The sequence below is a fragment of the Bos mutus genome, chromosome 3, assembly GCF_027580195.1.
Source record: "Bos mutus isolate GX-2022 chromosome 3, NWIPB_WYAK_1.1, whole genome shotgun sequence".
Lineage (NCBI taxonomy): Eukaryota > Metazoa > Chordata > Mammalia > Artiodactyla > Bovidae > Bos > Bos mutus.
The window spans coordinates 19,095,730-19,150,843 of record NC_091619.1 but is presented as its reverse complement, the minus strand read 5'-3'; the positions used below and the strand labels follow the sequence as shown (position 1 = coordinate 19,150,843).

The window sequence follows — 55,114 nt, the reverse complement described above, 5'->3', positions numbered from 1 at the left end:
CACCCTGCCTCCCTCCCCACGCGTGACGGCGCCCCGCGGGGAGGGAACGGCGCCCTGGGCAAGCAGCCTCTGCGCTCCAGCCGGTGCCCGCTGCGGCCTTGGCATTGTCGAAGGGGAGGGGCCAGGTCCGTGAAGGGGGAGGGGGAGGAACGCTGAAGCTCCTGCTCCCCGCCTCCATCCCGCTGTGCCATAAGTGGAGAAACTGAGTCTCCGCGGAGAGACATCTGGACTTGGATTTGCTCAGAGACCCAGAAGGCGAGGGGGACCTGAGTGTTTTACGATGTATATGTAGGTTTAGGGGGATCGAGATATGTGCTTCAGTGCCCCCCAACTGAGGAAGGTAGCCCGTTTGGGACGCTTCCAACTGGGCCTGAGGCGCTACGTACCCCAAAGAGCCCCTCCCATTAGTGTAAAACTGATTCAAATCCGGCTATCGCGGGCCAGGTTCCGCTCCCCGCGGCCTGCCGGGCCGAACCGGGTCGAGCTCGCTTTCTCCAACCCCAGCCCCCTCCGCAGGGGGCCTCCCTCCCTTTTCAGCAGGTGGCTCCGCGGGACACCAGCTCAACCTGTTGGACCACAATAGGCGGCGCCAGGGGGGCCCTGGCCCTCACCCGGGCTGACCCGGGATCCCCGCGCAGGGGGAGGGGCGGAGTGCTGGTCCCTCCCTCCCTCTCCCTCCGGCCGTGACTCAGCCTCGGGGCCGCTGCCCTGCTCCCCAGCCAGGGGCGGAAAGTGTGAGGCGCCCCTGAGGGCCTAGGCCAAACCAAACAGCCCCCCACCCCAGACATTATCTCACTGTAGAATTGGGGGGGTTCTAGGAAGGAGGGGGTAGCAGCAGCAGGAACGGGGCGCTCCCGATAGGTAATCCGCTCCGGGTTTTCTTATCGTCCCTGTCCCCCATGGGTCCCGAGGCTGGTCACTGCTCCGGGTTTTCTTCTCGGCCCCGCCGGACAGATTCTGGTTCGTCAGAGCCCGGAGCCGGTGGCGTCCAGGCCAGGGTTTTCCCCTCCCTCCTGCAGCTCGGGGTCGCGCTAGACTGGAGAAGGGCTGTGCCAGGGGCAAGGCGACAGTGCCAGAAGCACAAGTGAAATGGAGAGGGGGCTGCTTCGGGCTGGAGAGGGCATGGAAAGTGGCTCGGGGAGGGCAGAGCCAGAGCCTCTAGAAGCAACAGAAAGGAAGGCGCCTTGGCATCAGCCCTTAGGTATAGAAAAATGAACAACGGCCTCGCCATGTCCCCCGTTCCTGGGGGTCGTGGCAGGTGTCTTGTTGGACCCTACCTGTATCTTTTAGCAGCCGGAATGCATTTCCCACTTTAGTCTGGACAGTCCTGGAACCCTTAGTGACCACCTCTCGCCCGCCCCCCCCCCCCCGCCCCCAACACACACACATTCTCGGCTCCCTTCCTCGCTCAGAAGTCAGAGGGTGGAACCCCAACTTGAAATTCCCGCCTAATCCCCAACTCCAAGCCTTACCTCGCCAAACAACTGAGGCTATTTCAGCCCAGAAAAGTTGACTGGGGGCCCCGCCCCCTCCCACGAAACCCCCGAGGCCTGCCACCACCCTTGCCCAGCCACTAGGCCTGTACTGGAACCGGGAACTGGAGGGCAAGTGTGGGATCTCCAAGGGGCTTCCTGGGGATCTGGGCGCTTCCAAGATCCACACTTTCAGACATATATTTTCAGGCAACCAACTAGACCTAAATTTGGGGGGCAAGTTAGCAGGAGGTCTGTAAATACCCGGAGGATGAAGTGGTTGACCAAAGAGAAGGATGAATGTCCAGGCCTGCTGGGAGTTAGCCCCTTTTAAGGAGAACTGCACACCTGGGGCTGGGGCCACGTGCGCCAAGGAGCAGCTGCAAGGGAGCTGGATACTTGCAGAGCCCGGAGAAGAGAGTACTTTGACGGGAAAAAAGGCAAAGCTGGGCCTGGGCGGGGTCCTGAGAGAGTGGTTCTAGGGGCCTGTTTTGGAATGTGGAGGGGCTGAGCTGGAAGCGGAGCTTCAGCCTGCGCCGGGCGCCCACCTCTTCCCCACTCTCCGCCTTCCCCAAGCTGCCTCCGCTTCCCTCGAAAAACCCGCCGCCCAGGAAACCGCTGGGGGCGCTCAGACCGCAGCCCCGGCGCCCCCACCGTGACCGCCCAACCCACCTGAAGGGACCGTGGCTGCCAGGGTTGCCCCCCTCCCGCCGACTCCCCCCACACCTGCGGGCTGCTCTATTTATAACTCGGCGCCTATTCCGGGCCTCTGGGCGGGAGCGCGCTGCAGCGCAGCGCTAATCGTCGCCGGGATCTCTGCGCCCCCCAGGGCAGGGGGAGATAAATTTAGCCTCAGGAAGCTCGGGGGAACATTTTCCAAAACTCCGCGTCCCAGAGAAGGCGAAACAGAACCCCCTTGCCCTCAGCTTCCTCCCGCCAGCCGCCAGGCGGCGCAGGTCCCTCAGCTTCTCGAGCCTTGAAGCTGGGGTAGGCAAAGAATTGAGAACGAACGACCTAAGGGCACAAAGGGGCGCCCGTCAGAGATGGCCAGAAAAATGGATATGCTCCTAAGGTTGGCAAAGACGGGAGTAGACAGCTTCAGCTGGGAGTAACTAGGAAGGACTTCTGCCTTTTGAAGGGGAAATAACTCATGTGTAAACGAGATGCAAATAGGGATGCAAATAAGAGCCAATGCCCTTGGAGGTCGGCGCTCTGGCGCCAGTGAAACAACTGCCACACTGCCTTCTGCCCGCCTTTCAGTGTTGCTGGGAAAACGTGGGACTCTCCCAAGAGCATCACTATAATATCTAGTTAATTGCGCATGGCTCCTCAGACCACTTTTCTCGATCCCTCTCCACCTACTTTCTGCACACCATTGAGGATCATGTTCGAAGTAATCAGCTGGGAATCCCGGTTATGAATGAGGCCGCTTTTCCTGCGCATGCTGTCGTATTTGGGGAGTCACTTCCAGTTCTGCCGGTTCAGTTCTTCGAGTTCCGACGAGGAAACTGAGATAGAGTGAGGAAAACTGACCTCACCCAAAGCACCAGTGCAGGTACAAAGCCGGTACTGGTAAAACGCTTCCTAGGTGACGCACGCAGTGGTAAAGAACCTGCCTGCCAATGCAGGAGAAGCCAGAGACGTGGGTTCCATCCCTGGGTCGGGAAGATCCTCTGGAGTAGGGAATGGCAACCCACTCCAGTATTCTTGCCCGGAAAATTCCATGGACAGAGGAGCCTGGCGGGTTACAGTCCATAGTTTCTCAAAGACTCAGACAGGACTGGGCACCGCGCCTTTACCTTTTACCCCTTCAGCTCTGCCTGGTCTCTTTCCACACTTTACCGGCCTAGTCCTCTACCCCTTGTTGCCACTAGGGGGTTCCTGGGGGGGACGAGGGGTAGATGAGCTCTTACCCATTCCTCCCTGTCTTGGTGCTCCCTATCTTCCTTTATCCCTCCCCTCATCCCCCTCCAGTGAGTTCTGGAGAGAGTGGTTTGGACATTCAAAACCGGAGCTTATTCTAGATGGGAAGAGAACACTACAGGGAAACTGCCATATCTCACTTTTCCTTCTAGACCAGTGGGGAGTCTCTTGGCTCTGTGGCTGACATGGAAAGGGCATAGCTGGGCCTCCCAAATGCCCCCAGCAGGAAATGAAGAACAGGGGAGCTTAGGGTTGAGGTCAAGCGGGAGATCATGGACTGGGTGTAGAACAGAGTTGATTGTCCCCTCCACCCTTTCGCTTTCCTGGCCCTGCCTCCCAGGCCACTTAGACCACCATCCCCAGCACGCGTTCAGAAGAGGAAGGCAGGCTAATTGAGAGAGGCTCTGAATTTGAGATGAAAAAAATCTGGGTTCACCAAATGACTACCCTATTGCAGAGTGCTGTTTGTGTGACTTTGGAGAGGTCACCTCAGCTCTCAGGGCTTGTTCCTTCATGTAAAGATATGATAATTACTCTTGTCCTGCCTACTTTTGAAGTGGACTTTTGTAAGGCTCAGAGCACTCTAGCTGAAACAGGCTTTTGGAATGGTGTATGAGGTTTTTGTTATCCTCCCCATCTCTCTCTTCAATCTTTCCACTTTCAGAGCTCTGACACTCTCTTTCCAGCTCTGACACTCTCCCTGGGCTACTGGCAGTCACTACTTGTCTCCCTCCTTCAGCTCCTACCGTGGGCCACAGCCCTGGGCCCTGCCTTCCTCTACCTACCACTTCCCCAGTGGCCCTTGCCAGACATCCCCTCCCCTGGCAAAGTCAGAAGCCTCAGACTTTAGGATCCACCTCCAGCACTGCTGCAGCTTAGTGGGAGTGAGGTCTAAGGAAGGAAAAGGAGAAAGACTTCTCGAGCTTGAGCTCGAGTGAGGGAAGGGCTGGAGCCTGCCAAGCAGGGTGCAGACTACAGTGGGGAAAGGGAACTCCAAATTCAGAGGCGAAGGTGAATTCTTTATCCACCTCTACCACTAACCTCTCTCTGGGTGGATTTAGGACCTTCTCACTGCTGGGCCCTGGGGTTCTGGAGACACAGGGAAGAACACTGACCTGCATTTTGTGGATGCGGGGCTGCCAGGGATAAGAAATAACCTTGATTTGGAGTACTATAGAGTACCATGCTACCATAAAAAAGAATGGACAGGCTGTAAGTATATTGGTATGAAATCCTTTACAAGGTATGTGAAGCAAAAACAGCAAGGTGCAGAGTAGGGTGTAGAGTATGTTATTAACTAGAAGGACAAATATATGCAGAATGCAGCCACTTCTCTCCACTGCTATGGCTGTAAGCCTGCTATAAGCCACCAACACATCTGGCCCCAATTGTGCCCATTACCTCCTAAGAGGTCTCTACTGTTCTACCCTTGGTCCCCTAAAGGCTATTCTCAACCCAGCGCCAGTGTGAACCTTTTAAATAAAAAAACCAGTTCATGCTCAGCTGCCTGCAACAGTTCCTTATTTCACTCAGCATACAATCTCAAGTTGTTACCATGGCCTACTAGGCTTGCTCCAACTCCCACCTCTAGCTCAACTTTCTCTTTTTCCATAGCACCTACCTAATAACATCAATGTGCTTGTTTTTATGTTTATATTTTCTGTCTCTACCCACCAGCACGCAAGCTCCATAAGTATCAGTTCAGTTCAGTCGCTCAGTTGTGTCCGACTCTTTGTGACTCCATGAATCACAGCACGCCAGGCCTCCCTGTCCATCACCAATTCCCGGAGTTCACTCAGACTCACGTCCATCGAGTGGGTGATGCCATCCAGCCATCTCATCCTCTGTCGTCCCCTTCTCCTCCTGCCCCCAATCCCTCCCAGCATCAGAGTCTTTTCCAATGAGTTAACTCTTCGCATAAGGTGGCCAAAGTACTGGAGTTTCAGCTTTAGTATCGTTCCTTCCAAAGAACACCCAGGGCTGATCTCCTTTAGAATGGACTGGTTGGATCTCCTTGCAGTCCAAGGGACTCTCAAGAGTCTTCTCCAACACCACAGTTCAAAAGCATCAATTTTTCGGCACTCAGCCTTCTTCACAGTCCAACTCTCACGTCCATACATGACCACTGGAAAAACCATAGCCTTGACTAGACGGACCTTTGTTGGCAAAGTGATGTTTCTGCTTTTGAATATGCTATCTAGGTTGGTCATAACTTTCCTTCCAAGGAGTAAGCGTCTTTTAATTTCATGGCTGCAGTCACCATCTGCAGTGGTTTTGGAGCCCCCAAAAATAAAGTCTGACACTGTTTCCACTGTTTCCCCATCTATTTCCCATGAAGTGATGGGACGGGATGCCATGATCTTTGTTTTCTGAATCTTGAGCTTTAAGCCAACTTTTCCACTCTCCTCTTTCACTTTCATCAAGAGGCTTTTGAGTTCCTCTTCACTTTCTGCCATAAGGGTGGTGTCATCTGCATATCTGAGGTTATTGATATTTCTCCTAGCAATCTTGATTCCAGCTTGTGCTTCTTCCAGTCCAGCATTTCTCATGATGTACTCTGCATAGAAGTTAAATAAGCAGGGTGACAATATACAGCCTTGATGTACTCCTTTTCGTATTTGGAACCAGTCTGTTGTTCCATGTCCAGTTCTAACTGTTGCTTCCTGACCTGCATACAGATTTCTCAAGAGGCAGGTCAGGTGGTCTGGTATTCCCATCTCTTTCAGAATTTTCCACAGTTTATTGTGATCCACACAGTCAAAGGCTTTGGCGTAGTCAATAAAGCAGAAATAGATGTTTTTCTGGAACTCTCTTGCTTTTTCCATGATCCAGCGGATGTTGGCCATTTGATCTCTGGTTCCTCTGCCTTTTAAGTATAGGGATCTGTTTTGTTCTCTGCTGTATTCAAAGCAGCCAGAATGGCATACAGCAGATGCTCAATAATATATGTTAAATGAATGAATGAATCTTTTGCCATTTGCAACAGCATGGTTGAACCTGGAGGGTATTATGCTTAATGAAATAAGCCAGAGAAAGACAAATATGGTATGTTATCACTCACACATGGAATCTAAAAAACAAAACGAATGGATATAAGATACAGAGAACAAACTAGTGGTTACTAGTGGAAAGGGAAGGGGGAGGGACAAGATAGGTCTAGGGGATTAAGAGGTACAAACTACTATGTATAAAATAAATAAGCTACAAGTATATTTTGTACAGCACAGGGAATATAGCCAACATTTTATAATATCTTTAAATGGAGTATAATCTATAAAAATTTTGAATCACTATGCTGTATACCTGAAACTAATATAATATTGTAAGTCAACTATACGTCAATTTAAAGAACTTAAAAAAAAAATGCTGTCCAAGAAACGGGTCACCATGGTTACCTCTGGGGAGGAAAGCCAGGGGATAGGTGCTAGGGGATAAAGAATTATCAGAGTTCTTTGCTCTAGGCATACGTTACTTTGACAAACAAAGAAAAAGAAAACAAGCCCAGGGGAAAAGGAGTTAACTAAGAAGTCTGAGGAAGAGCTGGTCCCTGGCAGTGGGAGAGGGTCGCATACACCACCTCCAGGCCAGTGTCCCAGGACAGAACGGGGCAAAGGCATAACTGGGTCCCAGAGAATGCTGGGTAGAGATCCGAGGGACACTTTGGCTGGCTCTGAGGTTGTGGGGGTCTGAGTGGGCATGTCAGTAGGCAGGAGCAGGACGATGTAAATAACTGGTGTGTACTGATCCCAGGGAGTGATTCAGGGAGAGCATGTGTTGGTGGCTGCCAAGGGGAAGCGAAGAGTCAATTCTGCTCATTTTGGCTGTGTCCTGTGCATTGTCATAAGCCTGCAGGACAGCTTTCCCTTGCAGCTTTGTGTGTGAGCTAGAGGAGCAGGGCCTGATCTCTGTAAGCTGGGAACTAGTACCAGCTCAGTGCTTTCCCCAAGATCTTCAGGGGCAGGGAGCTGGCTAGATCAGGTCTTCTATTTAGGTTCCCAGCCTTACATGGAGGGCCTCATAAAGACCCCACCCAAGCTAGACTCCTCCCTTTCTACAAGTTGGGAGGAACCGGGCCTTTCCACCCAACGCCCTCCCCACCCAGGCACCAGTGAGTCAGGAAACCTGGCTTTCAGTCTTTCTATCCAGGACAACCTCCTTTCCTCCCTGGGTCCCAAACTGTTCCCGTGCTGACTTTTTCTGATTCCCCTGTAGACATTTAGAACTTTCGGTCTCAAGGCCTATTTATTATACATATAGTTCAGTGATTCTCAAACAGAGAGACTGGGGGCAGGCCATTCCTGGTATTGGGAGGGTATGGTAAGATCAGCCATCTGGGCCAGTAGGCTCCCCGAGCCAGACTTGGAGGAGCGCCAGGTCCTGCTGCAGTCTGACTGGGGTCCTAGCCAGCAGGCCAAGCTCCTGTGCACCAGAGGTGCGCTGGAGGTGGGGGCTGGGTACGGAGGCCCAGAGATGAGGCAGGTCTGACAGATGGCACAAACTGGAACCAGGATAGCACTTCACTTGGTGTTTGTGGCCCATCCTTGGTCAAGCACAGCCGGCTCCGGGAGTCTTGATGGACGCTGGACTGGGTGCTATAAAAAGAAGAATGGGAAGCTGAGAGGCAGGCTCTACCACAGAAGTTGCAACCGTGCCTCCTGTCTGTCTGCTCTACCCTGCCCACCTGAATGATGCCAGCCATGGTGCCCGTGGAGTGGAGGCAGGTCTCTGCCACCATTAATCCAGCAGCTCCTTGATACACCAGCAGCAGAGGAGGATGTAGGCTATTTCCTTCAGGGTCCGCTGCAGGCCCTCCCACCCTGTGCCCATCTTCATGATGGGAACCCTAAGTCCAGTGTCTCTCAGGACTCCTCCGAGGGAGAAGGGCAGGGTCTGGGCTAGGGGCTGTGTCCGGGGCTGCATGTGGGCTGCAGCTGAGGAAGGGTGTGGTAGCTGCGTCCTGTGCCTTTTATCTTCATTGTCCCCACCCCCTTCAGACCTCATGACTGTGGGCACAAGGGCCCCAGGGTCTAGCACAGGAAGGTTCTGGGCCCGAGAATGGGCTGAGTCAGCCCCTGTGCCCAGGGATGCTGGGATGGGGTTAGTAGGAGGGCCTGGCCACTCCATCTTTCATCCTCCATGGCCAGGCCAGCTCAGCTTCCCTTTTTCCAGCCTGGGTCTTCAAACCCTGGGTCTACTGGCTGGTTGTCCCTCCCCTCTACCCCCCAGGGTTGGCACTGCTCCCTGCTTCTGCCCTCTAGTGGGCTCCTGCTGAGGCTGGCACTGAAAATCATCAGAGAGAGCTCCTTTCCAGCCTGCTCTCCCCCACATCCCCCTTAGAGTGAGCACTGGGGGCTCCGAGCTGCCAGGGCCTGGCTTCCTTTTGCTTCTCCCGTTCCCTGAAGCAGGAAGACAAAGGCAGAGCCAGAGCAACAGGCACAGGAGAGGTGGTTTATTGACAGGTTAGACCCCAGGATGGCCTCCTTCCTTCCCTCCTTGGAAAGGGCGGGAGTGGGAGGTCACGTGCGGGAGTTCCGCTCCTCGTCTTCATTCTCAAGCAGGTAGGCCGGACGGTAGGTGGGCTGTCCTCCTGGGCTCAGGCACTTCAGGGCCGGGTTCCGTACTGTGTTCTCCCGGCTTCCCAGTGATGTGTAGCTGGGTGGGGGGTGGGGTGGGGGGGGTGGAGGGTATGGTGGGTTTGTGGTGGGCTTGGTGTTCCCAGTCCCAGCACCCTCATGTCTTCCACATACCCATCCTGTTCCCCCAACAGCTTACCCTCGGTCATACAGGATACAGTAGGGGACAAACAGTTGGCGCAGAAAGTCCCAGATGTCTCTGTAGGTCCAGTCCTGGGAGGCCAGCATCAGAGCGGAGTCACAAATACTCCCCCTCCTACATCTACCTTCATCCACCTGGGAAAGAGCCTATCCCAGTTCTTTTGCTCCCCTATCCTTGGAGGGAGGGCCTGCTACTAAACTCTCCGGTACATCTTGCTCTGTGTATGCCAATCAATGAGAGAAACCATCCCGTCCCCTCCCCATTCTCAATCCACCCTCCGCTGGCATGTAATTTCCAGGAGGAAAGGGAGAGGCTGTTTAAGGCTATTTGTGTAAGCCTGTGCTGTCCAGTAGAACTTTCTGCAATGATGGAAATGGTCTGTATCTATGCTGTCTAACATGGTAGTCATTTGACATAGGGCTAGTACAACGTACAACTAAGGAACTGAAGTTTGAATCGTATTTAATTAAAAAATTGAGATATAATTCATAAGCCATGATATTCATCTTTTTAAAGTATACAATTCAACTTTTTAAAGCAATTTGTATTTCATTTCAATTAATTACAATTCAAGTGTAAATAAATGGCTCACGGCTACCATATTGGACAGCACAGGTCTAAGACACTGTTCGGTCCACAATGCTTGCTGTTGAATTAGTGCTCAATATAACCTGATCAAAAGGCTGAATGAATAAATACCACTGCCTCCCTTGGCTGATGGGGCCATTTCATCCAAGCCCAAGCCCGCCCCAGGAAGCCAGGGTGCAGTGACTGACGGGGGACAGGAGACTGAAGGCAAGAAACCCCCTTCCCCATACCAGGAGTGGGTTGATGCGCATGAATGCAGGCCAGCCTGGGTCGGTGGGGCTGAAGGGGCAGAGGCTGCAGGAGTAGGGGTCAGTGCGGCGGGTGCCCATCAGCACAGCCTCCAGCTGGGGGTGCCGTGCCTGCAGCTCACTTAGGGCCTGCTTCATGTCTCCTTCAGCCTCCAGCACCTGCAGATTGTACCTGAGGAAGAGCGCCGGGAGTCAGGAATGGGCCCTGCCAAGTCCCTCTGGAATCCCAAATCTCCAAGGCCCCTAGTACCTCTTGATGGTGTCCTGTAGAAACTGCTCCAGCTCAGGGAAAGGGGAGATGCTGCGGATATACAGGATCTGGAGGGGCTCCTGAGCATCAGGGCACTTCCTGGGGAGGAGGCAGGATCCATTGGCTTGCCAGGATGGGCAAGGAAACACTCCCCAGAGAGCTTGCTCTGTTCCCTTTGGCCACTGGGATAGACACCCTCTCCTTCTCCCTTTTCGGCCTTCTCATCTGAAGGGAAGAACCCATTTCCTCTGGCAAGCCCACTCTGATCTCTAAAACCTGGAGCCCACACCCGTTTCTAGTATGTAGGCCTTACCTCCCGACAGGACTGTGACTTCCCTGTGGTTGGGGAAGGTGGCTGGCACATCCATACCCAGGGCCAGGTAGGTGTCAGATGCTCAATAAATATGGGGAGGATCAGAACTGGTCACTGTGGCTACTGCCCTGCCAAGCCCCACCCAGACACCCCCCTTCCTTCCTGCTTCTTAGGATGGGGAACTAGCCAATGGGGCAGCTCTATCTCTGGGGTCTGCCTCCAGGGGGTGAGCTCACCTCTGCACTGCGGCATGGAAGAGGTGCAGGAGGGCAGTGCAGTCCTTGCCCCCGTTGAAGCCCACGCAGAGCTGGGTGAGGCTGTACCGAGCCAGGGCAGTCTCAATGGTCTGGAGGGCACCTGCCACCTTCTCCCCCAGAGAAGACCCTGCCAGGCAGGCAGGGAAGAGGGCATCAGTTAGCTACATATGGCTGTCAGAGGGCAGTGGGGGCCAAGCTGCCCTTGCTTTAGCCCCTCTCTATCTTCCCAGTGTTCAATTCCTTCATCTGCCCCTGGCCCGCCATTTAGCCATACCTCACGGTATTCTTCACCTCAGTGTATTCCCTCTGAGGGGTCCTGGTTTCTTTTCATTCTCCTACAGCTCATGCTGCTTCCTTCCCTCTTTCACACTGTCCTCCTGCCCATCTCCTGGTCTAACCAAATTCTTCTTGCATGTGTGTGTGCTAAGTCGCTTCAGTTGTGTCTGACTCTTTGTGACCCTACGGACTATATTCTGCCAGGCTCCTCTGTCCACAGGATTCTCCAGGCATGAATACTGGAGTGGATTGCTATGCTCTCCTCCAGGGGATCTTCCTGACCTAGGGATCAAACCTGCGTCTCTTAAGTCTTCAGCATTGGCAAGGGGGTTCTTTACCACTAGCGCCATGTGAAAATCCTCCTTATCACTCAGCTTATGTGTCACTCACCCAGGGAAGCCTTCTCCAAGCCCAGATCAAGGCTGATCTCCCTGCTGTGGAAATCCCTTCATCACTGACCCCTCATGCACGATTACCTTTTTAACATCCCCCTCTCCTGTTAAAACTCCTTGTCCAGAGCAGGGGTACCTCTGTCCTGTTGCGCTAAACCCCCAACACCCAGCACAATGTTGCTGAAAGGAGGTACTCAATTGATATTTATTGGAAGAATGAATGAATCAGCTGTAGCTATCTTCTACCTTCTCTTGGATCTGCGGCAAGCCTCCAACAGCCCACCACTCCTAAGACCTAGGGTGGCACCAGTGGTCTGGCACCTTCTGCCCCTTCCCCAGGAGGTGCCTACCTGACTCAGTGAGTTTGTACACGGCCTCACCGGCCTGCTCCACGGCATTGGGCACGTAGGGCACCACTGATCCTTGGGGTAGACGGGCGGTCAGGTAGGCCAGGCACTCCTCCAGGGGCCCTTCTTCCTCAGAGTCCAGTGTCAGCTTCACCTGATAGTAGTTACTGCCCCAGTCAGGGTAGGAACCCAGGCCAAGCCTGCGCCCAAAATGGGCCTGGGCCTCAGCCAGGATGGGGGCGATAGAGGCCTCGTTAGCTGCCACATACATTTCCCGCAAGTGGAACTGAACAGCTGTGTTTTGGAACAGCCCCTTCAGCCCTTCCAGCACCCGACGCAGCAGCTCCGGAATTCCCGGGAAGAGGTAGACATTTCGGACGGAGACTAGTGGGAATCGGAAGGGGTGGCCAGTGTGAGGATCTGTGCCATAATGCAGGCGGGCAGAGGTGGGCACCCGTGACAGTTTCTCCCAGCCCGCCCCTCCTAGGGCCTTGATGGCCGCTTCCAGCTCAGGGTGTGGCTTAAGCTCGTCCCCAAAAGCCTGGGCCACTGCCTCAAACGTCACATCATCATGTGTGGGGCCGATACCCCCTGCTGTGAGGACGTGGGTGAAGCGGCTGGAGAAAGCTGTGATCTCAGCTGCGATGGTGGCTACCTCGTCGGGTACCACAGAGACTCGGCACACCTGGACCCCCAGGGAACGCAGTGTCCGGCACAGAAAGTAGGTGTTGGTGTCTTGAGTGTGTCCCTGGGAGATTGGGGATGGGGAAGATGAGCATGTCAGTGCTGTGGGGATGCAGGGCAAAGCAGGAAGGATCAAGCTGCAACTGCCTGCTGACAGAGCACTCTGCTCTTTGGGGGACACCCACCTCTGGCAGCCCACAAGCCCACACTGGGCCCAAGAGTGGGAAAATCCATGTGAATGGAGTCAGGGGTAATGTGATCCACCTTGGGCTTCCATCTCTGCGCTTGGACCTTGACCTCCTCTCTGCTTATGGATTCAATTATCAATTTTATGTGGACCACTCATCCACTTCCTCATCAACCCTGACAGTTTCAGTCCCCTGGCCCCAAGTGCTTAAGGGCATCTTCAGATTTCTGGCCGTTGTTACTTGGGTCAGTGGCATCCTCAGACACTGTCTGCAGCCTGTCAGGCCCTTCATGCTGTCAATTCTACTTCTGAAATGTCTCTCCATCTGCTCTCTTCTTTGTTCCTACTGCCACCAAACAGGTCCTTGGCACCTTTCACCTGGATGGTGGCAACAGACCCCTGGCCAGGCTCCCAGTGTCCTGCCACAGCACTCTGCCCTAGGCCTCTGCAGCAACCTTGCTAACATGTCACTGTGATTGTGTCACTCTTGGCTCAAAAGTCACTTGTTATTTCCAACCATATACAGAATAAAGTTCAAATTCCTTTGCAGAATATCTGAGGCTGTGTGTCTCTGGTGTGTACGCATTCTTCTTTTCTAGCCCTATCTCCTTCTACTTCTCTAGAGTTTAGTGGTTAAGGTTGGCTCTGGAGTAAATGTGAATCAAGTTGGAATCCCACCTACCACTTATAGCTGTTCAGGGAAAGCCTCTCAACCTTTCTGAGCCTCAGTCTCAGTATCTATTCATTGAGATTTGGAATAAAAGTACCCACGTCATAGGGTTGTTGTAAGGATTAGGAAAATCACATATGTGATGTAATACAAGCACACTGCCAGGCCCTAGTAAGCACTCAATATTACTATTACAAACCTGATGCCCACCATGACCTCTAGTGAGACTTCCCTGATCATTCAGAAGAGATTTCCCCCTTCTAGTACTTTCCTTCTATCTCTCCTGAATGCTTTGGGTCATTTTTCCAAATAGGTTGGACATAACTCTGAAATAATACATGCACCTGTACCTCCTATACACGCTGGACTCCTTGTCATTTCTGTAAAGGTCCTCCTCCCCCTACCATACTGCTTGGCAATTTGTAGGGAATTTGCTACAAGTTTTTCAACACAGTAATCGAAAGAATAAGGGTCACTTTCCCTCCAATATCTTGGACTCACTCCAGGGCCCTACTGCAGCAAGAGGGCTCCCACCCTGGTTCACCCTCCCTCAACAGAACGTGGAGCAAGCTCCCAAGGACCGGAGAATGCTGCCCCTCCCCCCTCCTCTGTCCCAGACACACCTTGAGGATCTCATCTCCAACAATGATGATGCCCGCCGTCACGCTGCGCCCTGGCGGAGGTTCAGAGGCCCTAGATGCCATGGTCCTGCCTTCTCTGCCCCTCCGGAAGGCCCTCCAGTAGCCACCCAGACCCCCAATTAGGGGTCGCAAGCATTGGGGGCCAGCCAGGTCTACAGGGCACTGAGGGTCATAGCCTGGGAAGAGGGATTCCGGGGTGGAGGGAACCTGGAGGAGCCAGAAAGGACAATGGGGAAGAGGAGGAGTGCATAGTTTTCCTCACCAGGCCCTTGACAATAGACTCCTTTATCCCTGTCCGTTTAATAAACGTGTTCTTAAACTCTAGCCCACACCTCTTTCAATGTCTTCTATGCTCCGTCCTAGTCGCCTTAAAATGTCCTTCTCTCCCGAATCTACCACTTAAAAATGTCTTCTGCTGCAGAGCTCGGCTCCTCTAGGGTCGGCTCTATCCAGGGCATCTGTGCTTTTATATTTATATGTGTCTTCTCTTTGGGGCACCTGTCCCTTTAAATGTCTACCTTATCCTGGGCCTTGGCTCCTTTAAATACGTTCCCTCCTTACACCACCGACCAGAACTCAGCAGCCTTCTTCTGCAGGCTTCCACACCCTTTCTGGCCCAGAATCCTGTCTTTTCCCGCCACGCTTCAGACTGCTGAGCTCTTCCAGGTTCTCACCTGCCTCTTACTCTTTCACCGGGTCTTTCCCTCTCCTTTCCTCTTGTCTCGGGGCAGCTTCCGTACTCAGAGTCCCGCCTCAGATTCACACTCACCTCATATTAATTGGTTATTTTGGCCGTCGCTCAGACTACTTCTATGGGTCCATTGGTGTAGTCGACCATTGCTCGCGAGCTTCATCCAGAGGGCGGGAGTGGTGCTGGGTTGTTATTGGCGACAACCACGTGGCCACCCTCACCCGGAAGCGAGGGGGCTGGGCCTTAGCCGGGGGGCGGGGCTTTTCTCTCAGGAAAGAACCTGAGGAGTGGAAGGAGCCGAGGGCTGAAGGGGCTCTAAGGTGTTTGTGGTGCTCCCCTCTGGTGCTGGAAGTAAGGAGGCGCTTGACTCTCACCTCCGCTCAGTGTTCAAATTCTTGCGTGCACATACTATCTGTTACTCATGAACCATGACTCATTCTGAGGAGTCAGGGGCTGCACTGGTGTCAAAGGGGATTTTACACTGAAGCAAGTGGAAGTTGGACGGACACCAAGAAAAATTGTCAGGATTGCCCGTGAGTTAATGAGATCCTGGTGGTGAGCTTTTATTGTGTGGAACTTTCATTTGTCTCTTATAAACGATAAAGCTAATTACTTCAGCTTTTTTGACAACGAAGTCTTGCCCCACCTTGTTCCAGATGGTGCTTTAAACATAACCTCTCCCAGTTAATTGGTCTTGTAGGTACAAGTGAGGGCAGCGACAAAGGGAGGGCCACTGTCCACTTTGGATTCTCAGCTTCCACTTATTTTGCCTCTGGTCTAAAAGTACTTAATACTCCTGTCAATCGTCTGGGGGCCTTTTTAATATGCTGATTAAATCTACAGGATTCTGGCCGTTTGGGTGGGGCCAGAGATCTGCATTTAACAAACGCTCCTGTCATGCTGATGCCATTGCTTTTTGTAGTAAAGGTCTAAAATTTCATGTGGAGAACTGAGCCACACTGCCTCATTTTACTCTGCTAAAACCCCTCTGAGACAGATATGCCCATTTTACAGATGGGCAACAGGTTCAAAAAGGTGAAGAGATGCCACATAAACCCCACAAAAACACTTCAGTGAATGATAGAGCCAGGCTTCTAGAACCTTCAGGTAATAAGCCCAGTTTTGTTTTTCCAATTAAGAGAGTCTCCACTCTAAAAAAACAAACTTGGGCTTTCCTAATGGCATAAGCCATATGCTACAGTATCTTTAATAATCATGGTGATATTTGACAAGCCCCTCCCTGAAATGCCTCCTCCCTACCCATCAACATCAGCTCTGAGTCTTTTAGTGGGTTCTCAAATTTAAGTGTGCACCAGAATCACCTAAAGAGCCTGTTAAAATGTCACTGTGTCCAACCCTTAGAGTTTGATTCAGTAGGTCTAGGGTGGAGTCCAAGAATGAGCACTTCTGGGTTTCCAGGTGATTCTGATGCTTCCGGACCAGGGACCACACCTGAACGCTGACTACTGCTGCTCTAGGAATAAATGAGTGAAAAATTAAGAGAAAGTGGGAAGACTAATCTCCCTTACTGAGCACTACTATTGAAAGTAGAAAGTAAGCTGCTATTTGGCAAAATGCCTCTTAAATAGCCACAGTTTACAACCGTTTTCTCAAAGCTCAGTGCAGTAACTACCTTTTTAAGAATGCTTGAAATCCCCTTATCCAGGTGAAATCCCCTTATCCAGGCCATACCCCAGACCAATTAAGTCCACTTCCCTGGGAATGACTCAGGTATCAGCACTTTAAAGCTACTCAGGTGATTCCAATGTTTGGCCAAAGTGAGAACCACTGAAAACACTCCCAAACCACTCTGTGGACTGAACAGGCCATAGATGTGCCGGAGCCTTAGGCTGGTCAGGAAGTGGAGTATACTAGCAGCCCCACTTTACCCTTGATAAGTGTAAAGTCTCTTTGTGACCCTATGGATTATAGCCCGCCAGGCTCTTCTGTCCATGGAATTCTCCAGGCAAGAATAGAATAATGGAGTGGGTAGCCATTCCCTTCTCCAGAGGATCTTCCCAACCCAGGGATCAAATCTGGGTTTCCTGCATTGTAGGAAGATTCTTTACTGTCTGAGCCACCAAGGAAGCCCCAAGAACTCTTGTATGCCCTTCAAAAAAACTCAGACTATGTTAATGGCAGTACCCGACCATAGAAAACAACTGATTTGTTTTGATGAGATGTTGTTGTCCCTATATAACCTCTCTTAGGCCTGTAGTTAGAGTGAAATATATTTCAGTAGATATTTGACAGCAAAGTCTACTTAAAGTAGATTACAAACCAGTTAACTTCAATGTTGAAACAAACCTCAGTGTTAACAAAGAGCCGAGCTTCATTATCTTACTGAAGAGCATATAATTAGAACCATAATAGTGAGGGTGATGTCCTGAGGAGGGGGGGGGAACTTTAACAATTAGAGAATTAGATTATAAAAACTTCCTCTTTAATCAAGGCTTTTAACATGGAACAGATTTCTTGGAATAAAATGGAAAGTTTCCAATATACTGAAACATAAATCAACATACACACAACACCTGGCAGGAAAAAACCCAAAACAGCCAAGTTTACACAATCCCTGGAATAGCCGTGGTCTTCTTCTCAGATGCTTTCTCCATCTGTCAAGCGTGTTCTGCTGGATTCAGAGCTCACGTAGGTTTTGGGGGTCACACTTAGCTGAGGCTGCAACCCAGAGAGCACTCACTCATCCAGCTGGGCTGTGGTCCTTCCTGTCAGTTCTGCTCAAGAAGCAAAGCAGTCACCAGCACATACAGTGTATTGAAAATCCTTTAAATATCAAAGTGAGAAACAAGAAGGCAACACAATAATGTCATCAGGAAGATGTTAGCAAGTGAGGACAGCTGTGTAAAGCTTGAGGCTGAAAAGTGGCTCCCCAGCTTCATTTCTTTGGTTTCTTGGGCAGTGGGCGCCGGAACAGCAAGATGTGAGGTTCTGAAAGAGTGAGATCTAAAGAGTAAGTGAAATCACACCATCCCATGCACAACCTACAGTGTATCCCACTCCCTCTTCCCAGCTATCACCATTTAGATCTTTGTAACTAAATAAAGATTTAAGCATATGGCCTTAGAAGCAGACCCAGAAGCCTGGCTTGTGTACCAAGCACAGAATTGTTAATATCGGTTTTCTTGCTATGCTTCTATAGCCCCGGGGTGTCCTTTATTAGTTTTGCCTGATAGTTTGGTGTCTGGTGCCTTATCAAGAAATATACTTTCCTTGGTTTATTTGGAACACATCTCAAAATTCACTTTCTGATGGAGAATGAAGAAGAGGCCATAACCTCTACACCAAGATATATGTGGTCTTTAAACACACACACACACACACATATATATATGTCTTCTCTGACTGAATTAGAGATTAAAGGAGTTTTTTTTTTCCCCTCCAGTGACAGGTTGTATCTGAACCTCCCAGATACTGTATTTCTTATTTTTGGTCACTCCTGTTTTTCTAGATGGTTGGTGAGTTAAGAAACCCATAAATCATCCCCACCTATCATTCCTTCATTTCCTTGGTCCTACATGGTTGCTTTCTGCCATTGCACTGACCTGGTTCATGGATCATATAATGGACCCATCCCTGACTCTGCTGAACACCAAGATTCCTCCATTCAGATTCAGACATCAAATGAGTTTTAGGGACCAGCTTGGCTATGTCCTTGGGCAACATGACATGCCTGTAATAGAAACATGGGAAGGTGGGAAATTTGTATCAGTATTGGGTACAATCTATCAGATGAGGGGGGCCAGCAGGTAAAGCCAAGACAGACAAGAAAAGAGAAACCAGTTTGTAATGGCAGGGAGTTTATAAAATCTTATTGTAGTGCAAAGGCAGCTAGAAAAAAAGCCCAAGTTACGGGCCAAGTTACATAAATTCTCACGAAAGTATATTAGAAAGTACATATTAATGAATAACACCCGTGAATGAGTGCCAAAATTACAGCCACTTACAGTCCTCTAGTTGATTACTCTTAATATAACGGGAGCCCCAGAACACACACAGTTAATAATTAGGGGTGGCTCTGAACAGGGTTGTAAGGAAGGGAGAGAAGTAATTTCAGAGAGGAAAGGCCTATCAGGGAGTGCTGTGTGGAAGAGCCAGAACATAAAATCAACTATATGGAGAAGGAAATAGCAACCCACTCCAGTATTCTTGCCTGGGGAATTCCATGGACAGAGGAGCCTAGCGGGCTATAATCCATGGGGTCGCAAAGAGTTGGACACGACTTAGGGACTAAACAACAACAAAGATATCTATTTATACATTTATACTTATATACATTTCTATGGCCTATGTACAAAAATGTCCACAATCCCCTCCCTTATTTTTAAGTTTTACAATTTTACAAACACCTGAAGGCAAACATTTTTCTCATAATCCATTTGGTTACTAAATCTTAGATGACCTGAATTTATCTGCTGGTGAAATAAAGACTTTTTTACCCACCCCTGCCACCAAGAATGAAATAGAAAAATCTTATCTTTTAAAATCTATCCTCATAAGTTACATTTTTCAACTCTGAAAGGATATGCCACCAGACTTCTTTGGGGGAGACTTCATGCTTTCCTAACCAAGGATAAGTCTCCTTTTATAGCAAAGAAATGACTACTTGAATTGGGGTGACCCAGACTTGATTATGTTCAGTGAAACTGCATTGAATGCTCTCTCTCTGCTAAGTAAAAGGGATTCCACTCCCCCCACCACCCTCGAGTCAATTCTAGTCTAAATGTCTGAAAACAGCTTACATCCTAACAAGCCTCTGGCATAAAGACTGGGTTCCAGGACTATTTAGACCAAAAAAACAAAACAAACCTTTCCTTAAATCAAATATCACTGCCAAGACTTACATCCTCCAGAGGATGAAACTAATGATGTCTCCCTAGCCCTGCAAAGACATTTTAAGCACACAATTTTAGTTAGCCAAGTTCAGATGTTGACAAAAACAGCTGAGAAAAAGAAAGTTAACTGGGTTCAAACAGGGCTGGAGTGTTTCTTTTCTTTTGGTCTGGTTTGTAGTTGCAGCATGTGGGACCTAGTTCCCTGTAGTTCCCTGACCAGGGATTGAACCCAGGTCCCCTGCATTGGGTGTTTGGCATCTTAGCCACTGGACCACCAGTGAAATCCCAGGGCTGGGGATCTTTTCCCAAGGATTTGACATAAAAATAATGCAAACAGTGTTATTTGACAGCATACACCAAGTTCTCCAGAAGGCTCAGAGCCCTGCACTAGGCTGAAGAAACACAAGAAAACCAAGCTTCCAGTTGTTTTAACTATTAAGGCTTACTACAGATTAGTGGAATGCCAACATTTGTAAAATTATTTTCTATTTTTTAAATTATTTTCTAATCTAGAATTTTGGACTTAGGGTTTATCAAATGCAAATTCTGTACGGATTCCTTTCTTTATCATGCTTGGTGAATCCTACGTGCTCCCACCACAACCTACCTGTACATAGCTCTATCATACCAATTATCATCTTCTTTCTGAAGCCTGTCAGTATTTCCACATATTTTTTAGGTCTGTTGAAAGCAGGGACCGTGGCTTATCCGTGTACTTTAGCAGAACACCTGAAACCTATAAACACTCCATAATTGTTTCCCAAGTAGATGCCCTTCAAACATTTGACGGTGATCTATTAGGGCCATATTAAGTCTTTCCTCAGTGTTCCTGGTCAGTTTTATTCCATTCCAGTTCCTCGAAGCCCCCCCTTCCTAAAACAAATCAGACAATCACGCCCCTTTCCCATGGATTAATAAGCAACACTCAGGCTCTCTTAGAACTCCCCTCACTTTGAGGACTCGAAGAAAATTCAAGCTTCGCCTTTGCCACCTTCTCCCAGAAGGCTCTACGGTGTGGCTGTAATACAGTCTCAAGAAGGCAAGTTCAGTTTACTCAACTGAGGTGAGAGAATAGTCCAGAAACCCGCAAAGCTGAGGGTGGTCAGTATTCTAACATTCGAACACTCTAACCACGACCACCCACGCCTCCTTCCAAATTCGCTATCACTTTAGAGTTTTTTTTAAATTGCCCCCTACCTTTCGCGCATGCGCCTTACACTCTAAACGCACCCATTCCCGTTAACCTCCCGCGCATGCGCCAACTCTGCTGTTTCAGTCCCCGTTACCAATTCTCCTGCCCTCAGTTGTCAAAACTCACGACCTTGATATTGCCCCCGCGCCGGCACTAACCGGTACTCGAACTCCTCGTCGTCGTATTTGTCCGAATAGTAAATTTGTTTGTGCGACATGATCACTCTGCCTGAGGACCTTCAGCCCCGCGCCGCCAACCTCCGAACAACTCCCAGCAGCACGCGCTCCCACCCTCTTTGGCCTCGCTTTCAAACACGCCGCCTGCGCTGTCTATTGGTCCCTCTGGAGGAAGGCGGGACAACCCCACCTTCAAGCCTCCGATTGGCTTAGGTTTGCTTCTACTCAAGTCCTCATTGGACTGAACATTGCTCAAGAATTGCCGTAAGTAAAAAATAGGCTTTTTATTGGCTATCATTGCCACTGTGCGCGTCCTCGCGCTGCCATTGGCTGATTCGGGAAAGTGGGACGGGTGAAGGAGGGACAATGAGGTAGAGGGTCAGGGGTTAGTGAGGCCGGAAGTGAGTGTAATAAAGTTTCTCCAGGGAGGCCGGGCCCGGGGAGAAAGTTGGAGCGGCGACCTGAGGAGGCAGTGGCGTGATCCGGAACCAAATCGGCCCGCGGTGCGGTGCGGAGACTCCATGAAGTCCTGGTGAGTTGGGACATTTTTCTTCTTAGGTGACCCACTCCTCTACCCCGGAACCCCTCTCCCGGGACCCTACTTCCGGTCTTCATTTACAAGTCCCGCCCCCTGAGACCCCCTCCCCGGAAGTCCCACCTCCCAACTTCAGGGGGCTCTCCGAACCCCGACTTATTTTCCATTTATTGTCCCCAGTCCTACCCTGTCGTCCAGCTTTCCTGGAAGTCCCACCCCCAGACATGCTTCCAAACCCCTGCGTTAGTCCTTCCGATTCCCCGAAACTCCGCCTCCTCGAGACGATTCTCCGCTAACACCTATCAAAAGCCTAGCTCCCAAAAGGGCAGAACCCTGCTACTCAAGGAACTATTCGAATTCGTGAGGCCACGCCTCCCTAAGGGTTCCGCCCCTTTAGAAGCCTCGCCCCTTCCTTAATCCACGTCAGATCGTCCAGAAGCCTCTCCCCCTGGAGTCTCTGGTGCACGCGTCTTGAGGGGCCACGCCCCTTCAGGAGCGTTATCCCGGTTGGACCCTTGTCATCGCCTCAGGAGCTTTGTCTTCAATCCCAGAAACTTCACCTGCTGGCGCTTCCTCGTTCCTTTTCTCTTTGGGGCCCTTGGCTCAGTTTTCCTGAGCTCTTAGGCTCCACTGGATAGGAAGTCAAAAGTTCACATCTCTGACTCTGAGGAGTAAGAGATTAGAGGCAGCCCTTTTTCTCTCCCTTAGCCCCTTCCAAGGGTGGACCTACTTGAAGGGGGCTGGACTTGGGGTTTGGCACGAGAGTGGGAGGGAGACTTGCTCATAGATTCCCTGCCCCACTCCCTGAGTTTCCCTTCCCAGGACCGACTCCACCCCAGAAACAGCTGTTTGTCTCATACCTGTACGACGGGAGCTGGGTAGGGCCGTGGATTTGTCGATGTGTGACATGTGGGTGTGACAGAAGAGAAAGTTTTCTACCACCTGAAGACGGTGGCTTGGAATGGGTGTAGGTAACAGTGTCCTTTTTGCTGTTTGATTTTTTTTTTTTTTTTAAGGGACTCTTCAGGCCCCACCACTTCTCTGGCTCTTCCCCTCCCCCAAACAGAGTTCTAGTCTAGGCATTTCTCCTGGTCCTGCTTGCCCAGCCTTCCCTGCTGGAAACATTCCTGAGGCTTTCGCCATTTCCTGCTACTTTCCGCCTTTCTTGCCTCCTCCTCCCTGCTGGGCTGAAAAGCCACATGCAACTTCTTCCCCACACCCAGTCGTTCAGATTCTCAGTAGCAATCTCCTTTCTTCCTTCAGATTCCCAGTAGCAATCTCCTTTCTTCCTCCGTAAATTTAAAGAGCCCTACTTCCTCTTTCTTTTCTAAACATGCCCACACCTGTTGGTCATTCCTTGTCTCTGGATTCTGCAGGCACCCACAGAATGCCCACCTCTAAAGATGAGGATATCCTGGTGTGTGTGTGTTGGGGGGAGCGGTGAGGCTTTGGCAGAATCCTTTCCTCATTCTCTCTGTTTCTGAGTGCTGAGGCCTTAGGAAACAGTGATAGATTTTCTTCTCAGGAGTTGTGCATGGAGTGGTAAAGCTCTCCTGGGTTGAGGACTACGGGGGCGGTGATAAGCACAGTATCTGACATGTTTTAATTGTCAGGGTTGTTAATCACTGTAACACGATAATTTGCATTTTTTTTTAATATTCTGAAGTAAATCTAAAGATAGGTAATTCCGCGGTGAGCCTGGTGAGGGTATATGTATCTTTTACTACTTATTTTTGGTTGCTTTCCAACTTCCTCTGTGGCCCCCTGGAGCAGAGCTGTGGCAGGATGCTGTGGGTGGAAGGAATGAGTTTGGGACTGTTCCCTGTGTCCAGCCTCAATCCTCTTCTGGCACCCCTTTCTTATGAGCACAGATTTGTCTTCTGCCTCTCTGTCCCTTCCTGGCCACCTCTCTTGGAGAACCGTCACACTGCCCCACCTCCTTCAGCCAGACTGTCCTTGGTATGAGGGGCATCATGCTCCGTGGTGGATACCTGCGCTTTCTGGTCACTACTAAAAAGGAGGGGTATGTGTTCACCTGCAGGTCTAGGGATCTGACCTTAGTGTCAATGCCCTGGCCACCCCCCACCCCTTCTACCCTTGACAGCTTACTTTCCTGTGGAAGAGTGGGGCAGAAAAGTACTTGGCTTGGGCCTCTGCTCCTTGGCATGGTAGGCGCCATGCACGGAGAACAAGCCTCCACCAGACTGTCCTCTGCTCCAGCTCCTGCCTGGCGGCTCCCTGATGTGCCACCAGGTTGGACTTTATTCTTCTTACTTTAACAGCTTTGCTCTTCCTCTTGGCCCCTCCCTGTATCCACTGGGACCATGCCCTTCTTTTTCCCATTTCTTTAGCTCCCTCCACAGCTGTGAGAGCCAAGGAGGCTAATGGCCCAGGCTCCCTAGGGCCGTCACCCCTCTGTGGGGCAGTGGTGAGGGGGTGCTGGAGCTGGGGGCTGAGGGAATGTGAGTGTTCAACCAGGACAGGAAGGGAATTGCTGAGCTCAGGGATCCCCTCCCTTTCCCACCCCCAGCTGCCTCTGTTTCCTCCCTCAACCTCCTCCCTGACCCCCCCACCCCCACCCCCGCCACGCCACCGCCCTCCCTCAGCTTCCTGCACCCTTTGGCCTGCCCTTGTCCGGTCTGGATTGATCCAGACCTCCTCTTATCGCCCTCCTTTCCTTCTCACTCCTCCATCCTTCCCCCGCATTCCCACTTTACTCCTCCCCTAATTACTTGTTTGTTCGGTTGGGTGGGGGGATCTGGCAGGGGGACATGGATCGCTCTGCCCTGCGAGAGTTCTGGGTTGGGGCAGTGTTGGGGGCTCAGCCCCTCAGAGCCTGTGAGTCAGCACTGTCCCCGGGATTGGTCTCTCCCCTTAGCTCCCCGCCCCTGGGGAGGAGCCAGGCAGCTCTAGGTCCAGCCTGTTCTCTTCTCAGCCTGAGAAGAGGCTCCACGCTGGGCGGGGATGGGGCCTGAAACTGTCTGGGTCTGAGCCGGGGAAGGCAGAGCTACTTGTCCCTCTCCCTCCCCAGGACCCTTGAGATCCCTGGGCCACAGAGGTCCGATTAGACTAAGGGCCTGGGATGCCCCCTGCCTGGCCCCCTTGCCCTGACTGGCAGGGGGGCCAGGCTGGGCAGCAGCCTCCCTCTCACTCCAGCCATGGATCTCCTGCCCCCCAAGCCCAAGTATAACCCACTTCGGAATGAGTCTCTGTCATCGCTGGAGGAGGGGGCCTCAGGGTCCACCCCACCGGAGGAGCTGCCGTCCCCCTCAGCCTCGTCCCTGGGGCCCGTGCTGCCACCTGTGCCTGGGGACGATAGCCCCACCACCCTGTGCTCCTTCTTCCCCCGGATGAGCAGCCTGAAGCTGGCCAGCCCAGCTGGGGGGCGCCCGGGCCCGAAGGGGGAGCCAGGAAGGGCAAATGAGGACGGGGAGGGGGTCGCAGGGGCAGCCACGCTGGACTCAGGCCCCCTGCCCCTCCTCCAGGACATGAACAAGCTGAGTGGAGGCGGCGGGCGCAGGACTCGGGTGGAAGGGGGCCAGCTGGGGGGCGAGGAGTGGACTCGCCACGGGAGCTTTGTCAATAAGCCCACGCGGGGCTGGCTGCATCCCAACGACAAAGTCATGGGACCCGGGGTTTCCTACTTGGTTCGGGTGAGTGAATATCCTCTCCCTCCCACTCCCTCCCGGACCCCTCCAGTTCCTCTGCTTACGGACCCCTCCAGTTCCTCTGCTTACTAATCTCATTTTTTCCCCCCTGCTCTTCCCCAGCAACTCCCTTGGTTTCGGTTGTCCTGTTTCTTAAACCTTTCTTGCCCCTTCTCCAATTCTCTCACCTCTTCCCTTCCAGCTCTGTCTGGGGCCCCTTCCTTCTGTGACTCCCCTACCCCCACCCCGCCATGCTTAGCACAAAGCCCAGCACAAGCCCTTAGTAAGTGTTGGAATGAGTGACTCTTGACTATCCCCTCCGGTCTCCTGCCCGCTTCTGGAGATGTCACTCCATCCCACCCGATGCCCCGTCACGCCTCCCAAATTCTCTTCCCACAGGCATGAGGTCCGCCTAGCTTGCCTTCTCTCTTTGCCCCTCTTGTCCTGCATGTTGTGGGATATATCCATGGGCAGTGGGCAGAGCTTCTTCATCTTTACTTCCCCGAGGGACCACGGAAGGAGAAGTCCTAGGGCCTTTTATGAAGAGGTGGGGGGAGGTGGCTTACCGATGTCCCCCTGTCCCTCCCCTCAGTACATGGGCTGTGTGGAGGTCCTGCAGTCAATGCGCGCCCTTGACTTCAACACCCGGACTCAGGTCACCAGGTTAGTGGGGCTTGGGGAGGAGTGGTCCCAGGATTCATGAGGGGTGGGGAGCATGGGTCACGTGGTGGTGGTGCTAGTGATGGCTTATCTTTGGGTGGTAAAGGGGGTTGAGAGAAAGTTAGGGAAGTGAGTCTAAGTCCTAATGTAAAGGGGCAACTTTGACCTGGCTCCTTCTTACTATCCAGCCCCGGGAGTTGGGGAGGTGGCAGAGGCAGCTGGCAGCTAGAGCTGGAGTGGAAAATGGGGGTAGCTGGAAGGTTGCTGCTGCCTTTGGGAAGGGGATGGGACATTTGGTAGTTGGAAGGGGGTGGGGCCAGACCCATTGAGGCCCTAACCCAATCAGCCAGGAAGCGGCCTCTCAGTGTCATCAAATATTAAAGGCCCTTAATTCAATCCACCACGACAAAGAGCCTGGAGTGCCCCTGGAGTCTGGCCTGGCCTTCCCCTCCCCCAGCCCTGTGGCGGCCCCAGCCGAGTGGGAGGCAGGCTCTGGGTCTGAGTATCCCTCTTTCCCCAGGGAGGCCATCAGTCTGGTGTGTGAGGCTGTGCCGGGTGCTAAGGGGGCAACAAGGAGGAGAAAGGTACCCGGGGTCGGTGGGGCTAGGGATGCTGGGAGATGTGGAGGAGCAGGGGGAAGGCTAGTGTGGGGCAGGTGGGGAGAAGTCTGGAAGGCAGGAGTGTGGGGGTTTCCTGGTGTGGGGGACCCCCCAGCTTCTGAGACCCTTGGGCCCTTCCGTAGCCCTGTAGCCGTCCACTCAGCTCCATTCTGGGGAGGAGTAACCTGAAATTTGCTGGAATGCCAATCACTCTGACCGTCTCCACCAGCAGCCTCAACCTCATGGCCGCAGACTGCAAACAGGTTGGTGGGGTGAGGCAGTTGGGGGTGGGCAGAAACATCAATGGGAGGGCTAAATGGGAACTTGGTTATCTGGGAGAGAAGGCTTGGGAGCAGCGGAACAGTAGGGAAGGAGGAGATTAGGAGAACACGCGTTGAGAAGCCAAAAGGATGAGACTGGGACTCCGGGGTCTTGGCCATTGGTGGGCGGTGCCCAGTAGACTCTGAGGCTGCCTGATGCCCATCATTCCTTTCCGTCTCCATCCTCTGCCCTAATGCTCAGATCATCGCCAACCACCACATGCAGTCCATCTCGTTTGCATCCGGCGGGGACCCGGTGAGTTGGGGAATGGAGCTCAGGTGGTGGGAGGAGAGTGAGGGGATTGGGAGGACACTGGCGAGAGAAGCGAGCCTGCTGGGATTGAGGCAGTGTATGAGAAAGACTGGGCTTGAAGGGGTCAGGAGTGGGGTGGGGCTGTACAGTTTAGCTAACTGGCCTCTTCTGCCTCTGTCCACCCCAGGACACAGCCGAGTATGTTGCCTATGTTGCCAAAGACCCGGTGAATCAGAGAGGTGAGGTGTGGATGGGAGCACTGGGCGGGGCTGGCTGTCCAAGGGGCAGGTGAGCAGGGCCCGGGGGCTCCTCCTGCCAAGGACAGAGGCCGAGGGCCCCGTCTGTGCCTCCTCCCAGCCCCACGGTTCCCCCCGCCGCCCAGCTCCCTAACAGCCTCTGCTGCGCCCGCAGCCTGCCACATCCTGGAGTGTCCCGAAGGGCTCGCTCAGGATGTCATCAGCACCATCGGCCAGGCCTTCGAGCTGCGCTTCAAACAGTACCTCAGGAACCCGCCCAGGCTCGTCACCCCCCACGACAGGTGCGCGGGCGAGGCGGGTGGGGGGCTGGGGGCAGCCCGCTCCCGGGGGCCCCAGACCAGAACTGGAAAAGGAGGGCTGCTCTTCCCACACTCCAGCTCAGAAAAGTGCAGGGAAGGAAATAACCTGCGTGCCCCTGCTTCCTGCTATTCTTAAGTTTCCTGTAGCCGGCAGGAAGGTGCTCCGTGGCCCTGCCCGCTGCAGGGCCAGCTCTTCCCGTCGGGTGCCCGTGGCGGGGCTGCAGTGCAGGACGCCCAGCTTGTCCCTGGCTAGATGGGCTTCTCTTTTCCCAGCCGTCTCGTTTCTGGTCTGTCCTTTTGTGCTTCTCTCCGTATGTAGTTTAGTTCTTCACGTTCTTGTCTCTAGAAGCCATCAAGAATTTGGGCAAGGGAGGATGGCTTTTTCCTGAGATGGTCACGTTTCCCACCTCAGACCAGTAGGATCGAGTATTTAGAGGAGGTGTTGCAATATTCTGGGGCACCCCCTCCCTGGTTACTTGGTGCTTCCCCTCCCTCTTGGGAGGCTACGTGACAATCAAGGGCATGACGTTAAGGCAGAATCTGAATTGACATTCTGCTCCACCAGTAGTAGTGGTGGTTCAGTCGCTGAGTTGTGTCCAACTCTTTGCGACCCCACGGACTGCAGCACGCCAGGCTTCCCTGTCCTCCACTATCTCCCAAAGTTTGCTCAAACTCATATCCATTGAGTCGGTGATGCCATCCGACCATTTCTTAGTTGTGTGACCAAAATCTTTTTATCCCTGATCATCATTTTCCTCACCTAAAAAACTGGAGAAGGAAACAGTATCTGCTTTATCGGTTGCCCAGAGAGTGAAATGATTATATATGAAACACCCAGCCTGAGGCCTACCCCTCAGGGAATACCCAATACATGACCACTGTTCCCATCTCCCTCTGTCCTCCCATCCACACTCCTTTCTCCCTCCTGTCTCTCTCAGGATGGCTGGCTTTGATGGCTCAGCTTGGGATGAGGAGGAGGAAGAGCCCCCTGACCATCAGTACTATAATGACTTCCCGGGGAAGGAACCACCTCTTGGGGGTGTGGTGGACATGAGGCTTCGGGAAGGAGCCCTCCCAGGGGCTGCTCGACCCACTCCGCCCAGTGCCCAGACCCCCAGCCACCTGGGAGCCACGCTGGTAAGTTGCTTGGATAGAGGCGGGCGGGGCTTGGATGGGAACATCTGGTTAGGGCCTCTGGTTTCACTCTGTCTTGGTCCCTTCAGCCTGTGGGGCAGCCTGCTGGGGGAGACCCAGAAGCCCGCAGACAGATGCCGCCCCCGCCACCCAGCTCAGGTATGAAGGGGACTGAGAGGGGCAGAGGGGGAGTGAGAAGCAGGGCGGGGGGCACTCTAAAGCCTCCGTTTCCTCAGCAGGCAGAGAGCTCTTTGATGACCCCTCCTATGTCAATGTCCAGAACCTAGACAAGGCCCGGCAAGCAGGGGCTGGGGCCGGGCCCCCCAATCCTACCATCAATGGCAGTGCACCCCGAGACCTCTTTGACATGAGTAAGTATACCTCTCGCCTTTCTGAGTCTCCGTCTTCCCACTTGGTTCCTCCTCTTTTACTGCCTCTCTGCTCTTTCCTTCCTGGCCTCCCCTCCCTAAAGGTCTGGGTCCTGAGGTGGGGTTGTGTCAGCTGCCTCTCCTAGCTCTCTCTCTGTATCCCAGAGCCCTTTGAAGATGCCTTGCGAATGCCTCCACCTCCCCAGTCAACAGCCATGGCTGAGCAGCTCCGAGGGGAGCCCTGGTTCCACGGGAAGCTGAGCCGGCGGGAGGCTGAGGCATTGCTACAAGTCAACGGGGACTTCCTGGTGCGGGAAAGCACAACCACGCCGGGCCAGTACGTGCTCACCGGCCTGCAGAGTGGGCAGCCCAAGCACCTGCTCCTGGTGGACCCTGAGGGTGTGGTGAGTGTGGCAGGGGTGTAGGTGGGCATGGCAGAAAGGAAGGTGCAGCAGCCTACCTGTGGCTCTCTTCCTCCCTTACTGCTTCCTAGACTTTGTCCGCTGGGCACCTCTATCTGGGCCTCCCCTGTTCTCAAGGTGTCTGGTGTCTCCCTCGTCTAGTGGTTTAGGGTTCCTTCCCTTCTCACATCCCTCACCTGAGCTGTATTCCCTTCAGTCCTGGCCAGTCCTCAAACGTTATGCCCTCGAGAGCTAGGAAGTGGTCATCTCACCAGTCCCTCTTTTGACAAATAAGGAAACCATCCTTCAGAAGTTGTAGTGCTCTTTGTCAGTTGTCTAGAGGCTAAATATCCCAAAACTTTTCACGAGACGAGCCAGGGGCCTCCCCAGCTCCTCCAGACTCAGGGATCAGACCAGAGTCCTATCTCCTGTCTGCACTGCCCCCTGCCCGTCATAACTTGGGTCTTGTTCCTACAGCAGTCTCAGCCTCCTTTGCATGTCTTTTTTTTGTACTGTGTATCTTCTTCTGAGACATACTGTCCTCCTCTAGGTCAAGTAAGGAGTAGCTAGCCTTCAGTTTCACGACTTCTGGGCTGATGTCTGTTCTGCCTTTTCCCAGTCCACTGACTTGCCCATTCCCACAGCTGTCTCCAGCTTCTCTTCCCAGAGAAGCCTCAGTGATCAGGACCGAGGGCCCTCCCTCTCCTGCCATCTTTTTCTCCTGCCTCAACCCTCTTGACTATCCCAGCTTCCTCGGCCTTAGAGACTGAGGTTTTATCTGACTCTTCACCTGATTCGACTTTCTCCCTTCCCACTCCCCAGGTTCGGACAAAGGATCACCGCTTTGAGAGTGTCAGTCACCTCATCAGCTACCACATGGACAATCACTTGCCCATCATCTCTGCGGGCAGCGAACTGTGTCTCCAGCAGCCTGTGGAGCGGAAACTGTGACCTGTTCCAGTGCTTTCTCTCAGAAGACGCCCTGCGGTCCCTTCCACCCTATTCCCTGACTCTTAGGACCTCACTTGGGAGTGCTCCATGGGCCTGGCCTTGTGTAGGGCTGGAGATACTGTGGACACTGGGTTCAGCATGCAGCTGAGTGAGAGGGTTTGAGTCAGGAACCAGGGGTAGAGTCCTGCTTCTCCCCAGACCTCACCAAAGTATTAATGTACAGAGTGGCCCCCTTCCCTGGGCCTTTCCTGTGCCAACTTGATACCCTCTTCCCCAAGGTGGGTGCTGGAGGCCTGGGCAGGATGCCTCCTGGTCATGGAAGATGTTCTGTGGCGATAGGCCCAGCGGAGCAATCACCCTTTCAGGGAAGGGGAACTGAATCATACCTTTAGTCTACCCCTGGGCTCAGGTACCCCAGACTCCTCTCAACAACCCTCCCTCCCAGCATTCAAACTTTGTGCCTTTGACCATCTCCTAGGTCTGAAGATATTTTATGCAAAGAGTTCTTGGGCCCCTGAAGTCAAGGATGGGGGTGCTGACAGCTTCTTGGCTTCTGGGACCCCGTCCTCTCCTCGCTCAGCACCTCCTCCAGTTTAGGTTGGGCCAGCAGAGGCAGGAGTAGCAGCTGTCCCCTCTCCCTGGGATGTGCAGCCCTTAGAGACTGCCGCGGCGCCCTGCTCTCAGCCAGTGGGGAGATGGACCCCTCCCCTGCTCAGTGCCTCGTGGCCGGGGCCCCTCACCCAGGGGTCTGTATATACATTTCGTAAGCCCCCCCTCCCATGTTGCATGCATGCTATACTCTACAGCCAAAGTACAGCCCTTCCTCCTGGCCTCTGCCCTGCCTCCCCCTGCAGGGGTGCTGGGGGGGATGATGGAGCTGTCATCCCAGCTGGATTTGGTAGAGGTGGGAACAGGGGCATTGAGACTTTAAAGCAGTAGACAATCCCCAGATACCATCGGTAGGTTTGGAACTGCATTTATTTTTTATTTTATACGTGTATATTTTAGGGCTGTAGATTTACTTTCCTAATTTGTTTTCCATAGCTTATTCCTGAGCACAAAATGATGATAATCGATGACATTTATACATCACCTCTTTGACTTTTTCAAAGCCCTTTTACGACTCTTGGCATTTTCCTCACCCTGGCCTGTGGGGCAGTTGGAACCGGTAGCTTTATCTTTTCTACCAGAGAGACCCAGAGAAGTGGAGTGTAAGCTAGGACTAGAGAAACTTGGCCCTCCCACTGCGAGGCGGGGAGGCATAAGTTTGGCTGTTGGTTTCACAGGAGGCGTGGGTCACGGTTATTTAATCCCTTCTCCAGGCCTCGCCCTGCAGCAGCAACAGAGGATCCGGTCCTGCTCTGTCTTTAGGCCTTGTAGATAAGGGAGAGTGGACTAAATCCTCGCCTCCCTTTTTTTCTTTTCTTTTTGTTTGGATGTTTTCACGGGTCTCACTTATACCAAAGGGAAAGAATCTTCATTAAAGTCCATATTTCTTCTACCTCGGCCTCTAGGTCTCTGTCTCAGCTTATTGTTGGTTCTGGGCGCCCCCCACGGCAGGAGGGGAGGCCGGAGGCCGGACTCGGCCTCACCTGGACTCGCTTGGGTCGCGCTGAGTGAGAACTTAGGGATTCGCGTAGGAGGGTGCGGCGGGGTGGGGCGTACGGGGCCACCGTGCCAGGGGATGTTCGTGTCTGCAGCGGGGACCGAGGCGGGGTGGGATCGCGGACAGCCTGACCCCAGGCGGCTCGGGCCAGCGTGCACCCCTGCGGCGGCCCCTCGGCGCGCGATGGTACGGCCCAGCCGCAGGGCCGACGGGCTGCCGTCTTCCCTAGCGAGCCGGCACGCCGCGCTCCCGGGCTGGAGACGGCCTCCCCCAGGCTTGCGCCTTGGTACGGCCCTGCCCGCCCAGCGCTCGGGGGAGGGTCTGGCCCGGGCCTCGCTCCCCCTCCTCGCCGAGCGCAGTGGTGGCTGCCACGCCGAATTCCGCTTCCTGTGGCTGCGGCCGCTGGCGGGCGGTGAGGCCGGGCGAGCGTGCAGTTGGCGCCGCGGCTCGGCACCCCCGCCTCGCCGCACGTCGGGCTTGCGGCCGCGCGGGGGCCTGCGCCGCCCCTGCCTTCCCTTCCGGGCCATGGTGCACCCCGAGGGCGCGTCCGTCCCCCGCCGCTGCTGACCCGGGTCCCCCACTCCATGGCCGCCTCGGCGCCGCCCCCACCGGACAAGCTGGAGGGAGGTGGCGGCCCCGCACCGCCCCCTGCGCCGCCCAGCACCGGGAGAAAGCAGGGCAAGGCCGGTGAGAACGCTGAGGGGGCTGGGGCTGGCGCTGGCGAGGCTCAGAACTCTCGGACCTGGAGGGAGGGCTGGCGGGCCGGGGAGGTGGCGGTTCTCAGGCTGAGGGCCCTGAAGAGAGGGGAGGCTCAGTGGAAAGGATAGGTGGGTGGAGCCCTCCAAGGGTTGGTGACGAGGGGTCACTGACTGCCGATCCTAGAGTTTGGGGCACCTGGAATGAAGGAGCCACTTGGGAGTCTGAGGCTATCAAGAGATGGGGACGTCTCTCATTTAAAGGAAGAGGCAGCTGAGAGTGTGGCATCCCATTTATTCTTCGTAGTGTACCTTTGTTAGTATCTAACAAAGTATTAGATACTAAGTAAATAAACAAGAATATATTGAAATTAGAAGGATCTCCTAGATCGTGGTTGGGAGAAAGGATGTTGGGGAAACCTCAGGGAAACTTGTTTGTGTCTGCCTTTTACTGCCTTTCCAGGTCTGCAAATGAAGAGTCCAGAAAAGAAGCGAAGGAAGTCAAACACTCAGGTGAATGGTGGTTGGTTGTGGGGGTAATTTCTGGTAGCCCCTTTGGGTTCTCTGCTCTGCCACCCCAATGTCTTCATCTTGCATCAGCTGCAGGGGGAAGAGAAAGTTGTCTTTCTTGTTCCTTTTCTGGTCCTTTCCTTCAGTTTATAACATTTTGGGAGTAGGGTAGGGATGAGACGATTTGACCAGAGATTTTGTCAGCGGGGATTAGAATCGTCTTCTCCCCTTTTTGTCCTGTTCTGGTTCCCCCATGATGATAACAGCTATCACTTGCTGAACCTTTTCTAAGTACCAGGGATTGTGCTAAAATGCTTCAGTGGTTTTGGGAGATAGCATTGTTTTACAGGTGAGAAACCTGAGGCTTAAACATGTTCAGTGCCTGCTCCAGGACTTTGAGGTTACTCAGTGTCAAAACTAGGATTCCAGTGTAGTTCTGCCCCTTTTCAGAACAGTTAGGGCGCTGTGTTGGTTGTGGTCTCCACTGTGTTTCTTTGTTGCACTTTAAGGTCTGTCTGAACTGGCCGGTACTAGCCTCTAAAACTGGTTCTGTGTTTCTGGTGCTCTCTTGGTTTAGCTCTGGGTCTCTCTCCATGATCCTCTTTCCCTCATCTTTTTCCCCAGGGCCCTGCGTACTCTCACCTGACGGAGTTTGCACCACCCCCAACTCCCATGGTGGATCACCTGGTTGCATCCAACCCTTTTGAGGATGACTTCGGAGCCCCTAAGGTGGGGGGCGCGGCCCCTCCATTCCTTGGCAGTCCCGTCCCCTTTGGGGGCTTCCGTGTCCAGGGGGGCATGGCAGGCCAGGTACCCCCAGGCTATGGCACTGGGGGTGGAGGAGGTCCTCAGCCTCTTCGTCGACAGCCACCCCCTTTCCCTCCCAGCCCCATGGGCCCTGCTTTCAACATGCCCCCCCAGGGCCCTGGCTATCCACCCCCAGGTAACATGAATTTTCCCAGCCAACCCTTCAACCAGCCTCTGGGTCAGAACTTTAGCCCGCCTGGTGGGCAGATGATGCCAGGCCCAGTGGGGGGATTTGGCCCCATGATCTCACCCACCATGGGACAACCTCCCAGAGGGGAGCTGGGCCCCCCTTCTCTCCCCCAACGCTTTGCCCAGCCAGGGGCACCTTTTGGCCCTTCTCTCCAGAGACCTGGTCAGGGGCTCCCCAGCCTGCCTCCCAACACAAGTCCCTTCCCTGGTCCGGACCCTGGCTTTCCTGGCCCTGGTGGTGAGGATGGCGGGAAGCCCTTAAATCCCCCTGCGGCCACTGCTTTTCCCCAGGAGCCCCACTCGGGCTCCCCGGCTGCTGCTGTTAATGGGAATCAGCCCAGTTTTCCTCCAAACAGCAGTGGGCGGGGTGGGGGCACTCCAGATGCCAACAGCCTGGCACCCCCTGGAAAGGCAGGTGGGGGCTCAGGACCCCAGCCTCCCCCAGGCCTGGTGTATCCATGTGGTGCCTGTCGGAGCGAGGTGAATGACGACCAAGATGCCATTCTGTGTGAGGCCTCCTGCCAGAAGTGGTTCCACCGTGAGTGCACAGGCATGACTGAGAGCGCCTATGGGCTGCTGACCACCGAGGCCTCTGCTGTCTGGGCCTGCGATCTCTGCCTCAAGACCAAGGAGATTCAGTCTGTCTACATCCGCGAGGGCATGGGGCAGCTGGTGGCCGCTAACGATGGGTGATGCTGGCGAGGGGCCCAGGGAAGTGCACATGTTCCTCCCTGCTCTTTCAGGGTGATTGCCTTCTTGTCTGGCTCTTGGTCCTGGTTTCCATCGGCTTCCCATCCCCAAGGGGGAGAAACCCAGTGGCTCCTGGGGGCAGAAAAAGGAACTGAGGTGGGCAGGCAGAAGAGCCTGTATCTCTCACTCTTGTGGAAACTTACGCATTGAGATCTACAGAGGTTCAGGAAACCAAAGCCCTGCCAAGAGAGCCATTTTTGGTGGCTGTCTCTGGAAACCCAGGGGTATGGCTGCAAGAGGAAAGAGGCTGGAGGAAGATCCGAAGGGCAGGGGTGTCCCCTCTACAGATGATGGATGCCCCCAACACCTGTGCCTAACATGCCTCTCTAGCTCCACAGCTCCAGCCTTAGTGTTTGGAGTCCAGTATTAAAGGTTTCTGGCCAGAGGAGTTGGGTCTCTTCCCATCTCTGCGGTAGCCCTTTCATGGGCGCTGGGAGATAGCTTTAGGGAATAAATGGAGATTTTCCCCTTTTCCTACCTTCCCCTTGACTCCTTCACCTGTCCATCTCGTCCCCTTTCAGAAACCAAATAGCTTGAAGAAGCAGGAGAGTACGTGGCTATGGCAGTTCTTGGTGATCTGGGGCTTGGAGACAGTAGATAAGATGCTGTCAGGACATATCTCCCTCATACCAAAGTCACTGGTCCTTTCTCAGCCTCTCTTGTGCTTTTTCCCTAATGACCATGTTTTTGCCAAAAATTGGGATGTGTGGTCTGACAGACCAGAATATTTGACATTCAGACTGTCCTGGAAGCCCAGATTCTGTGGTTGTACACCCCTCCTCCCCCACTAAGCGCTGGTCTTCAACTTCGGCGCCTCGAGTTCCCTGCCTTGATGGAAGGAAAGCTTGAAAAGGCGCAGAGCCCTTATACCTCATTTTTTCTCCTGATAAAAGGATCCCTGTCACAGCCTATGGGTTGGGGAGTCTGCAGGACCCTCACTGATGCGGTACTAGAATGCAGTCCAGAGCCTGGATGTTTTTGCTCCCCTCTCTCCCTGCTGTTCTGTCTTCTCTGGCCTGGTGATCGAGCTGTTCTCATGCTTCTCAGCCAAATTCCATGCCAAGGCTTTATTTTTTCATGTTTTAAGCCCTGCCTGCCAGAGATGGGTCTGGGGCCCCATGAGGAGCCCCTCACAGCTGCGTGCTGTTCCCTACAGCTCCTACACACATTCCTCAAATGGGGTAGAGAAGGCAGGCTAGGGGTCTGGCCCTGAGAGAAGCTGGTGGTCCCCTGCCCCCACTTCTCCTGGGACCTTACACATGTGAAGAGAAGACAGGTATACTGCAGAACTCTTGCCTTCCCCCGGTGGAGCATGCAGCCTTCGAGGCTGTGCGAAGGAAGGGAGTGGCCTCGGCTTCTCTTTTCCAGTGTTCCTTGCCATCCTGCAGCAGAGATGGCAACCCCCTCACTGCTCAACTTTGTGTTGTGTTAGTGGTTCTGTTTGCCCCTCTATCTGTTGATGTTTTTGTGGTCTCCACCCCACCCCACCCCACCCGCTGCACCGCCCTGCATTTTGTAAGATGGCTCCTGGCCAGGGATGGGGGGCTGCCTGGTCAGTCCCTCTCTCCCTTTCATGCCACTGCTTTTTGGAAGAAAGTGGGGGTGGCAGAGATGTGGTGGGGAAAGTTTTGTACGGTTGGATTAATAAAATGACTCGGAAGATCCACACCTGGACTCCTTGGTGTTGGTGTGCACAAGGTTGGAATGAGTCAGTCACTGCTGGTGAGGATGGTTGCGGGGGTGAGGACAGGGACCCCCCAGGGTCTCTGGAAGTGGGGATAGCTGGAAGAGTCAGGCCCCTGAGCTGACCTAATACAAGCTGTGGAGCCTGGGGAGGCCTCTTTGCCCCATCTCTCCCTGTGTCCCTGCTGTGAGAACACAAGTTTCCTTTCTGAGCACATTCCTGGGCCAGGCCTAGAGCCAAGCAGGATCTTCGGCCCCAAGGCTTCAGGGAGACAATTGCCATTAGTGCTTCTCCGTGTAGTGCCCCACTCCCACTCCTGAGTCAGGAGGTCAGTGTAGCTCCAAGGGTGGGGGAAGGGGCTGCCCTGGTCTAGCAGATTGCATTTTAGGATGCTTTTCAGCACCCCCCTCTGCCCCTTTTAAAAAAGAATAGTGGCATCCTTAAACAATCGGCGCCAGGGTGAGGGTAGGGACAACCCACACTTTGCCACTCTCCTCCCCCATCCTGCAGCTGTCTCTTGTCTATCCTGGGACCAACCTGGCTCCTTGTCCTGGACATGCCACCCCCTTGCCTTTCAGTTCTGGGTCTTCCCTTCAGAAATTGTTTAGCCACTGGAAAAGGAGGGGAGGTGACCCCCAGTTGAGTTTGCTGGAACCCCAGTGTCCCACCGGGAGGTAAGCCCAGGTTTAGGGGCTCTGCAGGCGGCCCCCACTGCCCCGCCCCCGCCGCACCCCCGCGGCTCTCAAGTCTAGCTGTTATTGGCCAAAAGTTTCCGCCCCCCTCAGGGAAGTTGGCTTTCCATTGGTCAGTTCCCAGTCACGTGACCTTCCTTTCTTGTATCTGTAAAGCCGGAGAGGCAGCAACAAGTTCAGCTGAAGACTGAAGCAAGAGCTGGGTCAGGTAATGCCCTAGCGGGGCAGGGGCAACAGAGATCCCCAGGAGAGGAAGGGTAGAGGAGAGGAGGGGTAGAACGTTGAAGGGTTGAGCTCCACCCAGGATCTATAGAGCTGTTTGTCACTTCTGGGCCGGGAGGGAGGGGGATCATGGGCGGCCGTTTGCAAAACAGGAACTTGCTCTGGGTCTCCCAGACAAGTTTTTGTAGCCCTGGGTGCTTTATTTTAGAGGTTTGGGGAAACAGCTCTTAGAGGGGTTGAAATTAGCTGGACGAAACTTCCCAGCTTTAAACAGAGTGGCAGAGCTCCCCCTTTAGCTGTCTTTTGGAAATAGCATAAGTCCCTGACAATCCTTACAGGATGTTTTTGTTGAATCTTGCCTGAAAAAAGGAGAGGGAGTAGTGAGGAGGGGGTGGAGGTGGGTGTTCTTCCAAGAGGTTGATGAGAAGAAAGAGATCTGAAAGCAGCAGGGAAGGGTGGGAATTAGACAGCAGAAAGAACTTCCTAATAAGGCAGTGAGATGCTGGCCTGGGGGGGAACAGGGAGAACTTATGGGATCTTCAGCGAATCCAAACAAGAGAGAGGTACCAGCCAGGGTTTGGAACCCTGAGTGCACAGGTTCCAGACTGTATTCTGTTTGGGTCTCAGAAGTGTTTGTCTTGTTGACCCAAATACCGTTTCTGGTTTCCATGGAGACAGTAGGTCTGACATCACCCTGGTTGCCATAGTGCCTGCTTCTGGAGGACCTGAGCAGGCTGTACACAGCCAGGGGTAAACAGGGACTTCAGCCCAAGCTGCTGCCACTTCCTTCCTGCTGCCACCTGTTAAGAGTCACACGCAGCAACTGGGGTTGGGGAGATGATGACAGAGTGGCGGGGGTGGGGCCTGAGACCAGAAGGCAGCACAGTGACGGTTCTGTGGATGCCTGTAGAAGCCGGCCGGGGGTGTCCCGCTGGACTGCGGTGTGGGGAAGTCACTGCAGCCGTTCTTCTCTCTCCTTGTGGGATGGGGGCCTGTCTCTGGGAGGCACTGTGTAGGGCTCCCACGGTGTGTCCCACTGAAGGGGGAAGTGTAGTGGTTTCCCACAGTAGAGCTGCTGCGCTTCTACCCCAGCCTTACTTCCTCTCCCCAGGATTTCCTTTCAGGATCCTTTTCCACTTACCATCCTTCTAGCCCCTCAGCAAGCAGTCTTGTAAGCCTCTAAAGGATCACAGTCCAAGACCAGGGGCTTAGCTCATCCTCCCCTCAGCTTTATGCCAGGGCCCGGTTGCCAGCCTGGGGCCATAGTGTTGGTCACAGACGGAGGGGTAGGTCCTTCTCTTCTTGTCCTGCTTTGTGTCAGGCTTTTGAAGCTGGAGTGATTTCCCACCCCTACTCCACCATGTCAGAGCAGATTAGCAGGGAATAGGGCCACAACCGTGGTTATTGTCCATGCTTTGCAAATGGTACAGTGCTTTCTGTATACATGAGAGTTGCCACAAATCCCTTTTCTTAGTCACCTTCAAGTGTCCTCAGGTGAAACGCTGGAGTTTGCTAAGAAGGGAAACGACCTAGAATGGAGAGTGACAAGGAAACTTACTAAAGGTATATTCAGATGGATGTAAGCTGTGCTGTTGCTCTCGGCCCTGGCTGCATGTGAGAATCATTTGGCAGATTTTTCGGAGCCTGATCCTTGAACTCAGTTATATCAGAATCTTAGCTGATTGATTTCATCGTGTTGCCAGTGAACAGGACCCCAAACTAGACCATACAGAGGACTTAACGGTGGGTGATGGGTTGGTGGGAGACTTGTGGCTGACGAAGGCCATGGGGTTTCCTTTTCCAGGCCCTGGGGGAGGAGGTGGGATTGTGAGGGAGCCTGGGGAGGGGAAGGGAGGGCCAGATTGTTCCTCAGTCTTCTCACTTGCTATTCATCGCTGGCAAGTCAAGTCAGCCAGTTTTCGGGCCTTCATTTTCCCTGACTATAACATGAGAGAGTTGGCCTGGATTTTTCCCAGAGCTTTTCCAGCCCTGTGCTTCTCTGACCTTTAAAGGTCAGTTCCATTTCCCAGTTTCCCAAGGGCTCTTTTGCTCCCTGGGAAAGGCAAACTTCACTGCAGCTGTTGGTACGTTCTGATTTGCAAGGCAAATACTGCCCAGAAGAATTCGGATTTTGGGGTCAGAAGGACTGGAACCAGGCTGGTTCTGGAAGTGACTGCCCAGCCCTCACACTTGGAACCCAGCTGAGGCTTCTGTCTACATCCCTTCTCCCCCGAAGGGAGCTGGAGTCCCTAAGAGAGCCTTTCTCTGCAGGTGGCAGCCTCAGCAGCTGCGGGGACCTCAACGGTGATGGCCTCCTGCCCAGACTCGGACAATAGCTGGGTGCTTGCCGGCTCAGAGGTAGGAAGAGCAGGCCTGGGAACCATATGGAATAGGGTTTCTGGCCAGGCTGGGCTGCTTTTTGGGTCTGTCCCCCTTCCTTGCTCCTGATTATCACACCTGTCACCTCCTGCTGGTTCTGAGAGGAACTCCAGGGGCAGGGAGAATACGATCAGGCCCCAGGAGTCAGGAGTTGGGAGTTGGACCGTGGCTTGAAAGAAAGGAGTTGTTGGGGTAAGCTGTGAGAAGCAGGGGAGAAATTCTGGTGGGGAGAACAGCATTAGCAAAGGTGCTGAGGCAGCAGTAGATGAGCTGTGCTGGGGAGACTGAGGAGGTCTGATGGAGGAGGTGGAGACGTGGGCCAGACAGTGTTGAAGTGAGGTTGGATCAGAGCCTGCGAGCCTCCGGAGGAGGCCTGTAGGGTCTGGCTCAGGCATTCGGGCCGCCCCTTGATGGAAAATAGCGGGCAGGCTCTGAGCTGGAGGGGGTCAGGACCATCACTGCTGTGGGCAGAGGGTGCAGCCACTATGTGGGCTGTGTGGGAACAGGGGGAGAGCGTTTTGAAGGTCCTGCAGTCCAGGTTGTAGTTGGTGGGATGAGAACCCAGTGGACTCCTGTGCCCTGAAGCCTCTGAGAAGGGGACTGGCAGGATGGGGAATGGAGTGGCTGGAGAGTTTGTCAAGGACTTGGTATGTTCATCCCACAGGGAGGGAGGTAGCTCAGGAGTTTGAGTTAGAGACGTCGGGTTTGAGTGGCCTTGAAGAAACTGATGGGGAGTGAGGGAGCCGCCCTCAGTATGATGCTGGAGCAGGACCCATGGACTGGGGCTGGCTGGCAGAGCGGACGACGCCGTGCTCCCAGCCAGAGCCCTGGCTGCCTTGCAGACAGCTGGGGGACCTCAGGCCAGCTGTTTCACCTTGCTGTCCTCCCTTTAATGAGGAGGAGTTGTGTTTCCTTTAACATAGGAGGGACTGGGAGAAAAAGATGACTTGAAAATTGTAAAGAGGGACTTCTCTGGCGGTCCAGTGGTTAAGACTTTGCCTTCCAACTCAGGGGCTGGGGGTTAGATCCCTGTTCCAGAAGCTGAGATTCCCACATGCCTTGGGGCCAAAAAACCAAAACATAAAACAGAAGCCATATTGTAACAAATTCAATAAAGACTTTTAAAATGGTACACATTAAAAAAATCTTTTTTAAAAAAAGAGTCTTGTAAAGAAACATATTAAGGTCAAGAATTATTCTTGGAAGTTTAGCGGAAGCCATGGATGGGATGAGCAGGCGGTGGACCTGCTGAGGGGGCGTTTGCAGAAAAAGGAGAGGCTGAGGCTGTAGATGGCTGGGCTGAGAACACCCTGGGAGGCAGGCTGGCTGTGGCTGGGGTGAGGTGGGCTTCTGTCAGCTCCTGGGAGAGGGGTGTGCAGGGAGCGGGAAAAGCCAGAAAAGTTTGGCAGATGGAGCAGGTGGCCCGTTGTGAGAACTGGGGGGAAGCCCGTGGGGGATGGGACTGTGATCCTTGGGCTCCAGAGGACTTTGTTCTCTTGCCGGTTACTGAGCTGGTCACCTGTGGGGAGGGAGACCCAGGCTGCAGCTGCTTCTCTGGGGAGGTGGTGGTGGGCTGCCAGGTTTGTAGAGTGGTCCAGTGTCTTGGGCCAGTGGTCCTTTTTTTTTTTTTTTAATTAGTTTAATGTCTGATTGAATTACTTAATTCTTTTTTTTTTTTCAACTCCATGTACTCCCATTCACCATACAGACCAGGCAAAGTGCCTGCCCAGGCTGTATGTAGGGTGGGTTTACTCTGACTCCTCTTTCTATGCTGTCAGTATAAGAACACAGCCTGTAGTAAGTACCAGGAGGCTGAAGTTAATTCCTGTAAATATAGGATTCCTTTAAAAATAACATTTACTTTTTTTTGGCTGTGCTGGGTCTTAGTTGTGGATGCAGGATCTAGTTTCCTGATCAGGGATCAAATCCCGGCCCCCTGCATTTGGAATGTTGAGTCTTAGCCACTGGACCACCGGGAAAGTCCCCAGTGGTGCGTCTTCATTTCACAGAAACTTGGCCTCCAAAAGTTCCTCAGAGCAGCAAGTGAAGTTAGGGAATGGCTGAACACTGTGTTGAGCAGAGAGGTCACAGTGCCAGCTGCCCCCTGCCCACTTTGGAGCAACCACTGCTGAGTGTATTATGTATGTGTAAGGTGTGGGCTGGGACCCCTGAGCACGGGCTGGTCTCGGGCACCCTGGAGAGCACCCCGTGCTCTTGGTTTTGTCCTGCCGTCCTTCCTCTAGAGCAGCCCTTCTGCTTGTACCCCTGCCCCCAGAGCCTGCCTGTGGAGACCTTGGGTCCTGAATCTGGGAATGACCCAGAATCCGAGAGAGCTCCCGGGGCCCCTCAGAGCCCCTCCAGGGCAGCTGCTGAGGAATCGGCTGGGACCTTGGATGGAGGAGGTAACAGGGCCCTGCTTAGGGGGGCGGTGCAGCCACCTGTCTTCCATGTTCTGGGGTTTCCCAGTTTCCTCAGGGAGAGGGAGGCCAGTTGGTCTTATTCCCAGCATTGATCTCAGTTTTAAACCTTCCCTTATCCCATCCTGGCTTTCTCCTGTCCCTTCCTGCCTGGTTGCAGCCTGTGGGAGCCAGGGGGGCCGTGGTGTTTTTCCTGAGTCTTTTCTCCCGCCACAGAGACGGTGTCCCAGAGTGAGAGCTCCCAATCTGGGCCCATCCTGTCAGAGGAGGCTGAGGCCAAGGTGAGGACCTTCCCTGGGGGAAGGGCGGGAAGTGGGGAGGGCCAGGGGAAGTGGGAAGTGCTCACGGCTGTATCCGCAGCAGGGTGTCCTGGAAGGTGATGACCCTGGAGTGGAGTCCCCTGGCCCAGGAGACACAGAGGCCCAGGGAGACTTGGAAGAGACCCCTGAGGTGGTAGGCCTGGAACCAGACTCACAGGACCTGGAGGATCAGAGCCCCCCCCGCAGCCTGCCTTCATCCCCCAAAACAGGTGAGAGTCCTCCTTGTTTCTCCTGTCACTATCCTTCTAGAAGGTGTTGGAGTGGGAATAGATAGACATCACTGCCGAGCACAGCTCCGGTCCAGGCCCTAGGACTTGGCAGCTTGGAGCCTTCCTTAAGCTGTATCAGTGAATCCTCACCACCGTCACCCCCGGGGACACTCAGGCTTAAGTCACACAGCTGATAAGTGGCAGGGCCTAGGTCTAGGTTAACTCTTTACTCTCTACTGTGGGGCCTCCTCTATTACTTGCCTCTTGATTTGGCTCTCATTCCCTGAGTCCCTTCCACGAGTCAGCTCTGGGAAAGCAGGTTGGCTTCACGGCCTGTGTAAGAGGTGGACTAGACTGAGCCAGGGTGCAAGTCGGACTTGTGAGGGGGCAAAGGTGGTGTGATTAAGGTGCCCCCACAGGAAGGGGGGGAGAGTGGTTTAGTCGGGGACAGGTCGAGGGGAGGGAGAGGCAGGGACAGTTGGGGAAAAGGTTCACACCGGAGGGGACATTTGAGTGGAACCTTGAGCAAGTGGACTTTTGGTAGGTAGGGTAGGAGGAAGAGAACGTTGCAGGCCAGGGCTGCAGCATCAAAATGGGCTGGGTTCCCCTGTCCTGTACCGAGGAGGCTGCGTCCAAGGCTGGTGGCAGGAGTGTGTGAATGCATCTTTGTTGAGGGGTGACAGCGTAGAGGGGGAGGCGGGGTCCGGGGCCATTTAGGGGGCAACTGCAGTCAGATGAAGCTGAGGAAGACCTGAACTAAGGCAGATGCGAGGCATGTGCCGCTGAGATGTTTAGGGGTCGTGTTGTCAAACTGCATGCGAGGCAAAGAGGGAGGGCTGAGGTTGGCTCGTGGAGCACTGGCGTCTTGCCCTGCATCGGGGGGGTGCCAGGAGAGAACCAGGTTGGAGGGCAGGCAGCGTGTGGAGTGTTTGGTCCCCAGGGACAGCCAGGTGGAAGAGACCAGGAGGTGGTCAGACATCCAGGCCTGGAGCTCTAGGGAGGCCAGTCAGGAGTTTACGAATGAGGGACTCAATCTGCTCTAGGGGAAAGCCGGCGGGGTGGGTGAGACTGGGTGATTGTGTGTGCGGTGAGAAGGGCAGAAGAGCAGAAATGGTGCCAGGGAGACCTCTGCCTCTAGGACTGGGAGCAGCCAGGCATTGAAAAGAGATGCTGAGAGGGCATGGCCAGGTTTCCGACAGAACCAGGGCAGGGGGCACAAGTGGGAGCAGGAGGGCGTTTTTAGGATGAAAGTTGCTCTTGTATCTTGTATGTAGTAGAAAGGACTGGTCTCCAGACTGGGCAGGGGTGGTCACTGATGCCCAGGCACATGTGGGCAGGGTCTCCATGCTCTCCCTCTGTGATCAGGGCTGGGGGTCTCCTGTGTTTGCCTCTGGTTCCGGTCTGTCTGTCTGTCTGTCCTGTCTCTCCAGTTGCCTTACTGTCCTGGCCCCCTCCCTTCCCCCAGCTTGGATCAGGGAGGAGGCCCACCACTCCAGCAGCGAGGACGACACCGATGTGGATGTGGAGGGTCTGCGGAGGCGGCGGGGTCGGGAGCCCGGCACTCCTCAGCCCGCGGCCACCCTGGGTGTGGAGGACCAGGTCCAGGGCGAGGGTGCAGGCGGGCAGCTGGGCATCTCCCTCAACATGTGTCTCCTCGGGTCCCTGGTCCTGCTGGGCCTGGGGGTCCTCCTCTTTGGTGAGTGGTCCCTCCCCTGCTGGCACCTTGAGGCTCTGCTCTGGCCCCTCTTGCAGTACTCTGACCCCATTCTGCCCCTGCTTCTGAGGGCCTGACCAGACTCTTCTGTCTCCATTTCAGGTGGTCTCTCAGAGTCTGAAAGTGGTGAGTGACGATGGGCCCTGACCAGTTTGTGTCTGTCCCCTTCCAGCCCTGAGGGAGGCTGATGGGGGCAGTTCTCTGGGTCAGGAGTAGGGATGCTGGGGGCTGTACATTTTTTGCTCAGTTATAGGCCTTATGTCAGCTATTCGGGGTGACCCTTGACCTTTTACCTTGCTGGATCCCTCAGCCATAGGGTGAGGTCCAGGACAGGACAGTGACTGTGTGTATGTGTTGGGGGCGGGCAGGGAGGAGGAGGAGGACAGGGCTCTGTGTGCCTTGAGGCCAGCTTCAGGATTCCACTTTCCCACAGGGCCCCTGGAGGAAGTGGACCTGCAGGTCTTGCCAGATGTGGAGTCTGATACTGAGATGCTGGAGGCTGTGGGGGATGGGCAGGCATGTGTGACTGTCTCCATCTGTGTGAGGGGCCTGGTGGGGGCTGTCGGGGTCGTGGGGCTGGGCTGGGGTGACTGGCTCCTTTGCCCTTGTGTGTGTGTGTGTGTGTGTGTGTGTGTGTTAGTCACTCAGTCGTGTCTGACTATTTGCAACCCCATGGACTGTAGCCCACTAGGCTCCTCTGTCCATGAAATTCTCCAGGCAAAAATGCTGGAGTGAGTAGCATTCCCTTCTCTCGAGGATCTTCCTAACCCAGGGATCGAACCTGGGTCTCCCGCACTGCAGGCAGATTCTTTACTGACTGAGCCACCTTTGCCCTTAGGATGGACTACAGCAGCTACAGACCTCAGAGCTCCTGGACAGTGTCCCCAGCCTGCAGAACATGGCCCTTCTGCTGGATAAGCTGGCCAAGGAGAACCAGGACATCCGACTACTGCAGGCCCAGCTGCAGGTGGGCACAAGCAGGTTGGGGTGGACTAGACACCCTCCCTAGGCCACGTGTCTGTCTGTCCAGTTTCCTCCCTGCAAAGAAGTTTCCTGTGTTCACCCACATACGCTGACCCTCTCCCTTTCCCACTAGAGTCCAGTCCCTCCCTTTCCCACTAGAGTCCAGTCGTCTTCCATGTTTTGTTCCCGTCCTGCATGCTAAGGGTTAGGCCAGGACTGGCATATCTGCTTCACGTGGCATGCCACCTCTGCTTGATTGGCATGGTCTACCTGGAGCCTTGTGTGGAGAAGGATTTGAAGAACATGCCAAGACTCAGTGGGAAGAAGTGCTGTGATCAGTTAATAATATCTGTTTTGGGTACAGGAGGTGGAAATAGGGCAATGAGAGTCTTATCTTGGCTCTCTTTAAGTGAATTAAAGACGTGTGGGCTTATAAACAGACAGAGCTAAGGCCTGTGGTGGAATTTGGGGGTCCCAGGGTCAGGTGAAGGGTGCAGATGGGGTGGGAGATGAGAACCAAATCCTCTGAGTCTCTCAGGCCATAAAGGCTATAATGGAATGGAATTAGGGTAGCAGGCACTGGACCCATCCTTGACGACTCCCTGGGTCCTCTATCCCTATTCCCATTCCAGGCCCAGAAGGAAGAGCTTCAGAGCCTGATGCGTCAGCCCAAAGGGCTAGAAGAGGAGAATGCCCGGCTCCGAGGGGCCCTCCAGCAGGGCGAGGCCTCCCAGCGGGCCCTGGAGTCAGAGCTGCAGCAGCTGCGGGCCCAGCTTCAGGGACTGGAGGCTGACTGTGTCCAGGGTGCAGATGGGCTGTGTCTCCAGTGGGGCAGAGGCCCACAGGCTGGCCAGGTCACCAAGGAGCAAGGCCCCACGGGGCAGGAGCCAAGCCCTGGTTTCCTGGAGCAAAAGAAACAACTAGAGGCTGAGGCCCAGGCATTAAGGCAAGAGTTGGAGCGGCAGCGGCGGCTGCTGGGGTCTGTGCAGCAGGACCTGGAACGGAGCTTGAAGGAGGCGGGCCGAGGGGATCCAGCCCGGGCTGGCCTGGCTGAGTTGGGTCACAGGCTGGCCCAGAAGCTGCGGGGCCTGGAGAACTGGAGCCAGCACCCTGGGGTCCCTGCCAATGTCTCAGAGGCCTGGCATCAGAAGCCTCACTTCCAGAATTCCAGGGAGCTGAGTGGGAAGGAAAAGTGGTGGGATAGGCAAGGGGACTGGAAGACCGAGCACTGGAAACATAAGAAGGAGGCATCCGGCCGGGAGAAGAGCTGGCGGGGTGAGGAGGACAGGGAGCTGGCGGGGAGGCGGAAGGAGGGCAAGCCAAGGGTGGAGGAGTGGGCCGGCAAGAAGGATGGCAAGCAACAGCGCTCCAAGGAGCCCCCCAGGAAAAGTGGGCGCCCCCACCCCTCTGGAGAGAGGCAGAAACACCCTCGGTGGAAGGAAGGGGCTAAAGACAGGCATGACCCCCTGCCACTCTGGGCAGAGCTGTCCAGGCACAAGTACCAGGCACCCCAGGGCTGCTCAGGTGTGCATGAGTGTGCCCGGCAGGAGGGCCTGGCCTTCTTTGGCATAGAGCTAGCCCCCGTGCGGCAACAGGAGCTGGCCTCTCTGCTGAGGACGTACCTGGCGCGGCTGCCCTGGGCTGGGCCGCTGACCGAGGAGCTGCCCCTCTCTCCCGCTTACTTCGGCGAGGATGGCATCTTCCGCCACGACCGCCTCCGCTTCCGCGACTTTGTAGACGCCTTGGAGGACCAGCTGGAGGAGGTGGCGGTGAGACAAACAGGTGATGACGACGCGGTGGACGACTTTGAGGATTTCATCTTCAGCCACTTCTTTGGAGACAAAGCACTGAAGAAGAGGTGGGCAGCTGTGGGGGAGTTGGGTCAGTGGGACAGAGCAGGGGGCAGGAGGTGATGGTGGGGCGGGGTGTCTGTGTGTGTGTGAAGGGCCCTGAGTTGTCGGTGTTCAGTTTGAGGTTTTGTCTCTTGAGGACAGAAAGCTGAGCCTGAGCTCAGCCCAGAGTGGTCCTGGGGAGTCCCCTTTGGGGCTAGAGTTTTTTCCCTCCCAAGTTGCCCTGTGCTGTCTATACCTGTGTGGTCTGGGGGGTAAGAGAGGTTGCTTCCTGTCTCCCCAGCTGGGGCCTTGTCCTGGGACACCAGGTCTGGCCACACTCCCCTCCCCCAGTCTGATGGATGGTGGCTGCCCCTGTCACCTGCCTTAGGGGGAACAGGGTCCCCTGTCAGGGGGCCCCCCTTCTCATCACACGACATTGTTCTCTAAAGGCCTCTTCCTGCCTCCACTCCCTGCCCCCCCACAGGTCTGGGAAGAAGGACAAACATTTGCAGAACAGAGTTGTGGGGCCCAGGGAGGAGCACAGCCCCCACCGCCAGGGCTGAGGCCCCACGTTGTCTGTCCCCTGGGAACCGTTAAGCTGCCACCTCCCTCGGCTTCGTTGGTGTCATTGAATGTCCTTCACAGAGCAGCCTGGAGATCACCCAGCCCTGCACTGACACCACTTCTGCCACAAAAAGGCCTTAGCTGGAGCTGCTGTGCTGTCTATGCAAATGAATGCAAATTCTTAGGGCCGCGACCCTTGCAGCCAGATTGTGAAGGGGGGATGGGAGAGAGGCCTGTTTTTTAGGAGGGTTGTGTGGGGGTAAGAAGTATGGGGCAATTCAGATTCTAAAGCCAGAGTGCTTGTGTGTGTGTGGTGTGTGTGGTGTGTGTGTGTGTGTGTGTGTGTGTGTGTGTGTCTGTAGGGTGGGATATGAGGTATGGGGCAATTCAGATTCTAAAGCCAGAGAACTTGTGTGTGTGTGTGTGTGTGTGTCTGTCTGTAGGAGGGCCCAGAGTGGGCCCCTTGGCTGCACACACTGACCCATGCACCCTGGGATTCGATTCGCCCGGCTGGCTCCCGGCTGGCTCCCGGCTGGCTGGAGGCCCAGCCTGAAGGCTTTCCCTGGGGTTTTGTTAGATTTGGAAGGAGCTATCCCTAGAGACTCGAAGTCCCCCTTTTAGCCCTGCTCCTCACGTGGCCTCACCTCTGCTTGTGAACTGTAGACTCAGATTCCAATAACATTCTGTAGGAGCTGTGACATTGGGGGCGCTCTGTCGCTTAGGGCTGTTTCTATAAGCGCAGGGGAAGCCCACACCCACCACCTCATACTGGTACTCACCTTCTCCTCTCCCCGCCACCTCACTCTCCCCGCAAACCTCAGGCCCTCTGGGCTGGAACTCCCCATTTTGCTCACAGCTGTCTTGGCTGCATCCCTGGGAGATGTAGAAATATGCAAGTGGGTTTTGGGCTCAAATCCAGGTTGAGTGATTTTGGGCAAATTAATCCCTGGGAACCTTGGGTTTCTAATCCCCAAAAAGGGAGATTGAAGGGCTGGGGACTCTTCCAGCAGGATTGTAAATAAATCAATGTAAACAAAATATGTGTCCAATATTTGGCACTCAGAAGTGATTTCACTCCCTTTAGAGTGTGGAGGAGGGGCTCCCCACCCCCACCTCACAGCGCAGGCTTCTGCATTGGGGGCGGGGCGGGGCGGGGCGGGGGGGGGGGGCGGGTGAGGGAACCACTAGGTGGCGCCGTGGCTCCACATTTGCTCCAGACCTCACCTACCTCACCACTTGGTGCCCCAAATCTTGGACCCCAGTCCCACTGACTTGGGCCACTGTCTGGCTACTTCGCCTGGGAAGACCCAGATTGCCCCAGGCTTCTCTTTAGAAAGTCCTTCCTGACTGGGCTTCTTGCTTGGCCTGGAAATCCCCATGGGGGGACAGAATGAACGTGTGACTTCAGGCCAGGTCCAAGGTGCGTGTTAGTAGAGCTGAGGTGTATTAGTCCCTCAGTCACGTCCGACTCTTTGTGACCCCATAGACTGTAACCCTTCAGGCTCCTCTTGTCCATGGGATTTTCCAGGCAAGAATACTAGAGTGGGTTGCCATTTCCTTCTCCAGGGGATCTTCCTGACCCAGGGATTGAACCCGGGTCTCTCACATTGCAGGCAGACTCTTTACTGTCTGAGCCACCAGGGAAGCCCAGGGGTCTGCCCAAGAGGGGACTATAATTGATAACAAGTGCTTCTGTAAGAACTGATGGGTTGCTCACTGTTAAAGGACTTTAAGGGTACTGCTACTGCTGCTAAGTCACTTCAGTCGTGTCCGACTCTGTGCGACCCCATAGACGGCAGCTCACCAGGCTCCCCCGTCCCTGGGATTCTCCAGGCAAGAACACTGGAGTGGGTTGCCATTTCCTTCTCCAATGCATGAAAGTGAAAAGTGCAAGTGAAGTCGCTCAGTTGTGTCCGACTCTTAGGGACCCCATGGACTGAAGCCTACCAGGCTCCTCCACCCATAGGATTTTCCAGGCAAGAGTACTGGAGTGGGGTGCCATTGCCTTCTCCGTTAAGGGTACTAGCTTATTTAATTCATGTATGGATTTGAGAGTTGGACTATTCAGAAAGCTGAATTGATGCTTTTGAACTGTGGTGTTGGAGAACACTCTTGAGAGTCCCTTGGACTGCAAGGAGAAAAGGAAATCAGTCCTGAATACTCATTGGAAGGACTGATGCTGAAGCTGAAACTCCAATACTTTGGCCACCTGATGCGAAGAACTCATTGGAAAAGGCCCAGATGTTGGGAAAGATCGAAGGCGGGAGGCGAAGGGGACCACAGAGGATGAGATGGTTGGATGGCATCACTGACTCGATGGATATGAGTTTGGGCTCCCGGAGTTAGTGATGGACAGGAAAGCCTGGAGTGCAGCAGTCCATGGGGTTGCAAAGAGTCAGACATGACTGAGTGACTGAACTGAACTGAATTCTAATAGGAGGGGGGTGAGGCAGGGTGGGGATGGAACAAGGTCCACTCATTCAGCAAACATTTACACTCTATTGTGTACCAGAGGCAGTGTGGTACTGAGAATACAGAGGCGTGTTAAGAAGTTTATAGTCCAGTGGAGCCCACTTTCTGCAGCATGAGGGATTGCAGTTAGACCTAAGGAAGAACTTCCTCATAGGCAGAGGGTCGATGAAAAGGGGCTTTAGGAAAAGAGTCTTCTAGAGTGGGTGTTGGGAGAAGCAAGTACAGTCTAGCCTGGGGACCAGGGTCTGGATTTGGCATCCTGGCTCTGTGGACCATCATCCACCTGAGGAAGCCTGGTTCACATTGCTTGCCTTCTGCAGGTGTTCAGAACTTACACTTCTTGGAGAGGGAGGCAGGCTAGAAAGGGAGGGGACACAAACTGGCCCCCTGGGTTCCCAGAGGGTGTGGGCTGCATGGGGCTTCTCAGTTTCGTTTCTAGGGCCCATTTCCTTCGTTTGCATAACGAACTCTCAAGGAGGCTAGGAAGTTCCCCCAAGCCCCCTCCTCTTTCTGAGCCACTCAGGAAGTGATATGCTGAGCTGGAGGTTTCTGAAACTGCTGAATCAGGAAGAAAAGGCCACTAACCCAGGGGGTAGGTTGGGGAGGGGCCAGGACACCAAGGACATTGGCCATTCTGCTTACCCTGTCTCAGGTGTCCCCCGTCAGTGATCCTCCTGCCCATTGTAGGTCACTGTGCCACTCTGTCACACCCTACAGCAGCGCTGGTAAAGAGGGGGGACCCCAAGCCTCAGATCATAGGATGCTCGCTGGTCATAGGCACAGCACGTGGAGACGAGCCAAGGGAGGCTGGAGCTGTGGGAACAGAGCTCCCTCCTTCCCACAGGGCCGGGGGCATCTTTGACCATGCAGGAGGGTAGACCCACTGGACTCTCCCACACGACCTTGCTTGGCCCCCAGGATCTGGCCTGGGCCCTTCCAGTTTAAGCATTTGGTATTTTAAGCACTTGGCTTTTCTGCCCTTTCCTCTGGGAACTCCCCCAGCTAAGTGCTCAGCTCCGGGGTGTCTTGGGGGAATCACTAGAGTCGGGGGTGGCCCTCCTTGGCTTTCCCCTCTCAAGTGGAAAAATTCTGCTTCCTTTGACCGGCCCCCAGCTTTATTTCCCTGCGGTCCCCCAACCTGCCATTCCTCCTCCCACCCCGGCCCCTCATTCTTCAGCCTCACCTCCTTTCCTGCCCTCAGCGCCACCTTCTCTCATCATGCCCCCTCCAGCCCTAACCTCCTCCAGGATGCTCCCCATCTCTTCCTGCTTCCCTGGGTCCTCCAGGCCCCAGTCTCACCGCTGCCTTTTACTCCCACCCATGCTGGGGAGTAGGGACGGGGTGGTGGTCACCTTCAAGCCTGCCCCACCCTATAAGCTCCTTGAAGGCCAGAGGCCTGTGTTCCTTTGGAGGACCACTTCCAGCCCCCTCTGCTGGGGCCCTGGACAGATGCTGGATTGGCAGGCTGTTGCCATGGGAACCTCCAGGGCCACCTGGTGCAGGGACATCTCCTCCTCTCATCTGTTCTGGGTCATAGGTACTCCTGGTCCCTCCACACTTCACCTGCTCACAGAGGGTCTGGCAGGTCTGCAGGTGGGGGGTGTGTGGGGGTTATTGGCCTAAACCCAGACCATAGCAGATCCCTCCTCGCTGCTCTCACCAGCCAGTGGTCAGAGCCACAGAAACCCCTTAATACTAATTCTCGGGGGTTGTCCGAGTTCCCTATCCCTCCCCTGTGGGCCTTCCGTCAAGGTTGCTGCCCATCCCGTTGGTAGCCCTTGGCTTCTGGAATAGGCCCTGCCCATATAGAACCAAAGTGGGCCCCTTCCCCACTCACCTGGTCTTTATCCGGGGCCAGGTGGAGACCCAGCCCGGGTCTCTTCTAACTAGACCAGTAGCCTGGGCAAACTTTCAGTCTCCAGTCTCCACAACTGCCTGCCTGCAGGCCTTCTTGCTTTAGGGCTCGGCTTTCCCATCACTGAAGTGAGCCTGTAGATCCCCCTCAGGGGTTGTTGTGATGATGGAATGAATCATCCAAAGGCAAAGGAACAGGCTTTTCAAACTGTAGAGTGCTGTCAAAAGTTTTAGTTATTTTTATTTTACTTAGCCTCTAAAGGGGAAGTTGAGGCCTCTGTGACCTACTGATATGGGAGCAGAGGGTGTTGGCTTCCAGACCATGTAGTAGGAGCTGACAGGGAAAAGATGCCAGCTAGCACTCAAGACCTAACACCGTGCTATGTCCTGGGGGGACCACAGTCTTTGCCCCTGAGGCTAACCAAATTAGTTTAATACCAACCAGAGAGGTGGTTTTTTTTTTTTTTTTTTAATTATAGTTTATCTTTTAACATTTTAATCAAAAATATTTATTTTTAATTGACTGATGATTGCTTTACAATATTGGTTTGATATCTTTCATACATCAACATGGATTAACCATAGGTGTACCTATGTCCCCTCCCTCTTGAACCTCCCTCCCACCTCCCATCCCTCTAGATTATTATGGAGCCCCAGTTGGAGTTCCCTGAGTCATACAGCAAACTCCCATTGACTATCTATTTACATATGTGAGTGTAATACCAAGCAGAGTTTTAAAAGTACTCTCTTACCGGTGCCAGAAAGGTGAAGAGGAAGGAGGGGGTGGTGTTTTTTTGGGGGTGCTGTGCTATGTGACATGTGGGATCCTAGTTCCCTGACCAGGAATTGAACCTGCATTCCCTGCAATGGAAGCATGGAGTCTTAACCACTGACCACCAGGGGAGTCCCAGGAAGGGGTGGCCTTTGAGCTGGACCTTGAAGATAATAAGGATGGATGATGGGGAGGGGATTTCAGACTAGGCAGAGGTGAGGCCTTAGGGGAGGATGGAACAGCCCTGTGGTCAGATGGTGTTAAGTTCACGGTCCTGCAAGGGAGCAAGTTCTCCCTTAGGGCTGCTTGCAAGTCTAAGGGGGAGCTTCACTATAGGAAATGGGGAGAGGTGTGAGGGGCAGGGGGATGAAAAAGGAAGACACACAGGTGCAGGGTAGCTGGCAGGCGGAAGGGTGGAATAGAAAGAGATGAAATCAGAGGTAGGTAGGAGGTGTCAGCCAGCAACTCAGGAGGGAGATAGACGATGCAGGCCTGATTTATAGCAGGGAATCAGAATGGCCTGGCCTTGGATGCGCCAAGGACAAGGGAAAGGGAGGAGCCAAGGACACACTGAGCTTCCCAGCCTTGTGACAGTTGGATGACGGCATCCTCACATGATACCAGGAAAGGAGGAAAGGCTGGAACTGGTTTTGTAAGGGGTGGGGTGGGGTGAGGTGTGTGCAGTGGGGATGGAGGGGGCTGGGGACGGGGGAGGGGCTGGTGGGCTTGATTGTTTACAACGTGGGACAGGGATAAAGCCAGTCTTCCAGCAGGTCACCCTTCTGCTCCACCAAGCTGTATGTGCCTACCTCCCAGTCCTTGCGTCCCTCCTACCCCCTGCCCACCCCCAAATTCCTTTCCAGGGCAGGGCCCCTTTGGAGAACTTCTTACCAGTCAGTACACGTACCTTTACTGGGCCTGAGGGGAGGCACCCAGCAGAGGGGAGTGCATCCACTGAGGTCACCACTGAGCCCTTCTCTGCAGTCAAAGTGAAAGGTCATCATGCAGGGCCCACGGGCAGAAACCTGAAGCCATGCACTGTGGAGAGGGAGGGAGGTGTCAGACCGCCCCCTTGGGAAGCTCAACCATCTGTGGGCCAAACGGACCTGCCAGAAATGCTTGCTTATCTGGAATGCGGCCTTGGGCCCTTGGGGAGGCAGCTTTCTTTGTAGGGATGGCCCAGTGCAGGAACCTTGGCGTGAGAAACAGGCCGCCCCTCTCATCTCCATGGGCCATGGACTTTCAGAGCCCTCCTCAGCCTTTTATCTCATGAGAAGTAGACCTTAAAGGAAATGAGACCATGAATCTCTCTTTTTAATACAGACGAAGAACTGAGAGGGAGGGAGGAGCCGACTTGCCTAAGGTCCTATGATAGCTGGACAATGACAGTGGAGGAAGACTGGCCCCCAAGAAGCCCTTAGGACGCCAGTGGAAATTTGAAATGTCCATACCACTGCTTTCCCATCTGTGGGTCCCTTGTGGGCTTCCCCAGTGGCTCAGTGGTAAAGAATCCACCTGCCACTCATCCTTGAGTTGGGAAGATCCCTTGGAGGAGGGCATGGCCCCACACTCCAGTATTCTTGCCTGGAGAATCCCATGGACAGAGGAGCACCCGGCGGGCTGCAATCCACAGGGCTGCAAAGTGTTGGACACGACTGAAGTGACTGCATGCGTGCACACACTCTGGGTCCCTTTAGCTGACTCCTCCTCCCTGGGCCTGTGTGCCCCTGACTTCAGCTACCTGGCCCTGGAGGCATTTCCTCTCTGGCTCGCAGCTGCTTACCTGATTGGCCCCAGCATGTGGGTAGGAGAAGGCCAATCCTGGAAGGACCATCATAAGCACTGGTTCCACCTCTTTTGTTGTTCAGAGGTGGAAACTGAGGCCCAGAGAGGGAAGTAGTCGACTTGTCCAAGGTCGCAAAGCTTGCTAGGGACAGAATAGAGACCAGAGCCCAGGGCTGCTGACTCCAGAGTCCCCTGTTCCTCCTGCCTGACTAAGAGTCCCTTGTTCCTCCTAACTCCGCTCCTCTCTCTGGTTCTTCACCCTTGGAATTTAGGCTCTGAGGTGAGGTCTGGAGGAGCGGCTTGCTGCAAGACAAGTCTT

General features: G+C 54.1%; 5 protein-coding genes and 1 non-coding gene across 19 annotated transcripts; 2 read left to right on the top strand and 4 right to left on the bottom strand.

Annotated features, from left to right (window-relative positions):
• Window positions 1–6,225: 6,225 nt before the first annotated feature.
• On the bottom strand, window positions 6,226–8,690 carry LENEP (lens epithelial protein). The gene is made up of 2 exons (XM_005898667.3): window positions 8,077–8,690; window positions 6,226–7,987 (listed from the first exon to the last, which is right to left on the bottom strand). The coding sequence occupies exon 1, from the start codon at window positions 8,517–8,519 to the stop codon at window positions 8,130–8,132; it is 390 nt and encodes a 129-aa protein (XP_005898729.2). The 5' UTR covers window positions 8,520–8,690; the 3' UTR covers window positions 6,226–7,987; window positions 8,077–8,129.
• A 139-nt stretch (window positions 8,691–8,829) lies between these two features.
• FLAD1 (flavin adenine dinucleotide synthetase 1) lies at window positions 8,830–14,944 on the bottom strand. 3 transcript variants are annotated; one of them, XM_070367291.1, is made up of 8 exons: window positions 14,793–14,944; window positions 14,006–14,230; window positions 11,845–12,589; window positions 10,806–10,953; window positions 10,257–10,355; window positions 9,989–10,178; window positions 9,168–9,241; window positions 8,830–9,047 (listed from the first exon to the last, which is right to left on the bottom strand). In XM_070367291.1, the coding sequence occupies exons 2-8, from the start codon at window positions 14,084–14,086 to the stop codon at window positions 8,912–8,914; spliced, it is 1,473 nt and encodes a 490-aa protein (XP_070223392.1). In that variant the 5' UTR covers window positions 14,087–14,230; window positions 14,793–14,944; the 3' UTR covers window positions 8,830–8,911. The 3 variants fall into 3 exon arrangements, with proteins under 3 accessions (XP_070223392.1, XP_070223391.1, XP_070223393.1); XM_070367290.1 differs by having other exon boundaries at window positions 14,698–14,844; XM_070367292.1 differs by lacking the exon at window positions 14,793–14,944 and adding an exon at window positions 14,542–14,685.
• Window positions 14,945–17,067: 2,123 nt separating this feature from the next.
• On the bottom strand, window positions 17,068–21,076 carry CKS1B (CDC28 protein kinase regulatory subunit 1B). Its single transcript, XM_005898663.2, has 3 exons — window positions 20,918–21,076; window positions 18,278–18,405; window positions 17,068–17,663 (listed from the first exon to the last, which is right to left on the bottom strand). The coding sequence occupies exons 1-3, from the start codon at window positions 20,974–20,976 to the stop codon at window positions 17,611–17,613; spliced, it is 240 nt and encodes a 79-aa protein (XP_005898725.1). The 5' UTR covers window positions 20,977–21,076; the 3' UTR covers window positions 17,068–17,610.
• Window positions 21,077–21,315: 239 nt separating this feature from the next.
• SHC1 (SHC adaptor protein 1) lies at window positions 21,316–31,860 on the top strand. Of its 8 annotated transcripts, none has more exons than XM_070367285.1 (14): window positions 21,316–21,467; window positions 22,293–22,437; window positions 24,956–25,123; window positions 25,710–25,780; window positions 26,298–26,361; window positions 26,520–26,639; window positions 26,899–26,952; window positions 27,137–27,188; window positions 27,307–27,487; window positions 28,444–28,642; window positions 28,729–28,798; window positions 28,876–29,010; window positions 29,173–29,411; window positions 30,231–31,860. In XM_070367285.1, the coding sequence occupies exons 2-14, from the start codon at window positions 22,432–22,434 to the stop codon at window positions 30,357–30,359; spliced, it is 1,488 nt and encodes a 495-aa protein (XP_070223386.1). In that variant the 5' UTR covers window positions 21,316–21,467; window positions 22,293–22,431; the 3' UTR covers window positions 30,360–31,860. The 8 variants fall into 8 exon arrangements, with proteins under 8 accessions (XP_070223386.1, XP_070223388.1, XP_070223389.1 ...); XM_070367287.1 differs by having other exon boundaries at window positions 22,293–22,441; XM_070367286.1 differs by having other exon boundaries at window positions 21,321–21,467; window positions 22,280–22,437.
• Window positions 31,861–32,312: 452 nt separating this feature from the next.
• Window positions 32,313–48,950, top strand: PBXIP1 (PBX homeobox interacting protein 1). Of its 5 annotated transcripts, none has more exons than XM_070367274.1 (13): window positions 32,313–32,652; window positions 33,124–33,173; window positions 33,795–33,899; window positions 39,786–39,872; window positions 42,169–42,295; window positions 42,527–42,591; window positions 42,674–42,839; window positions 44,305–44,535; window positions 44,656–44,679; window positions 44,987–45,069; window positions 45,392–45,520; window positions 46,149–47,374; window positions 47,833–48,950. In XM_070367274.1, exons 1-13 carry the CDS (start codon window positions 32,550–32,552, stop codon window positions 47,909–47,911), a joined length of 2,475 nt encoding a protein of 824 aa, XP_070223375.1. In that variant the 5' UTR covers window positions 32,313–32,549; the 3' UTR covers window positions 47,912–48,950. The 5 variants fall into 5 exon arrangements, with proteins under 5 accessions (XP_070223375.1, XP_070223374.1, XP_070223376.1 ...); XM_070367273.1 differs by having other exon boundaries at window positions 42,671–42,839; XM_070367275.1 differs by lacking the exon at window positions 33,795–33,899 and having other exon boundaries at window positions 32,314–32,652; window positions 42,671–42,839.
• LOC138987347 (small nucleolar RNA SNORA51) lies at window positions 41,577–41,707 on the bottom strand. The gene has a single exon (XR_011463832.1). It is a non-coding gene; the product is annotated as a small nucleolar RNA SNORA51 (small nucleolar RNA).
• Window positions 48,951–55,114: the final 6,164 nt, after the last annotated feature.

Bases quoted from the DNA above. Each gene is read 5' to 3' on its own strand.
- CKS1B (XM_005898663.2), bottom strand. From the start codon at position 20,976: ATGTCGCACAAACAAATTTACTATTCGGACAAATACGACGACGAGGAG. The intron at 18,406-20,917 runs GTTAGTGCCGGC...TTTCTATTACAG, and splicing joins GACGAGGAGTTCGAGTACCG to GCATGTCATGTTGCCCAAGG. The intron at 17,664-18,277 runs GTCAGTGCAATG...TCACTCTTTCAG, and splicing joins TTATATGATCCATGAACCAG to AACCTCACATCTTGCTGTTC.
- SHC1 (XM_070367283.1), top strand. From the start codon at position 24,629: ATGGATCTCCTGCCCCCCAAGCCCAAGTATAACCCACTTCGGAATGAG. The intron at 25,124-25,709 runs GTGAGTGAATAT...CCCTCCCCTCAG, and splicing joins GGGTTTCCTACTTGGTTCGG to TACATGGGCTGTGTGGAGGT. The intron at 26,640-26,898 runs GTTGGTGGGGTG...CCTAATGCTCAG, and splicing joins TGGCCGCAGACTGCAAACAG to ATCATCGCCAACCACCACAT.
- FLAD1 (XM_070367291.1), bottom strand. From the start codon at position 14,086: ATGGCATCTAGGGCCTCTGAACCTCCGCCAGGGCGCAGCGTGACGGCG. The intron at 9,242-9,988 runs GTATGGGGAAGG...CTGGCCTCCCAG, and splicing joins TGCGCATCAACCCACTCCTG to GACTGGACCTACAGAGACAT. The intron at 9,048-9,167 runs GTAAGCTGTTGG...CCCCCCACCCAG, and splicing joins TGTATCCTGTATGACCGAGG to CTACACATCACTGGGAAGCC.
- PBXIP1 (XM_070367273.1), top strand. From the start codon at position 32,550: ATGGCCGCCTCGGCGCCGCCCCCACCGGACAAGCTGGAGGGAGGTGGC. The intron at 33,900-39,785 runs GTGGGGGGCGCG...CTTTCTCTGCAG, and splicing joins ATGACTTCGGAGCCCCTAAG to GTGGCAGCCTCAGCAGCTGC. The intron at 45,070-45,391 runs GCATGTGTGACT...CTTTGCCCTTAG, and splicing joins AGGCTGTGGGGGATGGGCAG to GATGGACTACAGCAGCTACA.
- LENEP (XM_005898667.3), bottom strand. From the start codon at position 8,519: ATGGAGTGGCCAGGCCCTCCTACTAACCCCATCCCAGCATCCCTGGGC.